Source organism: Staurois parvus, unplaced genomic scaffold (genome assembly GCF_062004578.1).
Source record: "Staurois parvus isolate SC_StPar_1 unplaced genomic scaffold, SC_StPar_1.0 ptg000689l, whole genome shotgun sequence".
NCBI lineage: Eukaryota > Metazoa > Chordata > Amphibia > Anura > Ranidae > Staurois > Staurois parvus.
In genome coordinates, this window is record NW_028318485.1 from 2882528 (window position 1) to 2954616 (window position 72089).

Here is a 72089-nt window from a genome sequence, read left to right on the forward strand (position 1 = left end):
CCGGCAACTGTACTTACTTTGTCATTGGACACAGCTGATCATGTGGTAAAAGGCCGCTGTGATTGGTCTTTTACCTTGTCATGTGATCAGCTGTGTCTGAAGGACACAGCGATCAAACACAGCGCCGGGGGCGCGCGTTCTTGGAGGACATCATATGACGCCCCCCCAGAACTGCACAACCACGCTGTAGCCCTCATTTGGCTATGGCACGGTTATAAAATGGTTAAAGAGGCACCGGCGTGAAGCTATAAACGTAGCGGTAACACACACTCTGACCAACGGGGGGGGGGGGGGGGAGTCAAAACCTGCCAATAGGTTCATAATAACCCAGTCCGGTAACAAGTGATGTTGTGAAGGAACAGACCATTGTGAGGTTTATAGACATGACATCAAAATTCAAACGTAAATCCCACTTCCTGTAGTCACACTTACTTTGGCGGGATCAAAATCCGGAGGGTAATACTTGTTGGTTCCTTTTCTCTCCCCCTAAAGAATGAAAGGAAAAACAGTTATTATCGGCAATCATCCAGCCGCTCCATCACAGACCCCAGCCAGCGGAGGCTCTATGGCCGACATGTGCAGCCAGAGTACTGTCACAGGTAAGACAGGGGCTCTTATAATGAATAATATTTGGACACAACACAGTGCTGGCTTCAGGGTCATACTGCAATGCTCAGACCCTCCACTATGGTGCTGGCTTCTTCCTTCCATCAGGACAGGTTCTCTTTATGCCCAGCACCCTGTGTCTCTGCTAACAGAAGTCAATGCACTCACCATGCTGCTGCACTTCTCTTACAGCTGCCTCTGTGGCCTCCTCACCCAGCTCCCTCCTCCTCCTTCTCCTCCACACCAGTGTTGCTGTCTGAACGTCACATAAAGGCGACCAAGCCTGTGAAATATACAAGTTTACTTCCGGGTGCTCAGTGTCCCTGCTCCTGTAGAGCAGCCTGCCCATATAAGTCAATAGAGATTGGTCTTCAGAAACATGGCCGCCAAGCCTGAATCCAGTAGTGGTGCCGGAGACACTGTTACTAGGAAGTCACCTACTAACGGTGGCCTCACAGGGGACAAAAATCATTTGTATGCAGATAGGTTATGTAATATAGTTGCAGATATTCAGTGTTTTGATTTTGGCTCCATACACACGGGGTAAATAAATGAAAAAACAGGTTTGCGCTAATAATCTCACCCAAATTATTAAAAATATTGTCACATGTATAACTGCATACTTATTTATTATTTATTTATTTCAGGTACTTATATAGTGCCGTCAATTTACACAGCGCTTTACATATATATTGTACATTCACATCAGTCCCTAACCCTCAAGGGGTGTACAATCTAAGATCCCTAACTCACATTCATACATACACATACTAGGGACAATTTAGACAGGATCCAATTAACCTACCAGCATGTCTTTGGAGTGTGGGAGGAAACCGGAGTACCCGGAGGAAACCAACGCAGGCACAGGGAGAACATGCAAACTCCAGGCAGGTGGTGCCGTGGTTGGGATATCTTTATATCAATAAATTATTAATAGTGTCCAAATAAATGTGCAAAAGTCCAACACCAAAAACATTTTTTTCTGTATCAATAAACAATCTTCAAAGCAAAAAATATTTTTCATGTGAAAAATGCAAAACCTCCGTGCATAAATCCACCGCCGAATAAATTGAATGAACTCACCAGAGCAATATGCTGATCATATTATAACATATTTATGTTTTGAGAATGCTGTTAATGTTAGCTGTGTAGTTTTTGCATTGGCGTTTTCCTGCGTTTGCGGTTTTTAGCTTTTTTTTCATCAACATAAAAGTGCAGCACTAAAATTTTATACTTTTATTAAAACTTTATAATAAACTTTTATTATGATAAGTTTTTACTAGGTTTTAGGGTTCCTATGTCGGTGCATTTGCAGCTGGTTATATAAGTACAGTATTTTCATAATTTTTATATCTTTCATTTAGCGCTCACTGTACAAATTTTATAGTTTTAGGTTTTTTTTACAAGGAAAAAACATTTTTTTAGTCCAAAAAAGTCCAAAAACACCAGTTTGTGGCGTTTTGCCTAATTTTTCACAGAGTGTTTTTACAGCTAAAAAACTCTAGAAACCCACTAGTTCTGGGTTTATTTTCCAGCCAAAAAACGCCCTTCCAAAAAAAGTTGATTTCAGTCTATGTGTGTATGGACACGTAGGATAACATGCCGGGGATGGACACGTAGGATAACATGCCGGGGATGGACACGTAGGATAACATGCCGGGGACGGACACGTAGGATAACATGCCGGGGATGGACACGTAGGATAACATGCCGGGGATGGACACGTAGGATAACATGCCGGGGATGGACACATAGGATAACACGCCGGGGATGGACACGTAGGATAACATGCCGGGGATGGACACGTAGGATAACATGCCGGGGACGGACACGTAGGATAACATGCCGGGGATGGACACGTAGGATAACATGCCGGGGACGGACACGTAGGATAACATGCCGGGGATGGACACGTAGGATAACATGCCGGGGACGGACACATAGGATAACACGCCGGGGATGGACACATAGGATAACACGCCGGGGATGGACACGTAGGATAGCATGCCGGGGATGGACACGTAGGATAACACGCCGGGGATGGACACGTAGGATAACACGCCGGGGATGGACACGTAGGATAACACGCCGGGGATGGACACGTAGGATAACACGCCGGGGATGGACACGTAGGATAACACGCCAGGGATGGACACGTAGGATAACACGCCGGGGATGGACACATAGGAGAACACGCCGGGGATGGACACGTAGGATAACACGCCGGGGATGGACACATAGGATAACACGCCGGGGATGGACACATAGGATAACACGCCGGGGATGGACACGTGGGAGAACACACTGGGGATGGACACGTAGGATAACACGCTGGGGGGTTTACTGGCTGTAGAAAAAATGTCAAAAGCCAAAAACAGCCGCTGTAAAAATGTCCCGCGTGCATGAGGCCTCAGGACAGAATGTTCGCTTTTAGTTAGCAGAAATAGATTTTGCCTTGTTTGTGCACGGGTTCAGCTAGAACTATAGGCAAAACTTTTTTTTTTTTTAATAGAATATTGGAGTATTTTAACCCCCGTCAGCTTTTTTTTTTGGCCATCTGTGTCCCATTGGGGAGATTTCCCTTCACTTCCTGTCACATAGCCAAAACAGGAAGTGAGAGGAAATCTCTCCAAAATCCAACATTTGGCATTTACTTTCAATGATGATGGTGAACAGGACAAATAGAAAGAATGCATCTCCCTAACGGTGACACAGAAAGCGATAAAAACCTGACAGGGGTTCTAATCCCTCTCCACTCTATCCAAAAGTTTAAAACAAACTTTTTGCCTTTAGATATATTTTAAGCAGAACTCCACCTAAGCTTTTCTTTTTTATCATGCAGGACCGGTCCTTTCGGCTCCTGCATGTCCCCCCCCCCCCCCCCCCCGCGGTCCAGTGGTCTTGTAAATGGACTGTTCCTGGCCTCAGCACGCTCAATGAACACTCCACAGACAGGAACAGTCCACCGCTGGACTGCGGGGGAATATGAGCTTGGATACTGCATGGATCATCTCATTTTTTCTAGGGGGTGCAGACTAAGCTCATACTCACCTGATCCACTGATCCTACGGAAAACCACGCTCCCCCACAGTCAAGCGGTGGACTGTTCCTGTCTGTTGAGTGTGCATTGAGCATGCTGAGGCCAGGAACAGTCCATTTACAAGACCGCTGGACCGCGGGGGGGACGGGGGGGGGGGGACTTGCAGGAGCCGAAAGGACTGGTGTGTGTATCTTTGCTGTCCTCTCCCCTAGAACAAAATGAGCATTTAGCCCCTGTTTTCTTTTACGGGATTTCAGCTTTAAGCTATAATAAATTTAGCACAGACACACACTTTAAAGTGGAGCTCCACTCAAAAGTACAAGAGAGTTAACTGGAGGGCAGTTTATTGCTCAAGTGTACGGCCATCTGTTAAGTTGGAGGTCTGCCTTAAGGTTGAATTGTCCCTGAAAGCGGTCTGCGCCTTGTTTCGGGGCATTGATGGATATAGCACAAGCAAAAGGTACCCCATGTGCCAGCAGATTGACCATATTATTTTTTTGATGCATCATTTTTTATATATTTTTTTTCTCCTGTTTTGATATATTCCTGTCTGAATATGTATGATTTTTGTGATTTTGTGCATTTTATCCCAAGCAGACATGCGGTTTTTGTATATATTATTATTTAAATTTTGATCCTTTACAAATGTGGCTTTTTAGTCCATATCTTATTGGGATATTCATTTGCTTTCATCTGTGTTTGTGTATGCTCATTTAATTTTTTATTTGAGCTTTTATTTACAATTTTTTCATAATTTTTATTCATTATTCCTTTTTCTCTTTCTTTGTTTCTCATTTTATTCCACTTTCTTTTTCTTTTTTCTTTTCTTCCTTCCTTGTTGTTTTTTGATAGCACTGTTTTTGATACAATGGTTTTATATATACAGTATCTCCCAGAAGTGAGTCCACCCCTCACATTTGTGTAAATATTTGATTCTATCTTTTCATGTGACAACACTGAAGAAATGACACTTTGCTACAATGTGACGTAGTCAGTGTACAGCTTGTATAACATGGAAATTTGCTAACCAATATTATAGTGCAGCGCTAAAATAATACTAACCAAACATCATACCATGTAAATAATCAACACATGCACATAAATATCTAAAAATATATATATAAAGAAATATAAAATGATACGAAACACTAAATTCTATATGTAAATAAAGTGCCACGATGTGCTCCAACATAAGTGTTCAAATGATAAGTGACCTGAGGTCCTGAAAAAATTTCAGACCCCGTGCATTATTAACCAATCAATGCGTGTATCATTACATAGAAACAAACCCCCCGTACATATGATACAATCCTAAATAAAACACGCTTTAAGTGACCAGTGGAAAAGTGACCAAATTGACTCAAATATAAAACTTCAAAATATATTCCACTCAAATAAAGTTCATAAATCCTCCAGATAGCGCTCCAAACAGCAATAACTCATGCAGAGTGATAAAAGTGATGATTTATGTGATGGTGTCAGCACACTTATCCTCCGTGGCTAAAATGCCCCCTCACCTCCACTCTGCGACCCAAAGGGCCACTAAGCCTCCAGGATCCTGATGAAGTCACGTGGTATAGTGACGCAACGTGTAGATACGCCGTGACGCAGCTTCCGGTCCGCGGTGACGCACATCCGGCGCGGGTGCCATCTTGGCACACCCAGACAAGTCCTAACCCATGCAGTACACCCAAGCATGAGGTTTTATGCTGTGATTTGATTTGTACCAAATGAGTGGGCATTTTTATATATTAACCCCTTTGCGCAGGCCGCACGCAAATGTGTGGCCTCCCGGCGTCTGAGCCTAGACGCCGAGCGGCCGCACATTTGTGTCCATGGAACTAAATACATATGTGCTGAGAGCGCGCGCCCTGCGCGCTCCCAGCACACATGTGTAGTACTCACGGAAAGGTCCCGCTCCGCTCTTTCGAACGGGACCTTTCCCGGTCATGTGACCGCCGTGACGCATCATCACAGCGGTCACATGATTCCTAAACCACGCCCCCACCTCCCCGCCTCCCGGCGTCAGAATCTCTTAAAGGGCCGGGGAGGCGGAGGCGTCAAGGGGTTAAAGAGTCTGATTTACCCAATATTACTGCACTATGAAGGATCTTTTTTTCACTTACCATGGTTCATGGTGAGTGATATAAATAGCTGGTGTACCTATCCGGAGAGGCCTGGAGTACAGATTACTTACCTGAGAGGGGACCACAGGAGAAGTACAGAGAATACCAGCCATTATTGGAGAAGGATCTAGGAGTGATCCTGGAGGTTTAGTGGCCCTTTGGGTCGCAGAGTGGAGGTGAGGGGGCATTTTAGCCACGGAGGATAAGTGTGCTGACACCATCACAGAAATCATCACTTTTATCACTCTGCATGAGTTATTGCTGTTTGGAGCGCTATCTGGAGGATTTATGAACTTTATTTGAGTGGAATATATTTTGAAGATTTATATTTGAGTCAATTTGGTCACTTTTCCACTGGTCACTTAAAGCGTTTTTTATTTAGGATTGTATCATATGTACGGGGGGTTTGTTTCTATGTAATGATACACGCATTGATTGGTTAATAATGCACGGGGTCTGAAATTTTTTCAGGACCTCAGGTCACTTATCATTTGAACACTTATGTTGGAGCACATCGTGGCATGTGTTGATTATTTACATGGTATGATGATTGGTTAGTATTATTTTAGCGCTGCACTATAATATTGGTTATTCTGTTTCACTGATTGAGGTTTCAGTTTAGAGTGTGAGCTGCTTTATTACATAGGTATACTCCATATAAGCACAGGAGGAGTTTTTATAATTTAGTGTAAATTTGCTGTCCCCTCAAAATAACTCAACACACAGCCATTAATGTCTAAACCGCTGGCAACAAAAGTGAGTCCACCCCTAAGTGACAAGGTCCAAATTGGGCCCAAAGTGTCAATATTTTGTGTGGCCGCCATTATTTTCCAGCACTGCCTTAACCCTCTTGGGCATGGAGTTCACCAGAGCTTCACAGGTTGCCACTGAAGTCCTCTTCCACTCCTCCATGACGACATCACGGAGCTGGTGGATGTTAGAGACCTTGCGCTCCTTCAACTTCCGTTTGAGGATGCCTCACAGATGCTCAATAGGGTTTAGGTCTGGAGACATGCTTGGCCAGTCCATCACCTTTACCCTCAGCTTCTTTAACCACTTGCCTACCGGGCACTTATACCCCCTTCCTTACCAGGCCAATTTTCAGCTTTCAGCGCTGCCGCACTTTGATGGACAATTGCGCGGTCATGCAACATTGTACCCATATGAAATTTTGATCATTTTTTTCTCACAAATAGAGCTTTCTTTTGGTGGTATTTAATCGCCACTGGGCGCTTTACTTTTTGCGCTATTAATTAAAAATGTGCAAAAAATTTGAAAAAAAAAAAAAAGTTTATTTGTTTCTTTTATAAAATTTTTCAAACAGGTATTTTTTCTCCTTCACTGATTTGCGTTGATGAGGCGGCACTGATGGGCACTGATAGGCGGCACTGATGGGCACTGATAGGCAGCACTAAAGGGCACTGATAGGCAGTACTAATGAGGTGGCACGGATAGGCGGCACTGATAGACAGCACTAATTAGGGGTCACGGATAGGCGACACTGATAGGCGACACTGATAGGTGACACTGATGATGGGTACTGATAGACGGCACTGACTGGCATCACTTCTGGGCACTGACTGGCGGCACTGACTGGCACAACCCCTGGGCACTGACTGGTGGCACTGACTGGCAGCACTGCTGGGCTGCACTGGTGGGTGGCACTGGTGGGCAGCACTGGTGGGTGGGCACAGGTGGGTGGCACTGGTGGGCACAGGTGGGTGGCACTGGTGGGCACAGGTGGGTGGCACTGCTGGGCACAGGTAGGTGGCACTTCTGGGCACAGGTAGGTGGCACTGCAGAGTGGCACAGGTGGGGGCACTGCTGGGCACAGGTGGGGGCACTGCTGGGCACAGGTGGGGGCACTGCTGGGAACGGGTGGGCGGGGCTAGTGGGCGCACTGCTGGGCGGAACATGCGGGTGTCACTGCTGGGCACCGATCATCAGGGCACTGATCATCAGTGCCCTGATGATCAGTGCCGATCCCCGCTCTGACAACTGCCGGTTCTCGGCAGTACTTTCCTCACGATCTGACAGCGTGAGGAAAGTGCAGCCGAGAACCGGCACTTGCATTTCGCTGTGATCAGCGTGTCATTGGACACCGCTGATCACGTGGTAAAAGGCCGGTGGGATCGGCCTTTCACCACATCACGTGATCAGCTGTGTCCGTAGGACACAGCGATCACGGAGATCGCCGGGTGCACGCCCCCTGGGGCGCGCAGGAGAGCGCGTTCTGGGAGGACGTCATATGACGTCCACTCAGAACTGGCCGGCCGCGGTGAAGCCGTCATTCGGCTATGCGCGGTCGGCAAGAAGTTAACAAGACAGTGGTGGTCTTGGAGGTGTGTTTGGGGTCGTTATCAAGTTGGAATACTGCCCTGCGGCCCAGTCTCCGAAGGGAGGGGATCATGCTCTGCTTCAGTATGTCACAGTACATGTTGGCATTCATGGTTCCCTCAATGAACTGTACCTCCCCAGTGCCAGCAGCACTCATGCAGCCCCAGACCATAACACTCCCACCATCATGCTTGACTGTAGGCAAGACACACTTGTCTTTGTACTCCTCACCTGGTTGCCACCACACACGCTTAACACCATTTGAATCAAATCACTTTATCTTGGTGTCATCAGACCACAGGACATGGTTCCAGTAATCCACGTCCTTAGTCTGCTTGTCTTCAGCAAACTGTTTGCTGGCTTTCTTGTGCATCATCTTTAGAAGAGGCTTCCTTCTGGGACGACAGCCATGCAGACCAATGTGATGCAGTGTGCAGCGTATGGTCTGAGCAGTGACAGGCTGACCCCCCACCCCCTCTACAGCAATGCTGGCAGCACTCGTACGTCTATTTCCCAAAGACAACCTCTGGATATGACGCTGAGCACCTGCATTCAACTTCCTTGGTCGACCATGGCGAGAGCTGTTCTGAGTGGAACCTGTCCTGTTAAACTGTTGTATGGTCTTGGCCACCGTGCTGCAGCTCAGTTTCAGGGTCCTGGCAATCTTCTTATAGCCTAGGCCATCTTTATGTAGAGCAACAATTCTTTTTTTCAGATCCTCAGAGAGTTCTTTGCCATGAGGTGCCATGTTGAACTTCCAGTGACCAGTATTATTACTATTATTATACAGTATTTATAAAGCGCCAACAGTTCGCTCAGTGCTGTACATTACAAAGGAGACAGAACATGCAACAGTACAGTAACAATACAATGCAAAACACGAGGGGTTCGAGGGCCCTGCCCTTTGGAGCTTACAATCTAGGAGGGAGGGGATGGTGGTACAGGAGGAGAAAGCTGTGGGGGATGGAGTGGTAGGAAGAGTGGAGGAGGTCGGCAAATTAGCAGGGGGTGGGGTAGGCTTCCCTGAAGAGATGGGTTTTAAGGGTGCGCCTAAAGGAGAGGAGAGTAGGTGATAATCTGATGGGTTGGGGCAAATATAAGTAAATACAAAAATTATTAGTTTAAGATAATGATGTCCATGTTAAAAAAATATTATATAAAAGTCCATCCACCATAACAAAGTAATTAAACAGTTCTGAAATCTTGTATAAATCAAACACCGTGCAAAAAAAAAATCCACCACCGAATGAAATGGGTACACTCACCAGAGCTCCACGCTGACTAGATTATAAATCAGCAAAGATAGCGTTTGCTCTGGGAGCGATGATCAGCAGAAGTAATCCGAACTGGGAGCAATATACTGCAAGCAGCCAGTCAGCACAATATGGAATAGCCTTAACAGCAGGTAGTCATCACGTCTCCATACCATAGATCATGTTCGGGGAATCAAAAAAGGAAATCATGGTGCAGTACGTTTTAAAAGCAAAATGTTTTATTAAAACGTCAGAAATGCACTCACAAACAGGGTGTCTAGCTGACACCAGCAATGACAGCCTCAAGAAAGCAGGGACAAGCCTCGCTTACCGCGATATCACAGCCGACAGTCTACGAAGAGCGTCCTGATGTCACATCCAAAAGAAGCCCTGCCCTACTAGTTTCATCATCCGACGTCCTCACGGGGCGTTTCCTCCCCGTGAGGATGTCAGGACGTTCCTCGTAGACTGTTGGCTGTGATATCGCAGTGAGAGAGGCTCATCCCTGCTTTCTTGAGGCTGTGTAGGTGTGGAAGGCAGATTTGTAGCGGGTGAAGGCTTGTTGGGATCTGGTTTTGCGCCATAGTCGCTGCAGGGTACGACTGTGTCGTTTGAGGGTTTTGGTGTGATCAGTCTGCCAGGGCTGGAGCGGTCAGGGTCTGATGTTGCGTGTGGTTAAAGGCGCTAGTGAGTCAAGGGCGGTTGACAGCGCGTTGTTATAGGATTCATAGCCAAGTCGGGGCAGGACAGGGGGAGGATGCTGTCATGGAGTTGATCAGCTGCAGAGTGGAGGGGGGCAGGGTTAAGGTTGCGGAGCTTACAGCTGGTAGTAGTGTGACATTTGGAGGGGTAGGCGTTGGAGGACGAGGAGATAGAGAAGGTAATCAGGTGGTGGTCAGAGAGAGGAAAGGGGGTGTTAGTGAGGTTGTGGGGAGCGCAGCGGCTGGAAAAGACAAGGTCTAGGATATTTCCGTTGGAGTGGGTGGTGGATTGTATGCACTGTGTGACAAAGGAGGAGGTTAGGTGGAGGAGACGGGCTGTGTCCGGGTTGTCAATGTTGACAGGGATGTTGAAATCCCCAAGGATGATGGTGGGTAGCATGGAGGAGAGAAAGAAGGGTAACCAGAAGGAAAAGTCATCCAGAAAGCGGGATACGGGTCCAGGAGGCCGGTAGATTACAACAATCTTCAGGGGGGTTGGGGAGAATAGTCAGACGCAGTGGGCCTCGAAGGAGGAGAAGGACAGAGAGGGGGGGGTTTGGGAGGACTCGGAAGGTGCTCTGCGGTGACAGGAGCAGACCAACCCCACCACCTGTACGACCATTAGGCCTGGGTGAGTGGGTCCAAATGAGACCTCCGTAGGAGAGTGCAGCAGGGGGAGGTAGAGTCAGTGGGCTGGATCCAGGTTTCCGTGATCGCTAGGAGTTTGAGGGAGCGGGAAACAAAGAGGTCGTGGATGGCGGTGAGCTTGTTGCACACCAATCGGGCGTTCAGGAGTGCACACGAAAATGGGGGGGTGTTTAGGGAGCAGGGGGACAGATAAGTTGTGGGGGTTGCGGGAGGGTGCTGTGTGAGTGAGGGAGGTGGTGGAGGGCCAGGGTTCGGGGAGATGTTCCCTGTGGTTAGGAGGAGAAGAAGGGTGAGAAAGGTGGCATGGGAGCGGGATATGCAGGAGTGTGTGAATCTACCAGTGGAGGTGTTCAGGTCAGTGGGAGAGTGGAGTATTAGGAGGAGGTGGTGGGTGCCGTAGAGGGGTGAAGGAAGCAGTGAGGGCGCAATATACAGTTGTTTGGGAGGGGCAGAGGGATATAGAGAAGAGATTTTGGGAACGGAGGAGAGGAATATGAGGAGGAGTGGAAGAGGCATTTTTGGGAGGTGCATGGGGTGGCGGATAGGAGTGGTGGGAGGCTTGGCTGTCGATAGACCAGCGTGCAGTGGCGTATCTCGTCGCTGTGTCTTCCGGTAGCTGGAGTTTAGGGGAGTAGGGAGAGGGGATCGGGGGTAGATGGATGGTTTCCAGGGGCGCTTGATTGGAGACAGTCTGGCGTGCAGTGGGGTCTTTCATTGTGGTGTCTTGTATGAGAGAGCGAGAGCGATAACACCAAATTTAACACACCCGCTCCCCATTCACACATGACACCGGGGAGGGAAAATGGCTAATTGGGCCCAATTTGGACATTGTCACTTAGGGGTGGACTCACTTTTGTTGCCAGCGGTTTAGACATTAATGGCGGTGTGTTGAGTTATTTTACACTGACTACGTCACATTGTAGCAAAGTGTCATTTCTTCAGTGTTGATGAATAGTAAATTTTCCTGCGCTGCTATATCTACTATAAGAGATTTGACTGCTGCTAACACCCAATTCTCTCCTTTAAATAGATAAATAGGTAGATTTAGTATGTTAATGGTGTAGCGCTATAGCAATATAAAAAAGGCATATCCAGAGTACAAAACGTTACTGTGAACCAGGTAAATGACATATATAGATAACTGGTGCAATATGAATCGAGCATAAATATTAACCACTTGCCGTCCGCCTGCTGTTTATAAACGGCAGGACGGTGGCACTCCAGGGGCGGGTTGCTGTTCATAAACAGCACCGAAGATCACCAATATGGGTCCAAAAGCTTTAACCACCTCCCGTCCGGCCGTTGTATATAAACGGCTGGACGGTGGCACTGTAGGGTCGGGTGGCCGTTTATAAACGGCCTCCCCGCACCCTGCTTGTGCGCGCTCCCTGGGAACGCGCAGCACCGCGATCCGGTGCCCGCTGTGTCCTCCAGACACAGTGAAACACCGATCGTCGGACGGGACCTCTGTGCGAGGTCCCGATCATGTGATCACTGATAGGCCAATCAGTGATCACATGCAAAGTAGTAGGCAAGATGTAATTTCTGACATCATTGCTTACTACATGTGAAATCTGTGAATGATCACAGAGGTCACATGGTACAAGGCTATTCACAACAGCCTTGTACCACGTGACAAGCTGTGACCAATCACAGCTCACTCAGTATTTCTCAAAGGCTGCAAGAATGCAGACAGAGAGAAAGAGAAATGATTGCTTTTACATCTTATATGGGTGTAAAAGCAATCTGTAAAAAAAAAAAAAAATCTTCATCACCCCTCACATGTAGTACAGTGTCACCATGGTGACACTGTACTGCTAGGGTGACAGTATATACAAAAAAAACAAAACAAAGCAGGGCTCCACCCACACAGCCATGGCAGAGTTCTGTGAATGAGTGCCTACAAGTCCCAAAAGCCTTAGCGGCTGTCGGCTTGTAGGTTTCAATGAACTACCATGGTGCTGTGGAGTGCTGTGGCAGTTAATTGAAGCTTCCTGTCAGAATATCAGCTTACTTGTACATCCCGTACAGCAAACAGATATTCTGGCTGATCTGCAGGAGACCTGCATGGCACCAGCCATCTACTGATCACTGGTGCAATGCTTTCCAAAAGGTTAACTTATCCTTTAAGGAACATAATACTATGAGCCCTCTATTAGATGTGGTCAGTTGTCAGGTCAGTATTGCTTTCATTGCAGTACATACCCTCTTCTTGTCCCATGCAGAAACTTGCATCTTGCTGCACCTTTTCACTTCCAAGTTGAAAGAAAAGGCCTCAGCAGTGGCCCACCGGGGCTGCCAAACTCCCTCCTTACTTTATGGTCAAATATCAATTGTTCTCATTATGCCATTCTGTATATAAAGTGTGCATAAAACACATTGCTGGTTCTGTGTTCTATTCATGCAGGTCAGGGGTCAGCAAATTTCTTGGCAGCATCGATGGATCCTCTTGGAGCAGAGTCTTTCCACTAACCTCTGACTGGATCATCCATATGCAGAAAATATATATATTTTTTTTTTATATATGGACTGGATCATGTGACCATCTGGATGCCTTTATGACATTTATTGGCCACAATACCTTTAATTTAAAATTTACTATGACTTATGACCAAAGAAGGGTCAATCTTTTGGACATCCAAATCCAACATTGGCATGTACTGATAGAGGACCCTAGCGTTGCCAAATATGTGGGTGAAAAACCACAAATTACTTATCGTTGAGCAAAATATCTACGTGACCATCTTACACAGTCATCTCACTAGGGGTCTTTTCCTGTCTATCCAATGAAGTAGAGGAACATTTAGATGTGGAAAATGCAGTTTTTGCAATTGGATCCTGACAGGGAATCAGATCTCCCCTACCTAATGGCCAATCTTGGACCTCATATTGTGCAATTAATTGCCGTACAGTGGGAGTAGTATACTATATGGAATGTAGATGTAAAGCTTTCTATGTGGAAAAAACTATTTTGGAAATGAGTAAGTGATCATGTATATCTCATACAAAATAGCGTCTTTGATAAGCCGTCATGTTGGCTTATTTCATAAATTTGAAGCGGACTCCATCAGGTTTTTTGCACTTGAACATGTTGCATTGTCAACTAGAACTTTGAGCATCGTCCACAGGTTGTACTTCTGGCGGGGCAATTATGTCTCTTTGCTTCTACCTTGTCCACCATATGGGATAATTACATTCTGCTGTGTGCTATGCCCTGGAGGTCTGTGTTTCTCTTTGGGCAGGCCTGTGTGGATGGCTTTGGCTTCCGCTCCTTTCCATCATCTGCACATGCGTGTAACCTTCACGCATGCGCAGTGACACATCCACCTGCACCGCTAATTCCTGACGTTCTGATGCTGAAAGCGGAGCAGTGGGGTTGGGGGGGGGGGGGGGGTTTGCAGTAGCTCTTCCTCCCCCATTTCATCCTTCCATCATGCGGTACAGGACTCTATTCCTATGGCAGCAATGATCGAGGTTGTTTTGCCACAAGGTGGTGGGTTCAGATTCAAACCATTTTGCTATGTGTTTGATGCCTTGTAGTTAGGTAGGACATGGTGGATCCATAATATACTATGGTTATGTCCTTTGTGTAGGTCTAACAGGTGCACCTGGTGGTACTATATATACAGTTAGGTCCATATATATTTGGACACAGGCACAATTTTAGATTTTCCAGGTATTTAACACAACATATTCAAGCTATAGTTCTATAATGGATATGGGCTGAAAGTGCACACTCTCAGGTTTAATTTGAGGGTATGTACATCCAAATTGGAGGAAGGGTTTAGGAATTACAGCTCTTAAGAGTAGTCATCCCCCCCTTTTCAAGGGACCAAAAGTAATTGGACAATTGAATCAAAAGCGGTTTCATGGCCAGGTGTGGGCTACTCCTTCGTTATTTCTTCATCAATTAAGCAGGTAAAAGGTCTGGAGTTGATTCTAAGTGTGGTATTTGCATTTGCAATCTATTGCTGTGAACCTACATCATGCGTTCAAAGGAGCCGTCCATGCAAGTGAAACAGGCCATTGTAAGGCTTCAAAAACAAAACAAAATCCATCAGAGAGATCTCAGCAACATTAGGAGTGGCCAAATCAACAGTTTGGTACATACGAAAGGAAAGAAGAACGCACTGGTGAGCTCAGCAACATAAAACGGCATGGACGTCCACGGAAGACAACAGTGGTGGATGGTCGCAGGATCCTCTCTATGGCAAAGAAAAACCCATTCACAACATCCAGACAAGTGAAGGACACTCTCCAGGAGGTGGGGGTATCATTGTCAAAGTCTTCAATCAGGAGAAGACTTCACAAGAGCAAATACAGAGGGTTCACCACAAGGTGCAAACCATTCATAAGCCTGAAGAATAGAAAAGCCAGATTAGACTTTGGGAAAAAAAAATCTAAAAAAGCCAGACCAGTTCTGGAAAAGCATTCTTTGGACTGGTGAAACTAAGATTAATCTGTACCAGAATGACGGCAAGAAAAAAAAAAAAGTGTGGAGAAGGCTTGGAACAGCTCATGATCCAAAACACACAACCTCTGTAAAACATGGTGGAGGCAGTGTGATGGCATGGGCATGCATGGCTTCCAGTGGCACTGGGTCATTGGTGTTTATTGATGATGTGACAGAAGACAGAAGCAGCCGGATGAATTCTGCAGTGTTTAGAGATATACGGCCAGCCCAGATTCAGCAAAGTTGATTGGACGGCGCTTCACAGTACAGATGGACAATGATCCAAAACACAATGATCCAAAACACAATGATCCAAAACACTGCAAAAGCAACCCAGGAGCTTTTGAAGGAAAAGAAGTAGAATATTCTGCAATGGCTGAGTCAATCACCTGATCTCAACCCAAATGAGCATGCATTTCACTTGCTGAAGGCAAAACTAAAGGCAGAAAGACCCACAAAAAGAACAACTGAAGACATCTGCAGTTAGAGCCTGGCAGGAGGAAACCCAGTCTTTGGTAATGTCCAGGGGTTCCAGACTTCAGGCAAAGCATCAGAAAGGAGGAAACCCAGTCTTTGGTAATGTCCATGGGTTCCAGACTTCAGGCAAAGCATCAGAAAGGAGGAAACCCAGTCTTTGGTAATGTCCATGGGTTGCAGACTTCAGGCAGTCATTGCCAGTAAAGGATTCTCAACAAAATATTCAAAATTAACATTTTATTTATGATTATATTCAATTGTCTAATTACTTTTGGTCCCTTGAAAAAGGGGGGATGGCTACTCTTAAGAGCTGTAATTCCTATACCCTTCCTCCAATTTGGATGTACATACTCTCAAATGAAACCTGAGAGTGTGCACTTTCAGCCCATATTCATTATAAATACCTGTAGAAAAAAAAAAAAATTAAATAAAATTGTGCCGGTGTTCAAATATATATGGACCTAACTGTATGTGGTGAAGCTTGTCCTTTTTCCTATGCCTTTTTGGATTCTCATTGAAAAGACTTGTCACCAGTCCTATACTATTAAGGTAGTGTCTTTTAAAGAGATATACACATAGCTTTTTTATGTTCTCACCTGTACCAACAGTGTGGTGTTTTCCTCTATAGATTTTGTCGCTGTGCCCCCTCTTATCTATCTTTATGTTGTTTACAACTCTTTAGCATTTTTTGTGCGAAACAATTTATAGTCTCCTCCCTCCTTTGTGTGGCCTAGGGCAGGCTTGGGATCGGACATCCAGGCATTGGACTTACTCCACTTTACTTCATCCTTCTGCCTCTGACCTCATCTCTCGCACATTTGGTGGTACTTATCAGCCCTGGTTAAATCCCCTTTGTGGGTTATTTATGCAAGTTCTGGTTCTGCGGTGTTGTTTATTTTCATATTTTTTTTTTACTGTGGTTTTGCATTGTTAGGATTTGTATTTTATTGTATTGTTTTCTTTTGCAGCAACAGCCACTTGTACCCCCTGAACCCCCAAAGAAGCTATTAGCAAAACGCATTAGGACATCTTTCACCTCATCTATGGCTTTTTCACTATCCACGATTTGTGGTTACTGGACTATTTATTACCATGTTAAAGATGTTGGCAGGGGTGGCTGAGCTGCTCATTTCAATGGTTTTAGGGGGTTTCTTACCCCAAAATCTTTTAAATGATTTAATAAAAGTTTTTGTTTGATACCCCCAAATTTTTTTTTTTTCTCCAAAAAGGTTTTCAGCACCGCAAAAATTACATAATTCTTCTGTTTGTACATTCTTTATGCATTTCTGGGATTAGGAGTTGAGTAAGTCAGCGGATTCCATCGTTATTTTAGTTTTCAGGGTCATATAGTAATACAGGTGGCTACACATTATGACAAAAGACTGTTGTTGATCTGAAAATAGTAATTTATTTTAAAAAAAGTTTTTACAAATATTCATTAAACAATAAAAATGTTTCTTCTCTCAATTGTTCCAGCACTTCACACTAAGCTTAACTCATACTCTTGGCGACCACATTTGAAGCATATTTTTCAGTGACACTGAGGAACGTGAAACAAGTTGGTGTGAAATAATTGGATGTGACTATTCATGCAGGTAGTGTTTATGGGTGGAGGTAGGGGGCGCCATTCCACTAATGGAGGATAAGAAGGCTCCGCTACAAAGTATTAATGGAATGGTGGGATAGGGGAGGAGGTGCCAGACATCCGTCTTGATGTCACTATGTGCACACACCATGATAATATACGTATTCTGGGTCCATCAGGAGAGTAAACGTAAATTGCTGAAAGACAAGCTGGGTTGGTGCTACCTTCCCTCTATGCCACCATCGTGACAGTAATGTAAAATCCCCTTTTGAATGGAACATTCTAAGGTCAGAGCTACTCCAGAAAAAGCTCCCCCCCCACCACAAAATGGAACATTCCATTCAGGTGTGCATATATCAGTCATGTGCACATGGTGCAGACTGGAGAGAAGCAATTGACTGTAGCATAATGGGTTGTTACAAAACGCGTGGTTCTGCCTGGCAAGGGCATGTCACCACTTCTTCTTATGCTCATCCATGGACACGCCGCCAGGTCCCAGTGCCACGACCAGCAGCAGCCCACCAACTACGGAGAGGGTCTGGAAGAAGTCGTACTTCAGGAAGTCGTGGAGTGGGCGGTAAGATGGCACCGTCCAGAAGGCATTCTGGATGACGTTGATGCCCATGAGCGAAAAGACCAGAGTCAAAGCTGCCAGCTTGGTCTTAAAGCCAATCGCAACCAAGATGATAAGAGTCAGGCCGAAGATATTCTGACACATCTGGAAGGATAAAATAAAAAGGAGATAAGAAAAACCCTACACCCACAATCTGTACATTAACACCCCAGTGCACAATACCCATACGTTGGATTTGTTACTCCACTTCATCCCATTGACAGCTCTGCCAGCGACATTGTGCATAGCTGCTAGGTGACAAATCTGTGTGGCACTGACAGTTATGGCTCCAGCTAACAATTGGGACCAATCAGTGGTCCCTAATCATGTGATCACTGTGTCACCTATGTCACGTGCAGGTAGTAATATTTCTCTATCATTCAGTGAAGGACACAGCTTAATTTCTCTTTAACTCAAAGAAAAGGATTTTATGCAGAGTACAAAAATTCAATTACTGTATTTTTCGCTCCATAAGGATGCACTTTCTCCCCCCCAAAAAATGGGGGAAATGTCTGTGCATCTTATGGAGCGAATATGGAGCGGGCAGCCCGGTATTCCCTCCGTGTTAGAATATCAGGCCGGCCCGACTCTTCTCTGCCGACCTCCAGTGGTCCTACCTGTTCCTTGGTCCAGCGGTGTCCTCAGTCTTCTCTCCCCGGCGCTGGCATGGGTATCTGGCTGTGACAGCTTGCGGCTTCACAGCTGGGTGCCCACAGCACATGAGCGAGAAGTGCTGAGCTTTGTGAATGGTCCCGTAGTCTTCTGGGACCTGTCATGTGTCCCAGAAGATTACAGGGGGGGGGGGGGGGGGGAAGGGCAAACCCGCGGAAGTGGGAGCGGATACCTGTCAAATTCAGGTACCCGCTCCCCAAGAGGTCCGCAGTCTTTGGCCGTCCCCAGTGACGTGTCGGCAGTCTCTGGCCGTCCCCAGTGCCGTGTCGGCAGTCTCTGGCCGTCCCCAGTGCCGTGTCGGCAGTCTCTGGCCGTCCCCAGTGCCGTGTCGGCAGTCTCTGGACGTCCCCTGTGCCGTGTCGGCAGTCTCTGGACGTCCCCTGTGCCGTGTCGGCAGTCTCTGGACGTCCCCTGTGCCGTGTCGGCAGTCTCTGGACGTCCCCTGTGCCGTGTCGGCAGTCTCTGGACGTCCCCTGTGCCGTGTCGGCAGTCTCTGGACGTCCCCTGTGCCGTGTCGGCAGTCTCTGGACGTCCCCTGTGCCGTGTCGGCAGTCTCTGGACGTCCCCTGTGCCGTGTCGGCAGTCTCTGGACGTCCCCTGTGCCGTGTCGGCAGTCTCTGGACGTCCCCTGTGCCGTGTCGGCAGTCTCTGGACGTCCCCTGTGCCGTGTCGGCAGTCTCTGGACGTCCCCTGTGCCGTGTCGGCAGTCTCTATAGGAAATGGAAATCGATTCATAGACCATGGGTGTATGCCGCTAACTTCAACTGATTGGACATTAGCAAAAGTCTTTGCTGGGTTTGCCCCCTAGTATAACCATATAACGCCACCCCCTTTATGAGGTTCGTTGGGTTTACATAGTCTGGCTGAAAAAAAGACAAAAGTCCATCCAGTTCAACCATTAAAAAAAAAAAAAAAAAAAAAAGGTTATAACCCTACACCCACAGTTGATCCAGAGGAAGGCAAAAAAAAAACCAGCAAAGCATGATCCAATTTACTCCTGCTGTGAAAAATATTCCTTCCTGATCCTCTGAGAGGCAATCGGATATTCCCTGGATCAACTTGCTTGTTAGTAAGCAGCAGAGAGATCACAGAGAAAAGAGGGGAGGAACCTGAGTCCTGTACTGTAATCAAAGAAGAGATAAATTTTGACACACCAGTACATCCTGTATCATGGAGTACAGTACAGGACACAGGAATCGATTCATAAGCTGGGGGAATGTCCCCAAACAAAAAAATCAAGGGGTGGGAAACAAATGGTTAAGAAGCACCAGGACCACAGGAAAAAAAAAACAAACAAAAAAAACAAAAAACAAAATGGACCAACCACCTGGAAACAACTGGTGTTGCTTAAACAAGAACGGAATACTGATGGTGGGTCCATATAAAAGGAAAAGGCAATGCTGGGTGCTGCATAGGCCCAATCCCACCACAACAGGAAATTGTGCAGGGAAGGAAAGATTCGATCACCAAGGGCAAAAGCCCTATAAGAGGCAAAATAACCACCTAGCTGGGTGGAAGCAGAGGGAGAAATCTTACAAGGTATGGGCAGACAGCTACTGTATACAGAGTCTCTGCAGGAGCCCAAGTTTGTACATGAGATCTGCTGATCGCCGATGCAGGCTCCTTAGAAAAAAAAAAAAAAAAATGCACAAAAAAAAAAAATTTACTTTTTTTTTTCCCCCCAGAAGGTGAACTTATCCTTAAACTAAACTCCAGCTTTAATCCACAAGATTACATGAACATGCAGAGGAACTAAAGACCATTGTGGAGATTTGGCGAATACCTCTCACAGCATCTACACAGCATAGTGGGGCAGAATAAGTAATCTTGCAGAAAGTGCAGGATTATCTACAGCAGCAAAATTAATCATTTCTCCAGCCCAGTCCACCAGAGTCTGAGTGACTGATAAGGTAGAAGTGGCTGGTTGTAGAGCAGGGCCTGCTGATGCAAACACAATGGACCCTAGAGTAGATCAGAAATGGTGGCAGTAATTTGTCGTAAAGCGGAGTTCCACTCACTCTGTAAAAAAATAAATAAATAAGTCAGCAGCTACAAAAACTGCAGCTGCAGACTTTTATAAACCAGCCACTTACCTGTCCCACGATCCCGCGCTGCCCTCGCCGCAGCCTGTTTCACCGGCTGTCCTGTATTCCAGGCGCCGGCATCTTCAGTGTAGGCACCCGGCTGACCTGATCACCTAGGCGATTGCAGCAGAAGTGGGAGTGGATACCTGTCAATTTCGGGTACGCGCTCCCCAAAGGTGCTAATCCTTAAATGGTGAGCAAGGGACCAGTCATTGAACTTCCCCTTTTGTGTGGAACTCCTCTTTAAACAGGCCACATGCTGCATACCTGTATGGGAGCTTGAGCCAGGGGGTTGGAGAGATGTTGGTGGAAGATGCTCCTCCAGATCAGGGAAACTATTATCAACCTTAGAGGAACTTTGAGTTTTCTCAGGCCTGCCACTATCTGTCCTGTGTTCCCATTCTGGGGGGCCTGCAGTTCTCGAATGCCAAATGTAGACCTGTGTCTTGTGACCGCTAGTGTGCATGGCACTGCAAAATGTCTTTGGAAAGTTGAGGATGTAATGTATGTTACAGCCATCAGAACACTAGGAACTGGTGCAAAACCCTTGGTACAGGGGAAAAGGGAAAGCCTGTCCTGCCTCCGCATCACTGGTCCTGCTCAGGGCCAAGGCTTTGCCTGTCACAATGGGGATACACCTTAAAAGCGGAGTTCCACTCACCTGTCAAAAAATAAAAGTCAGCAGCTACAAAAACTGTAGCTGCTGACTTTTTAAAATAAATAAATAAACAGCCACTTACCTGTCCCTCAATCCAGTGGTGTGTCCCCCGCAGCCTGTTTCACCGGCCGTCCTGTATTCCAGGAGTCCGGGATCCTCAGTGTGGGCACACGGCTGTGACAGCTTGCGGCTTCACAGCCGGGTGCCCACTGCGCATGCACGAGTAGTGCTGTGCTTCATGAATGGTCCTGTAGTCTTCTGGGACCTGTCACATGTCCCAAAAAACTACAGGAAGGGAGGGAGGACAACTTCCGTTTCCAATCACCTAAGTGATCAGACCGGAAATGGGAGCGGGTACCAGCTCCCCCCGCCCCCAAAGGTTCCAATCCTTAATGGGGAGCGAGGGAGCAGTCCTTAAAGCGGAACTTCCCCTTTTGGGTGGAGCTCTGCTTTAAGGGTCTTGCAGAATCTGGTTACCAAAGGAATGACCATGGCTCTAAAACTTAATAGCACCCTATACCAAGGTGAGAGCCATACAAAGGATCCAGAGCTCGAAGCAAACAGGCCATGTATGGTTCCCAAAGATGTACATGAGGGTCATTGATGCAGAAACTGCTGGCAAGCTGTGAAGGCCATAAGCATTCTAACCTTTATAGAAGCGTCAGTCGAAAGAAGACATTTCTGGTGAAAATATAAAAGGAAACTTCTCCAGGAGGAGAAAGCATCCATCATCCAAGGACACCAGCCTGGAGCCTCATGGAATGGGTGGATTTATATGGGTGTACTAGGAGGCAGACCCAGCAGAGGCATTTGCCAGTGTCCAGGCACCTGAAGATAGCTGCACACAACCCATAGTCTATGAATGGATTCCTGTGTCCTGGAACGATAAAAGTATATCTGAAGCCAAAACCTTTAACATCATAATTTAATACTTTTTAAAAAGTTGTCCATTAATCTTCCCCCCACCGTCCTCAGTGGAAGCCACATAGCCAAATATGAACCTCAGCTCTGCACCTCTCAACTACAGAATGGCACATATAACACACTGAGAAGGTCTTAGAAACGTCTTGGGATAATGTATATCCTCCAGTCCTTTATCTGCGCCCCTTCTTCACTATTACTCACTTCAAATACGCCGCCATGGTATCGGAGCAAGGTCATGAACATCAGGATGAGCAGTATGCGACCTCCTAGCTGCATGTACTGACGCGGCGACCTCTCCCCTGCGCTGGGTACCCCGGCAAACATGGACTTTCCTTCAGAACGAGACTCCGCCAGTAACAGGAGGAGACCGCCACCCAATGCCAGGTTTCTAGAAAAGAAGAAATGTGTTACGCTTTGAGCTAGATAAAATGAGGAAGGGGATGAGGATATGACCATTAACCCCTCGCCTACCAGGCACTTATACCCCCTTCCTGCCCAGGCCAATTTCCAGCTTTCAGCGCTGTCACACTTTGAATGACAATTGCGCGGTCATGCAACACTGTACCCATATGAAATTTTTATCATTTTTTTGTGACAGACAGAGCTTTCTTTTGGTGGTATTTAATTACCTCTGGGTTTTTTAATTTTTTCTTAAACAAACCAAAAACCACTGAAAATTTTGAAAAAACAAAACCAAAAAAAAAAAAAAAACGTTCTAGTTTTTGTTATAAAATTTTGTAAATAAGTGATTTTTCTCCTTCACTGATGTGCGCTAATGAGGCTGCAGTGATGGGCACTGATAGGTGGCACTGATGAGGAGGCACTGGTAGGTGGCATTGATGGGCATTGACAGGCATCACTGATGGGCACTGAAAGGCAGCACTCATATATGGCACTGATAGGTGGCAATGACTGGCACTGTTAAGCGGGACTGATTGGCATTGATAGGTGGCACTGAAAGGCAGCTCAGATGGACACTGATATGTGGCATTGATGTGCACTGACATAAGGCACTGATGGACACTGACAGGTGGCACTGCTGGGGCTACACTGATCATCAGGGCCCTGATGATCGGTGTACATGTTCCCTCCGCGGAAAGCCGATTACTGGCTCTCCTCTGTCAGCATGACAGCTCGAGAGGAGAGAAATGCTGATAACCAGCATTTCCCTGTTTACATGTGATCAGCTGTGATTGGACACAGCTGATCACATGACCAAGCCAACATCTTCGGCTCTTTCCGTGATCGAAGATCCGCTGTGTCCGAGGGACACAGCGCACCGCACGCTCCCTGAGCCACGCATGCGCAGTGAGAATGGGAGGACGTCATACGACGTCCTCCCAGAATGAGAGAACCACCTTGCGTCCGTCATATTACTATATGGTGGGAGGGAGGTGGTTAAAACCCCCCAGCATGAAACAAGTCCTTTATATCACACCTCACAGAGCACACTTCCAGGCAGTCCTTTTCTTATAGTGACAGTCGGAAAGTCTTCCATTCACATTTTCATACTAGAAACAGGAAAGGAAGAACTTGATTGGATGCCAATAATGTTCCTCCCTCACATACTGTAATCAACGGGGCCCTTTGTGTTGGAATGGATTGGTTGCATCTAAGCCAGGCCTTCAAGTCTTTGTCAAAAATTTGGACACATACTTTGAATTTTTCTTCATTTTGGTGGTTTGACATTTATTTTATAACCACAGAATTTATGATTTGTGTATAATTATTTTTGATTAATTTCATGTTTTGTGCTGTTTTATAGTTTCACTGATTTTTATCAATCTTTTTGATTCTTATCAAGGCACAGCAGCATTCACTTTCCAATTTTTCACAAAGTTCTTGTGGCACGGGATGTTTTTGTTTCTTCTTCAAAATCGGATTTCAGCGATTGTCACACAGGTTTGAAAAGGTCTGTAAAAATGTCATCAGGAAGATTGTTCACGGCAAACTTTGAACTCCTCCCCTCAGAAATCAAAAGTATGAATAAATAAATATTAGGAATATCTGATAGAACATGCGACTCATTTCATCAGTCATGCTTGGGCTTTACAAAAATGTGAATATTCCATCTTAAAAATTGTATCTAAACCCAAGAAATAAAAAATGTAATAAATTGCAGTTTACCTGTTTTTTTTTTTTTTTGTTTTAGTGTTTTTAAACTCAGTTTATTGTGATCAAACAGTTGTACAAAATACATACAGATATATTATTCCAGTGTGTACAAGACAAAATCATACCTCAACTTCTGCACATGACAAAGACACGTGCCATGGTACCGTGATCAAAAAGTGGGTGTGGCCAGCAAAAAGTGGCCATAGACATATGTATGGGTGTGTTTAGGAGGCAGCAGGATTGGGATGGGTGGGACACAGACCACAGAAATGGGGAGGGGCGTGCAACACAGGTCTAAACACAGAACATCCAGTCCCTCTTCTCTGCAAACTCGTTGCATTAAAAAAAACAAAAAAAACAAACAAACAAAAAAAAAACCTGCTGTTCGTCCCGCCGCTCCCTAAGTAGTATGGAGATGAGAAGCAGATAGAACACCACTTTGTGTATGTGCCTTGTGACTGCAACCTGATCCCAGCAACTGATTGACAATGTATGGCCAATCAGAACCTGGGGACAGGCTTATGCATTTATCTTGTTTTTTCTCTGTTGTTCCAATAGTTTATCCACCAGAAAAATACTTTTTATTGCTGCAATTTCTCATTTCTTAACTGGTTCCCGCATGGCCTATTCTACAATGACGGCCACACGTGCAGCAGAGCGATCTGTGGCGAGCCGTGTCCCTTGGACACAGCACATCGATTGGGGTAAAGAGCCAATGATGCTGGTTCTTAACCCCTTTGCGCCGGCCGCACACAAATGTGCGGCCTCCCGGCATCTGGGCCTAGACGCCGAGCGGCCGTACATTTGCGTTCATGTAGCAAAAAACATATGTGCTGAGAGCACGCCCATCACACATGTGGTACTCACGGAAAGGTCCCGGTCCGCTCTTTCGATCGGGACCTTTCCCGATCATGTGACCGCCGTGATGACGCGTCATGATTCCTAAACCACGCCCCACCTCCCGGCGTCTAAAACTCTTAAAGGGCCGGGAGGCGCCGGCGGGAAGGGGTTAACCATGTGATCAGCTGTGTCCAATCACAGCTGATCACATGTAAACAAATGCCAGTTAATCAGCATTTCCTTTCCTCAGCTCTGTCACTGAGGAAAGGAAACCGGCTTTCCTGTGATGGGACATTTACAGTGATCATCAGGGCACTGATGATCAGTGCAACATAGCAGTGCCGCCTCATCAGAGCACATCAGTGAAGAAAAAAATGCTTATTTGCAAAAAATTGTATAACAGAAAAAAAGAAATTCTTTTTTTTTTTTTACAAAATGTTCTGTCTTTTTTTTGTTTAACAACAAAATAAAAAAACCCAGGGATGATTAAATAACCCCAAAAAGAAAGCTCTCAGTCTCAAAAACGCTAAAAATTTTGTTTGGGTACAGTGTAGCATGACCGCGCAATTGTCATTCAAATTGCGACAGCACCGAAAGCTGAAAATTGGCCTGGGCAGGAAGGGGGTAAAAATGTCCAGTATTGAAGTGGTTAAATCAAACGCTTATAAACAGTACTGGAACAGTCATCAGTTCAATGATTATTTTCATTTTGTAGCCTCCCCTAATTAAATGACAGCTGGAATCTGAATGGCTGTAATGGACAGGACAGGCACGGTCACTTGTGAACCTCAGCAAAGCAGTCAATGGAAGACAAAAGCAGTAAGAAAGACGGGACATAATCAATATTGACACATAGAAACACTAACCTCATGAGAAACTTCAGATCCCAAAGGATGTTGTACACAATGGTCTGAAAACAGCAAACAAATTTCATTTCAGCAAATGAATGCAAAATTGAATCATAAAAAAAAAATAATAATATATATCACACAGCCTTGAGGTTTGGTTTGATTTCATTTGCAGAAAATCTTGCAATGTCCTTTCATGATAACTTCATTACCATACTTAGATATAAGCAGCACTTAATACAGAACTTTGTGTCAGCGCTCCCTGAAATGAAATATAGTTAGATGCTGACAGGCAACCTGGAATATCAAGTTTTGGGTGGACAGGCACTTTAATAAGTAAAAAAAAAAAACAAAAACAAAACATTTCTTCGGAAAAATAGTAATATAAATGAAATTAGAGATGAGGTTCACATCTTCAGCTGCCCAGAATTCACACAAACTTCTCGGTTCATTAACTTAGTGGTGGCCTTCTTTTCTTAACCCCTTCATGCCTAAGGGTAAAACTAATCTAAATGCCTAAGCACAATTCTACAACGTTGACATGTGTAAGTAAAACCGTCCATATCATCACCACTACATTGTACATCCAGGTGGGTTATACCTTGATTTTTTTTTCAGGACAAAATGGGCTTTTAATTGGTGGTAAATAGTAATGGATATCGCTTGATTTTTTTTTTTTTTCACTATCAAAGGAAAACTGGCCCAAAATAGTAAAAAAAAAAAAATTTTTTTTCATTTAGCTGTGTGTTTCTTGTTACTACCATAACCTACCACCAAAGAACAACCCAAAATAAATTCTCCAGCTCTTGGCGATCGCAACGATACCATATATGTGTATGTTATTTGTTGTTTGTACCCGGAGTACAGCCCAGAAACAATAGTGCGCATTTTGTTTTTGGCTTTTTTTTTCCTAAAAACACACCGACACTGACATTAACACTAACTGACACTGATACCAATTTTTTTAAATCTTGACCTTTGACCTTGACCCAAACACTTACCCTGGCACTGAACTAGATCAAATCTTGATCTAGGTATTTTTCGTTATTTTTTACAAACATTTTTTTCTCTCTATGCCAGGAGTTAAAGAGATACCATGCATCGCTATTCTCCATTCATAGAGAGAGAAAAAAAAACAAGGGGGCCGGGCTGTACAGTAACTGATCACTGTGATAGCCAATCATAGGCTATCACAGCGATCATGTGACTTGGAATCGGGAGTCCCGGGTCCCGATTGTTAGAACGGGACCAGGGGCTCTCAGTGACACTGCGGTCTTTGTGCTGGGAGTGTGCCGCGCTCCCAGCAGACAGACAGGTACGCAAATATGAGGCCCCACGGAAAGAAAGCTCAGTTCTGTGAGGCTGCATATTTGTGTGACATCGGAGTCAAGGGGTTAATCTATAACAGCAAACATTTATTTCTTTATTACAGGTACTTATATAGCGCCATCAATTTACGCAGCACTTTACCTATATATTGTACATTCACAATACACACCCAAACTAAGCATGTGCAGCTTGCTCCCAAGGCTCTGTACTATCATCAGATGGAACTAATTGTCACTCTATGCGCTGCACTGTATATCTATATAGTTAAAGTTGTATTCATTCACAAGGAAGATACGCACACTGTCAAGATTAAATGTAAAAAATATCTGCTTCTCACACCAATTGGTAGGGTAATTTTGTAGTGGGTGTCAGAAAAGATCTGGGTAGCACTGAGAAGCCCCCCTGGAGCCTGAATAATGTATACAGTGAAGGAAATGTGTATTTGCTCCCCTGCTGATTTTGAATGTTTGCCCCTCACAAAGAAATGATCAGTCTAAAAATCGAATGTTCAGTGTATTGTAACATTGAAAGACAGAATAGAAACAAAAAATTCAGCAGAAATGCATGTCTAACAAATGATGACTGATCTGCATGTTCATGAGGGAAATAAGTATTTGATCCCCAATCATTCAGCAGGATTTCTGGCTCCCAGGTGTCTTTCATACAGGTAACAAGTTGAGATTAGAAGCAGTCTCTTAAAGGGAGTGCTGCTAATCTCATTTTGTTACCTGTATAAAAAGACAGCTGTCTTTTGCAATCAAAATCAGATTCCAAACTCTCCACCATGGCAAAGATCAAAGAGCTGTCCATATATATATACATATATACACACACACACATACATCTACACACACGCACAAATATACACACATACACACACACACAGATATACAGTCAGGTCCATAAATATTGGGACATCGACACAATTCTAACATTTTTGGCTCTATACACCACCACAATAGATCTGAAATGAAACAAACAAGATGTGCTTTAACTGCAGACTGTCAGCTTTAATTTGAGGGTATTTACATCCAAATCAGGTGAACGGTGTAGGAATTACAACAGTTTGCATATGTGCCTCCCACTTGTTAAGGGACCAAAAGTAATGGGACAGAATAATAATCATAAATCAAACTTTCAGTTTTTTATACTTGGTTGCAAATCTTTTGCAGTCAATTACAGCCTGAAGTGTGGAACGCATAGACATCACCAGACGCTGGGTTTCATCCCTGGTGATGCTCTGCCAGGCCTCTACTGCAACTGTCTTCAGTTCCTGCTTGTTCTTGGGGCATTTTCCCTTCAGTTTTGTCTTCAGCAAGTGAAATGCTTGCTCAATCGGATTCAGGTCAGGTGATTGACTTGGCCATTGCATAACATTCCACTTCTTTCCCTTAAAAAACTCTTTGGTTGCTTTTGCAGTATGCTTTGGGTCATTGTCCATCTGCACTGTGAAGCGTCCAATGAGTTGTGAAGCATTTGGCTGAATATGAGCAGATAATATTCCCGAAACACTTCAGAATTCATCCGGCTGCTTTTGTCAGCAGTCACATCATCAATAAATACAAGAGAACCAGTTCCATTGGCAGCCATACATGCCCACGCCATGACACTACCACCACCATGCTTCACTGATGAGGTGGTATGCTTAGGATCATGAGCAGTTCCTTTCCTTCTCCATACTCTTCTCTTCCCATCACTCTGGTACAAGTTGATCTCGGTCTCATCTGTCCATAGGATGTTGTTCCAGAATTGTGAAGGCTTTTTTAGATGTCGTTTGGCAAACTCTAAGCTGGCTTTCCTGTTTTTGAGGCTCACCAATGGTTTCCATCTTGTGGTGAACCCTCTGTATTCACTCTGGTGAAGTCTTCTCTTGATTGTTGACTTTGACACACATACACCTACCTCCTGGAGAGTGTTCTTGATCTGGCCAACTGTTGTGAAGGGTGTTTTCTTCACCAGGGAAAGAATTCTTCGCTCATCCACCACAGTTGTTTTCCGTGGTCTTCCGGGTCTTTTGGTGTTGCTGAGCTCATCGGTACATTCCTTCTTTTTAAGAATGTTCCAAACAGTTGTTTTGGCCACGCCTAATGTTTTTGTTATCTCTCTGATCGGTTTGTTTTGTTTTTTCAGCCTAATGTTGGCTTGCTTCACTGATAGTGACAGCTCTTTGGATCCCATCTTGAGAGTTGACAGCAACAGATTCCAAATGCAAATAGCACACTTGAAATGAACTCTGGACCTTTTATCTGCTCATTGTAATTGGGATAATGATGGAATAACACTCACCTGGCCATGGAACAGCTGAGAAGCCAATTGTCCCATTACTTTTGGTCCCTTAACAAGTGGGAGGCACATATGCAAACTGTTGTAATTCCTACACCGTTCACCTGATTTGGATGTGAATACCCTCAAATTAAAGCTGACAGTCTGCAGTTAAAGCACATCTTGTTTGTTTCATTTCAAATCCATTGTGGTGGTGTATAGAGCCAAAAATGTTAGAATTGTGTCGATGTCCCAATATTTATGGACCTGACTGTATATTCTTGTGCAATCTTTGGCAAATTTGTTTTTCTTTAAACTGCAACCTCTATTTTAAACAGATTTTGTGGGAAAAAATAAGTCCAATTAAGAAAAGAACCCCCCCCCCCCCAAAAAAAATAGCATTGCACAAAAAATGCTTAATTTGAAACAGCAAGTTTTGAAAATGCTCTTTTTTTACGTGTTCAGTAACTTGCTATAACCCAATTTACTCGCTAGAGGGCACTATTGCTGCTTGAATACGATTTTGTGGCAATAACTGCCCACTAGAAGAGAACACAACATCTTATCTTGTTAAAGAGGAACTCCAGATTCAGCCACCATTGCAGTATACTGTACAGTGAGAGTCATGCTGGAACTATGTGCACATGTATTGTAGATAAACCAGTACTGCACATTGGAAGATCTGCCCCCAATGAGCACAGGATCTCCTCTGGCCAGTCTGACAGCTACAAAAATGCTGCTCGTCCAGTGAGGGAGCAACACCCTTATAACATGTGAAAGGCCTTCCTCTTACAGCCAGCAACACACCACTAGGGTGACATGTGCCTTGCTGCATGCAGTGCCCTGCAGTGACTGATGTTCATGATGATATGGAGCCAAGGGATGTCAGGTTTCATGCAGTTCTGTACAACTCAGACCTGCCCACAATGACACACAGAGGAGAAGAGGCCACAAATGCTTTCATGTTTAAACTTTTTTATATCCTGCCTGTGAGATACTCTAAGATCAGATTACATGCAGCCTGTTAATTCTGAGTTTATCGCCTCTTCTATGCTTTTGTACAAAATGAATTTTATTTTTATGGCAGCTTACAACATCAAATTAATCAGCAAGGATGAACTAAGATGTTGAAATGGGGAAATATTTGTGCACAGAACTTACCTGGAGGACGATGATCATGAAGAGGCCAAGGCAAGCATATGGTACAAATTTCCTAGTGAGGACAAGGACACATCCAGCTGTGCAGAGACAAAACATAATATTAACAAGAGGGATCCAACGGAGAAAAGAAGGATTTCTTACAATTACTCATGCGTTTGCTCACATATAGAAAGATTGGGGAAGAAAGGGGCCCTAAGCAAGGCAACAGCCCCCCCAAATCCCTTTGCCTATTGCAGCCCTTTTCCGTATCAATCAGAGAAGTCACCTCATTTGTAATGTCTGTACTGGCATGGCCTCATCAGACTGACTGCCTACAAGTCCATCCTTCCCTTGTCAAGTTACATGCAGGTGACAACTCTGACCAATTGCTCTAACCCCCCTTGTTTACTGCAGGAGCACAAAAATTGTAGCGTGGCCCCCGGACATCCACCAGGCCCTAGGCTCCAATCGCGGTTGTCTTGTATATGACCTAGCTGCTTAACACCTTCCTGCCCGGCCTTTAGCAGATTGACGGCCGGGCAGGACACTCGCCGTTGTGACTGGGTGTCATATGACGTCCTGTCAAAACAAGCCACTCACACAGCTGCGGGGCCACGATCTGTCACCGGCTGTGTCCATGGGACACAACCAATGACATATCACTACACCGGCCTGTTGCCAGTGTCATGTGACCAATCACAGCAGATCACATGTCAACTGTATACAATGGATGGCTTCCCATCATGCCATCCATTGTATACAATTAAGTTGTTAGCTGTGACTGGTCAAGGCAGTCACATGATACAGACAGGACCAATCACAACCCATCTGTATCATGTGATCAGCTTTGCCCAATCACAACAAGAGACTGAATGAATCCGTTTCATTCAGTAACAAGGATTGCAAATATCAATGAAATACATTGGTATTAGCAATCATTAAAAAAAAAACAAAAAAAAAAAACACTTGATCACTTGCCCAGAGTAGTTCAATGTTACTATGGTAACATGGTATTGGTTTGGTCACAGTGTGCTGAAAAATAATATATTAAGAAAAAAATTTAATAAAAAATAAAATAGAAATGGTTAAAAAAAAAAAAAATACAAAATTCAATTATAATTTTCACCAAAGAAATGTAGCTGAATACATTTTGACCTACCTTTATGAATAAATGTTATTTATTTGCAAAATTTTATAACCGAAAACGAAGAAAAGTGCGTTTTTTTTCAAAAGTTTTTTTTTTGTTTTATTTAGCAAAAAATAAATAAACTCAGTGGTGATTAAATACCACCAAAAGAAAGCTCTATTTGTATGAAAAAAAAATGATAAAGACTTCATATGGGTACAGTGTTGCATGACCGCGCAATTGTCAGTCAAAGTGCGACAACGCTGAAAGCTGAAAATTGGCCTGGACAGGAAGGGGGTATAAATGCCGGGTATTGAAGGGGTTAATAGAAACCATAACGTGAGAAGAGTGGCGGTGAAGATGGCGGTAGTGGGTGTACAGGTGGAGATTATAATGGGTTATTATCACAGTATATATTATTTTCTGTCTTGTTATTGTATCGCTTTAAAACATTACATACCAGAAGTGTTATTTGCAGCATCTGATCCTAGACAGCACAAGGAAAACTAATCTCACTTCCCCTTTCTCTTCGAACCTCCTGAGATTACACATATACACAATCAAAAAGGCCCGGGAATGAAAGGAGAAAGATTGCTGACATCACCTGACTCAGGTCAGTATAGACCGCAGTATGCAACGGATGAGGCTCTTCCCTTCAGAACATCATCAGGGTCATCCTTTCATGGTTTAGTAGGTGATGTACTATTACAATGTTCTTTTTAGAAGCAGAATTTGTTTTCAAAAGAGATCAAGCCAAGTGACCCGCCTCAAAAGCCTCTGATGGAAGCTGCCATTTCCAACTCACAATATGCAGTCAGCCATGTATATAAACGGCCGGACGGTGGCACTGCAGGGTCGGGTGGCCGTTTATAAATGGCTTCCCCTTCCTTCTGCTTGTGCACGCTCCCTGGGAGCTCGCAGCACCGCGATCCGGTGCCCGCTGTGTCCACAGACCCAGTGGAACACCAATCGTTATACGGGACCTCTGTACAAGGTCCCGATCATGTGACCGCTGATTGGCCAATCAGTGATCACATGACTAGTAGTTAGTAAGATGTCACTTCTGACATCATTGCTTACTACCTGTGAAATCTGTGAATGATCACAGAGGTCACATGGTACAAGGCTATTCACAACAGCCTTGTACCATGTGACAAGCTGTGACCAATCACAGCTCACACAGTAGTTCTCAATGGCTGCAAGAATGCAGCTAGAGAGGAGAAATGATTGCATGTACAGCATTTATGGATATAAATGCAATCAGTGTAAAATAAAAAAAATAATCTTCATAACCCCCCACAAGTAGTACAGTGTCACTATGGTGACACTGTACTGCTAGGGTGGAAGTATGTAAAATTATTTTAAAAAAAAGAAAGTTTTTTGAAAAATTTGAATTTTTTATAAACTAATTTGGGTTATTTTTCTTTTTTTACTAAAAAGATAACTGAATAAATTTTGGCTAAGATTTATGAAGAAAGATTATTTGCAAAATCATATAAAAAAAAACACGTCCTGTCACTATGGTAACACTATATTGCTAGGGTGGTAGTATGTAAAAAAAAAAAAAAAAAAAACTAAACTAAAAAAAAAAACCCAAAATAATATAAAAAAAAAAGAATTTAAAAGAAAAAAATGTAAAAATTTTTTGGGAAAAATTATAATTTTTGGTTATAAACTAATTTGGATTATTTTTTTTTTACTAAAAAGATAACTGAAATTTTGGCCAAGATTTACAAAGAAAGATTATTTATTTGCAAAATTTTATAAGAAAAACACTTTTTTTTTCAAAATGTTTGGTCTTTTTCATTTATATAGCAAAAAAAAAACAAAAAAACCCCAGTGGTGAATAAATACCACCAAAATAAAGTTTTATCTGTCTCAAAACAAAAGCTAAAAAAATTCATGGGTACAGTGTTGCATGACCGCGCAATTGTCATTCAAAGTGTGATAGCGCTGAAAGCTGAAAATTGGCCTGGGCAGGAAGGGGGTGAAAGTGTTCGGGCTTGAAGTGGTTAAAGCCTCTAAAAAATAGGCACTTGGTACTGATTACCTAGAAAGGATAAGTAGACTTTAAAATGATTCTAAAAAAGGTCAAATTTTCTTTTTAAATAATACACATATTATACTTACCTGCTCTGTGCAATAGTATTGCACAGAGCAGCCCAGATCCTCCTCTTCTTTGTTCCCCTGTTGACACGCCTCTTTGGTGAGTGCTTCTACGGAAAGCCGCTTGCTATGGGGGCACTCAGGTGGGTTCATGCCTGAGCCCTGCATCCACAGACAGCGGAAATCTGCCCAGCCCCCTTTTCATAGGATTTGATTGACAGCAGTAGGAGCCAATGGCTTCCGCTGCCATCAATCTGCCCTGTGAAGATGGACAGAGAGCAGAGCTGCTGTTCTCATGCACAATGCTGGATCATGAGGGGGCTCAGGTAAGTAAGGGGGGGCTGGGGGGAGCTGCATGAAGACTTTTTATTACCTAAATGCTTAAAATGCATTAAAAGGTAAAAAACATTCAGCCTTCAGAGCAACTTTAGGACTACTTATAAAAAGCATACACTTAGCACATGCACACTGCTTCGTATGGCGCCCTCCCAGAACTGGGCGGCCGCAGGGAAGCCGTTATTTGGCGGTCTGTGGTCAACAAGTGGTTAATTTTTGATTTTTAATAAAGGAGTAAAAACTTCTCATTGCTTCCAAAAAGAGGATAAAATGGTGACAAGCCGATCTGTGATAATTCCATATTAATACATTTATTACAGATCAGCTTGTTACCATTTTATCTTCTTTGTGTAAACAATGAGAAGATTACTCCTTTATTAAAAATAAAAGATGAATGTTGGCAGCGAGTTATTCGTCGGTCGTGTGTGTTGTGCCTCATATAAAGCCCTCTATATGGCAGTCAGCACTCACCAAGCTGTCCGAACATATTAACAAGGACGAAGACGGTGGTCAGGAACATCCCGCAACCCCATGACATGTTGATGTAATCCCGCTGCTCGTTCCATTGGAGCCACATACGAAGGCCGTCTTCCAGGAAGGTGCTGATCAGGCACAGGTGGGCTAGATGAGGCAAATACCGCTTTGTAACTCGGAGGAACTGCAAAACAAGACATAGACAGCGTAAACTTCTCCGTGCTGGAAACACAGCCTGCCCATACAAACCATCTGGGTATCTTGTCTTCAAAAACACCAGACGTTCATGTTCATGCCAAGTTTTACTTGGAATACAGACGAGCACCACTGGGGTGAAACATGTGAGTGCAGACTGAGCACTGCTAACACTCTTCCCTTGCAGCGCCAGGGGCAGGAGATCAATTCCATGAAGGCTCATGCAGAGACGGTCAGGGGTTGAGGTCAGTGGCAGCGAGTGACACATTGCAGGATACGATCAATATATTCCTGAAGAGAAAAATGAACTTTTTTTTTTATTTAATCTGACTTGTTCTAATCAGCCTGCAAATGTGTACAGCAGGGAAATCCGAGTGATCACCAAATGTGTATTCAGGACTGGAGCCAGCCTGGGGTTGTTGTATTTACAGGTCACGTCACAACGGCAGCTCTAATCCGACTTGGCACTCACTGCAGGAGAAAGGTTTTCCCGGTGAGTCCTCCTGCACACGGGACGTTTTACAGCGGCTGGTTTTGGCTTTTGACATTTTTCTACAGCCAGTAAATCCAGGGGCGTATTTGCTGCGAGGCAAACAAGGCATTTGCCTAGGGCGGCACTTTTCTGGGGGGCGGCACGGCGGCAGTGCCGCTCCCCCCCCTTTCCCACGGAAGCGAGACTTCTGTGGGAAAGGGACAGGGCCGCCATGGCTGAGGGTACAGCAAGGAGGGTCACCTGGACCAAGGGACCGGGGCTGCAGAGGAGAGTGGAGTGGTGGGCGGGTCATCGGTGAGCGCTCGGAGCGCATGAGGGGCGGGGCCCGCTGTCAGTGTGACGGGATGTGCAGGAAGGTGCCAGCGAAGGAGGAAGCAGAAGAGGACGAGGTCAGGGTGGAGGAGCCCGCCCGCTCTTTTGCCGCCAGAGATCCTGGGGGAGAAGGGACACAGGCATTGAGTGATGCGGACACCATCTGGAGAAGCCGCTGCTGGACAGGTAAGTGCTTGGAGGACTGGTGCTTCTCCACTCCTTCCTCACTGTCCCCCGATACACTGCCCCCCACCTGTTCCACTTCCCCCCTCCTGTCCCCCACATTGTCCCACTACCCCCCATCTGTCCCCACTGCCCCCTACCTGTCCCTCTGCGCTCCTCCTATCCCTCTGCCCCTCACCTATCCCTCTGCGCTACTCCTGTCCCTCTGTGCTCCTTCTCCTGTCCCACTGCGCTCCTCCTGTCCCACTGCCCCTCACCTGTCCCACTGCGCTCCTCCTGTTCCGTTGCCCCGATCCTGTCCCATGCCCCCCATCACGCTGCCCCCCACCTGTCCCTCTACGCTTCTCCAGTCCCACTGCCCCTCTGCACTCCTCCTGGCCCACCATTCCTCACACTGACACCAATGATGGGGCGCTATTCCTCACACTGACACCAATGATGGGGCGCTATTCCTCACACTGACACCAATGATGGGGCACCATCGCTGTCAGTGGGCGGAGCTCTAATAGGAGGTGGAGCCTAAAGAGGAAGGGGTGGAGTTTGCAGATGAAAGGGTGGGACACATTTAGATGCGGGGAGGGGGCCTGATTTTAGTCTTACCTAAGGCAGCACAAAGCCAAAATACACCACTGAGTAAACCCCCCCAGCATGTTCTCCTGCGTGTCCATCCCCGGCGTGTTCTCCTGCGTGTCCATACACACATAGGCTGGAATTAATGTTTTTTGGCTGGAAAAAAAACCCAGGACTAGTGGGTATCTAGAAGAGTTCAGCTATAAAAACGCTCTAACGCTGAAAAACGCGGCAAATTGCAGCAAACCAGCATTTTTTGGACCTTAGAACTAATGGCACCCTCCTGCGAGTCCACATTCCCCTGTGCGGGTGGTGCGGCTGCATGGATTTTTGTGTGGATCCGCAGCGGCACCACCCGCACAGATGTGATCCTAGGGTAAGACTGGAGCAGGCAGAATCTGGAATGTCGCCAGCACACCGAGGATCACCAATATGGGGCCAATAGTTTTCATGAACAATCACATAGTTACAGCAAGGCAACGTTTCGGAGTCTCACAGGACCCCTTCATCAGGCATGTGACCCATATTGGTGATCCTCGGGGTGCTGGTGACATTCTCCCTTGCTGATTCTGTTGGGTTCCAGCCGATGGTCGCTGCAGCACCCACTTTTACAGACAGCCATTTTTAACGCAGGAACGTGTGCTTTTTAGTTGTACACTTACATTACAGGACAAGTCGCACCCTATGATCGGCAATGGAACTGTCCAAAGTCCGAGTCGCACCGATTGGAAAAGTAGTTCCTTTTTTGGCAATTTCTGGTGCGACTTCCATTGACATCTGCGCATGAAGCTGCACAACCATCACCTGAAGTTGCACCAACATTCAATGTGTCATTTCAAGTGAAGTTGCATGATTTCAAAGTCCTTCTCAGCGTGAACTGGGGAGATTTGTCAAAGCCTGATTGAACAAGCTGAAGCTTGAAGCCGATTGGCTGCCATGCACAGCCGCACCAGATTTTGCACTCTCCAGATTTAGTAAATTCTCCCCCCCACCCCCAATATGAAACGAAAGAGCTGACCAGGCTAGGTCATGTGACCAATATTGAGGCAACGATCACATGGGGTGTATGGGCAGACATCTTAAAGGGCTGTTGTTCTTACTAGCCAGCTCAGCCTGACAGCCGTCCTCTATTTCTGCACACGGATGTCATGGGCTCACGTTAGTCTGTCCCTGGAATAGCAAATCCCTGAATAAAAGGAATCATTTCACCTGCTGCACCTTTCATTGACCCCCCGTTCACATCTGTGCGGGTGGTGCCACTGCGGATCCACATGAAAATCCGTGCAGCCGCACCACCCGCACAGAGAATTGCGGACCCGCGGATGGGTTCCATTAGTTCTAATGGCACGCCGCCCGCAATGGAAAACGCAACCGTACTGGGAACCGAGGTTCCCCTGTGAGCTGCATTTTCCAAAGAAATGCAGGGACTTCCCTGCGTGTCACGGGCACAGGAGTCCATTCAAATGAATGGGCTCTCGTGCCCGAGCAAAACGTGGCCGCATAGGTGTGAACCGGGGGTGACACTTGGAGGGTGAATATTTTTTTTTTGAAAGGGAAAATGTTTTGCCTATATGGCCCGTTGTGACATCCAGCGTGCCAAGGGTTGCTGCTACCAGTCTGTATACATGAATCATTGAACGCAGACAATAAAACAGGGCCACGCGTGGATTTGTGTGCACAATTACACGGCTCATCCGGCAATGCAAACATTTATCACCATTTAGTTGAGTTTTATTTCTTTATGACTTTTTTTTTTTCCACAGCTGTCAGCACAAAGGACCTAATCTAGGCAGCAGTGCCAACTCATCCCTATAATTACAGACATTACACGGCTTCTATGGCTGATTGAACCTAGAATTATCATGGAACCTGCATACCTGATACACCACCGATGAAAGAAACGGCTTGGGGGTGTTACACGGGACCGCCAGAGTGTCCAATCACAAGAAGAAAATTATATACCTGACAACGTGCATTCACTTCTCTGAACACCCCATCATTTAGGCTAGGTTCACATCTGTGCGGGAGGTGCCACTGCGGATCCGTACAGAGAAATGCGGACCCGCGGGCGGGTGCCATTAGTTCTAATGGCACGACGCCCGCACTGGAAAACGCAACCGTACTGAGAACCGAGGTTCCCGTGCGGGCTGCGTTTTCGGAAGAAGTGCAGGGACTTCTTCCCTGTGTATCACGGGAGTCCATTCAAATGAATGGGCTCTCATGCCCGTGCAAAACGCAGCCCACACGGCCGCATAGATGTGAACCGGGGGTTACACTTCCGAGGATGTGATTGAGAAGCATGTAGTGGCCCTAAGGCTCGGTTCACACCTATGCAGTTTGCGCTTGAACCATTTCTGCAGTGATTTTTGCACATGCGTTTTTGAAGAGTTTTTTTTTTTCCTTGTTGCTAGGCAGGTTAAAATGCAAAACGCATCAGAAACTAGTAGTGCGCCGAAGTGAAAATTCTGGTGCCGAAAATTCAAAATGCACTTGGCCGAAAACCGAAAAGCGCAGTTTTTAAAAATGAATATATTTTTGGGAAAAAAATACACTTTGATTAATTAAAAAAATATATACATATACACACATACATACATACACACATACATATACACATACATACACACACACACACACACACACACATATGCACACCCCAATTTTTTTTTTTTTTAAATATGAAAGAGGATGTTACGGCGAGTAAATAGATACCCAACATGTCACTGCGGTACTCCATTGGTGATGCTTTAAAAATGTCTACAGGTTAGCAGTGTAATGTTACAGAGGAGGTCTAGTGTGAGAATTATGGCTTTTGCTCCGAAGTTCGTGGTGATACCTCACATGTGTGGTACACACCATTTACATATGTGGGCGTGGCCTACATATGCGTTCACCACTATGTGTATGGGGGAACGGGCACGTTAAACTTTTTTTTTTTTTGCTTTTTTTGCTCTGTCCCTTTAAAAACATTTTTAATCACTTTTGTTCTTATCACAAGAAATGCACGCATCCACTGTGATAGAAATAATTAGTGACAGGTCCTCTTTATGGAGAGATATGGAGTCAATAAGACCCCACATCTCTCCTCTGCAATGTAAAGCAAAAAAAAACAAAAAACACATTGATCTAGTGCTTTAAAAAACAAAAGGGAAAAATAATGGCCAGGATGGTAAGTGACATCGCTCCAGTCCTCCAAGGGCATAGAGATGTGTGGCAGCCATCTTTCCTTGACTTATCTCTATGCCCAGTTCCGGGATCGTTCGATGGTTTATCAGGTAAGGCTGAGAACTAACGAGCGGCGGCCAATGGCGGCAGTCAGCAAAGGGCGGGGTTTTTTCAGCACCTGTTTCGGTGCTTTTTTGCATTTCAGACGACGGCTGAAATGGGTGTTTTTTGGCCACCAACATTTCGGTGCATCCCTATCAAAAAAGCAGCAAGACCGCACTACATGCTTTTCTGTAGCATCTCCATTGAAGTCTATAGAACCAAAAACGCAACGTTTTGCGTTTAAAAAGACCCTGACCCTTTAAAAAAAAAACGCACCGGGTGAAAAACGCGGAGATGTGAACCTGTCCCATAGGAAATCTTGCGGAAATGCACAGCAGTTCATTTGACATAACGCTTAGGTATGAACATAGACTATTGCAGGCCATAGACGGGTCGAACAGCGGCTCATTTTTCGAACGATAAACGAAAAATCGGTCGTTCGTTCGGCCGACGTTACCACCAAAGATTAAAAAAATCGTCTGACTGAATCATAAAGTTCACCCCATAACGTCTGTCCCTTGCAGGTCACAGCTCATGCGCAGATTTTTTTATCGTTAAAACAAGCATCCGATTTGGCCATCATTGCTGGGGAAATCAGCCGATCATCCAAATCGGCCGCAAATTTCCCAACATAACCGATAATCTGAAAGTGCAAAATACACGAAAAACGGCCGACGAACTAATCCACTAACGGTACGAAAATCGGCCAATTTTTCTTTCGGCCAAAAAATTGGACGATTAACGACCCATCCACGGCCTGCATAAGCAGAGCATATAGTGCATTTTTGCTGCATTTTGCATTTTAATCTGCCTAGCAACAAGAAAAAAATCACATCAAAAACATGTGAAAAAAACGCACTACAGAAACGGATAAAACACAAACTGCATAGGTGTGAACCTATCCTAAGGCAGAGTTGCAGGAGTCATTTTTTAGCAGCGGTTTAACCACTTCCCGTCCGGCCCATGTATATAAACGGCCGGATGGTGGCAGTGCAGTGGCGGACTGTCGTTCATAAACGGCGCCCGTCATTTTAGCCTGTGCGCACTGCGTGGCAGCACGTGGCACCACGATCCGGTGCCCGCTGTGTCCGGAGGACACAGCAGAACACCGATCGCTGTACAGGACCTCTGTGTAAGGTCCTGATCATGTGATCACTGATTGGCCAATCAGTGATCACATGAATAGTAAGCAAGATGTCACTTCTGATATCATTGCTTACTACGTGTGAAATCTGTGAATGATCACAGAGGTCACATGGTACAAGGCTATTCACAACAGCCTTGTACCATGTGACAAGCTGTGACCAATCCCAGCTCTCACAGTATTTCTCAATGGCTCCAAGAATGCAGCCAGAGAGAAGGGGAAACGATTGATTTTACAGCATTTATGGGTGTAAAAGCAATCAGTGTAAAAAAAAAAAAATCTTCATCACCTCCCCAGAAGTCGGACAGTGTCACTATGGTGACACTGTACTGCTAGGGTGACAATATGTAAAAAAACCAAAAAAAATTATAAAAAAAAAATATAAATGTGTAAAAAAAAAAAAAATTATAATTCTTGGTTATAAACAAATGTGTTTTTTTTTTTTTTTTACTAAAAAGATAAATGAATACATTTTAGCCAAGATTTATGAACAAAGATTATTTGAAAAATTTTATAAGAAAAACACTTTCAAAATATTTGGACTTCTTCATTTATATAGGAAAAAAAATAAAAATCCCAGTGGTGAATAAATACCACCAAAATAAAGTTTTATCTGTCTCAAAAAAATGCTAAACAATTCATATGGGTACAGTGTTGTATGACCGCGCAATTGTCATTCAAAGTGCGACAGCGCTGAAAGCTGAAAATTGGCCTGGGGGGGGGGGGGGGGGGAAGGGGGTTGGAAGAGTCTGGACTTGAAGTGGTTAATGCAGCCACGCAATCATTTTCATTAGCGTTTCTACTGCTAGGAAAAACTGAATGAAGAAAAAAAAAAAAGTGGCCGAGCGGGGCTCCGCCCACCCCGCTGCATCACTTATTCACAGTATTCTGTGAAAAAGTAACTACATGTCCCAACCTTAGCAGCTGTCGGCTTGTAGTTGTCAATGGACTATGATGGCGAGGTGGAGCTCTGCGGTAGTTCATTGGGTATTCTTCCCATCATAACAAAAGCGCTGCACTATAAAAAAAAAATAATAATAATAATAATATTATATATATATATATATATATATATATATATATATTAATTAATTAAAAAAAAATAGCTGTATCTACCTGACAATTAAAAATCAATCAACCTACATATCAGGACAATAGGGATGCAAAAAATCGAATCTGATCCGTGTAATCATCGATAATGGTGACACAACAACCAGTCCAAATCAATGGAAAGAAGTCCTTGATCCAATGATATCCAGTGCACAGACAGGTGTGTTCAGCGGAATAAATGGCTGCACCCACAATTAACCCCTTGTCCTCCAGAGGATTCCACCCCCCACCCCCCCCCTTCCTGACCAGGCCATTTTTTGCATTACGGCGCTGCATTACTTTAACTGACCATTGAGGGGTCATGCAACGCCGCACCCAAATGAAAGTTATGCTCTTTTTTTTCTAAAAAATAAAGCTTTCTTTCGGTGGTATTTGATCACCTCTGCGTTTTTTTTTTTGCGCTACAGAAAAAAAAAAAAAAAAAAAAATAGACCAACAATTTTGAAAGGAAAAATAAAAAAAAAATAAAATAAAAAAAAACCAACAAAGCAATATTTTTTAATTTTTGCCAAACAGGTCCAGTATAAAATTTTTTTTAAAAATCTAATTTCGTCATAAATTTAGGCCAAAATGTATTCTGCTCCGTGTCTTTTGCTAAACAAAGTCCCAGTACGTGTAAATTAATTGTTTTATGTGAAAGGTATAGCGGTTTCAAATGGCGGTATAGATACTGGAATTTAAAAAAAAAAAAAAAAAATATTTTGACCAGTAATGGAGGCGATCAGCGACTTACAGCGGGACTGCAGAGGGCATTCTGACACTGGGGGCGGGGGAACAGACTTGGTGTCACTGACATCCTCAGTGACACCAATACAGTGATCAGTTCTAAATAAAAAGCACTGACACTGTACTAATGGCACTGGGCATGAAGGGGTTAACATGAGGGGTGATCAAAGGGTTAACTGTGTGCCGTTTTACATGGGGCTGTGTGGCTGTGCTTCACTGTAATCACACTGCTTTGGATGGCTGTGCTAAAGCAGTGTACACGAGCTGATGGAGGAAAACTGTATTGTTTACATACAGTTCTCCTCCCCGTCAGAGAACCTCGGCAATCACCAAGCGCCGGCTGGGACCCGGTGATTGACAGTCGCAAATAGTGGCGCGGGTAGGGCAAAATCACATACACACACACGTGATTTTGCGCACTCCTGCCGCCCAGTATTTCAGCTATAGGGCGGACGGGAAGCAGTTAATCTGAACCGCAGTCCTAAGTAGAATGAAGTGACATCCCAATGTGGAAGAGACCTCTGAAATCCTTCACCACTATGCACTCACCGGAACGAAGGTAAAACAGGCTTGGAATAAAAGGTCCTCCAAGGTATGTATAGCTCCTCCTCTCAGGGCTGGCACGTGGCCTTCAGTAGTGGGTCCTAAAAAAAGAGCTGACCACACAGAGCCCAAGATGGAGGTATATAGCGTAGTATTTATTAAAATTTGTTACAAATACACTCCACATGGAATAAAGAAAACTGCGGCCGCACCTACAAAGATGGGCGCCGGACCAAAAACATGGACTTGGCGGCGTGTCGTCAGCACGTAGACTCCTCTCTGACGCGTTTCGGGCACATTCTCAAAAGGGACCCACCTCCAAGTGTAGTCCTTTTAATAAATACTAAACTATATACATCCATTATGGATTTCAAGTAATAATTTAATATTTAAAATGCAACAATTGAACAATTTAATTATGGACTATAAACCTCCATCTTGGGCTCTGTATGGTGAGCTTTTTTTTTTTTTAGGTGAGCCCCTTTTTTTTTTAGGATAGGAAGAATCAATGAACTACCACAGAGCTCCACCTCGCCGTCATAGTCCATTGACAACTACAAGCCGACAGCGGCTAAGGTTGGGACATGTAGTTTCTCATTCACAGAATACTGTGAATGAGTGAAGCAGCCGGGTGGGAGGAGCCCCGCACAGCCACTTTTTTTTTTTAAACTTTGACAGCTAGCGGGGAAAGAAGACCCCTCCCCCACTAGCTGTCAAAGCGGGGGACTGGAGGGGGGGGGGGCAGGGGCAGGTCATTTCATAACATGTTACATCCTGAATAAGTGTAACATGTTAAGAAGGGTGAACTTATCCTTTAGTCTCAGTGCACACGCCCTGAAAGTCACGCCACTTGCAGCAACTTTCAGGGAATGCTGGGTAATCTTCCTGTAATATCGGATCCAAATCGCATCAATATAGATGAGGATCCGACTTAGAGGCGACTTCCATTAAAGTCTATGGGCACAAGTCGGATAGAAGTCACCTTGAAGTACAGGAACCTTTTCAAAGTCGGAGCGTTTTCAGTAGTGCTACTTAAGACCTCTCTCATTGACTAACATGGGATTTCACATGTCATGCGACTTTGGGTCTCACAAGTCGGATCCCGAGTCCCGGCAGTGTGAACCGAGCCTTACAACTTTTAGCAGGTTTTTATTTGTGCCTCCATGAGGTCTCCTCACTTCTGCTTTCAGATGACAGGTAACACAGAAGAGGAAGTAGGGAGAAATCTCCTCTTCTATGTGCTACTCAATGTGTTTGCACCGGGCAGACCTGACACTAGGAGGATTCCACCAGCAGTTCCCAAACATCTCTGCGATGTCATTACGGTGTTCAAGTAATAATTTAGTATCTAAAATGCAACAATTGAAGGATTTCATTATGGAATTCATGTAATTGTTTTAATAAAAAGGAGATTAACTAGAGGATTAGATTTCTTCCCTGAGGCGAGGGTTCATTTCACACTCCTAAGTGCACACTCAGCCGGGGTTCACTATGCTTCATGTGATATCCTCAATATGGAAGGAACATTATGTATTACAGGTACTTATAAAAGCACCGACAATTTACACAGCACTTTACATATATATTGTACATTCACATCAGTCCCTAACCCTCAAGGGGCGTACAATCTAAGGTCCCGAACTCACATTCATACATACACATACTAGGGACAATTTAGACAGGAGCCAATTCACCTACCAGCATGTCTTTGGAGTGTAGGAGGAAACCGGAGTACCCGGAGGAAACCCACGCAGGCACAGGGAGAACATGCAAACTCCAGGCAGGTGGTGCTGTGGCTGGGATTGGAACCAACGACCCCAGTACTGCCAGGTGGAAGTGCTAACCCTCAAGGGGTGTACAATCTAAGGTCCCTAACTCACATTCATACAAACACATACTAGGGACAATTTAGACAGGAGCCAATTCACCTACCAGCATGTGTTTGGGAGGGGTACCCACAGGCACAGGGAGAACATGATCTCCAGGCAGGTGGTGCTGTGGTTGGGATTTGAACTGATGACCCGAGTACTGCCAGGCAGAAGTGCTAACCACTTAGCCACTGTGCTGCCCTAACATGAGACAGGATTCAAAAGGTGGACTATGCCTTTACAATCCTTAGATGTGGTGGCTACATTTTTCTTTTGTCACCTTTATCCTCACCTGGTGATCCTGCCGGTAACACACTTCCTATTCTGTATATCCAACACAATTCCTGGCCTAGGGTGACAACACTGCCCATCTATAGGTACAGTACAGAGAGCGTTGTCACCCTAGGAAATACAGAATCCCACCAACCCCCAACCCTCTTCTGTTGTCCAAACACAATTCCTGGCCTAGGGTGACAACACTGCCCATCTATAGGTACAGTACAGAGAGCGTTGTCACCTTAGGGAAATACAGAACCCCACCAGCCCCCTCCTCCCCCTATCCTCTCCTGTAGTTCAAACACAATTCCTGGCCTAGGGTGACAACACTGCCCATCTATAGGTACAGTACAGAGAGCGTTGTTACCCTAGGAAATACAAAACCCCGCCAAACCCCTCCCGCCAAACCTCTTCTGTAGTCCAAACACAATGCCTGGTTTAGGGTGACAACACTGCCTATCTATAGGTACAGTACAGAGCGTGTTATCACCCTAGAACAGGGGTCTCTAAACTTTCCAAACAAAAGGGCCAGTTTACTGTCCTTCAGACTTTAGGAGGGCCAGGCTATGGCCATTGGGGGCAGAAAGGGTCCCAACATCAGTTGAAAGAAAAAAAAAAAAACAAAATGCCCCAACGCTGGTGTCATTGGGAGGAATTGTGCCTCATCATTGGGCCCTATCATTGGGTGTCATTGGGAGGAATTGTGCCTCATCATTGGGCCCTATCATTGGGTGTCATTGGGAGGAATTGTGCCTCATCATTGGGCCCTATCATTGGGTGTCATTGGGAGGAATTGTGCTTCATCATTGGGATCATTGGGCCCCAACAGTGGTGTCATTGGGAGGAATTGTGCCTTATCGTTTATGTTATTTGGAGGAACTGTGCCTCATCATTGGTGTCATTGGGCCCCCAACATTGGTGTCATGTGGAGGAACTGTGCCTCATCATTGGTGTCATTGGGAGGAATTGTGCCTCATCATTGGATCCTATCATTGGGAGGAATTGTGCTTCATCACTGGTATCATTGGGCTCCAACATTGGGGTCATTGAGAGGAATTGTACCCCATCATTGGACCCTATCATTGGGTGTCATTGGGAGGAATTGTGCTTCATCATTGGTATCATTGGGCCCCAACAGTGGTGTCATTGGGAGGAATTGTGCCTTATCGTTGATGTTATTTGGAGGAACTGTGCCTCATCATTGGTGTCATTGGGCCCAATCATTGGGAGAAATTGGGCCCCATCGTTGACTGCATTTGGAGGAACTGTGCCTCATCATTGGTGTCATTTGGAAGAATTGTGCCTCATCATTGGACCCTATCATTGGGAGGAATTGTGCTTCATCACTGGTACCATTGGGCCCCAACATTGGTGTCATTTGGAAGAATTGTGCCTCATCATTGGACCCTATCATTGGGAGGAATTGTGCTTCATCACTGGTACCATTGGGCCCCAACATTGGTGTCATTTGGAGGAACTGTGCCTCATCATTGGTGTCATTGGGAGAAATTGTGCCCCTTCATTTGTGTCAGTGGAGGGAATGATGCCTCATTGTTAGGATCAAGGATCAGTGGATGAAATAGTGCCCCAAGGGCCAGATAAAAGCAAAGGGCCGCATCTGGAGACTACTGTCCTAGAAAATGAAGTGTGTTACTGGCGGGATCACCAAGTGGAAAAAAATAAAAAAAAATTAAAAAAAAGAGAGAAAAATGCAGCCAGTATGTCTAAGGAACAAGTGATAAGATTCCAGCACAGGCAGCAGCCAGCTCACTGGATTTCTGGCAGGACCAAAAAACTTTTTTTTTTTTTGGCGCACTTGTCAGACAGATATAATAAAATGTTTTCAATGGTAAACTTAACACAGAAAAGGGAAAAGCAATGAAATCTCTGGCTACAGTCTACATGCACTTGAAGGATCATACCATCCTCTGGCCAGCTGTTTACTCCCCAGCAGCTGCTGCCTGTCCTGCAGGAATGGTGGGACTCACAGTTGCTGAGCAGCTGGAAAGCCACAGGTTGCCTAACACTGCACAGCCAGGAAGCACGCATTCTGCAGCATTAGGAGCACACTGTGAGCGGCAGAACACTCCAAGGGGGCGATGCAAAGATCAATAGTGAGCGCCTACGGTGTAAATAGGCAGCAAGCTATGTAAGACGTGCCCAAATAAAGACCACGTTATCCCCCTCTAATCAAATGGTTTCTCCCATTCTCCAGTACTAAACAGTCACGATGGAACATACCAACAGCTGCTAGAAGAAGGAATAGGGGAGCCGTGGACTGTACCATTACGGTAAAAAGAGTGGCGTAGTGACGAGGCTGTATTAGAAGCAGAAGACTGCAAGGGTGATCGGGCAGTGGCTGGGGAACCCTGTTACCTGGTCTGCCAGATCCTCAGCAGCTCCCATCAGGTCCCTGGGCGCCATCTCCTCCTGTGTCGCCCCTCAGTGAGCCCGTCCACCTAGAAATCAGACAAATGCAGTGAGTACCGGGGGGCGTGACTTCCCGTCCTTACGTTAATGGCTAGCTGCCATTGGCCAAAAGCGGGAGGCTAAGGAAATCGCGTCTTCTCTTCCGCCAATGTCTGCGCCCCAGCTCACGCTTCATTGAAGTGTTTACTATGAGAGGAGACTGCGGCAGGCGCGGCGCGGCCATCTTGGGTAAGGGCGATTTGCCCACACTGTCAACGTGGACTCGGGAATAAATGTCATGATGAGTGTGAGTCAGAGAGCAGAACAGAGGCAGGGGGCAGGGTGGTGAGAGGGGGAGGATCGCATACCACGACATGGCCATAGGTGACTGTGTCTGCATCAGTGTGGGGGACTACTGTCTACTTAAAGGGACATCCTTTACTGTCATTGCAGATTCCCATTCATCGTCCTCACCAGGGGCGGACTGACAACTCATGGGGCCCCCGGGCAATAGGGGATCATGGGGCCCCTGTGTCCTTGCCCAAACGCAACAAAGCCTATGAAAAAGGTACCGGGGGCATCTCATGGGGCCCCCTACTGACCCCGGGCCCTCGGGCAGTGCCTGAGTTTCCAAATGGCCCCTGGTCCTCACCATCAGCTCCATCTGGGAGGATAGAATGGCTGCCAGTATTTATATTGGAATTAAAGTGAAGCTGTCACAGCCGACGAATGTCCGCCCCCTCCCCCTGCCCTGGTGTCATGCCCTCTATTATAAAATGGAAGAAATAATCCGCGTATTGCACAGCCCGCTTCTACCTTCTAGGACCCATGTATGTGCAGGAGGTGCGTCATGTCACACATGTTCATGTACGTTATGTCACGCGTGTGCCCAACCCCTGCCTTTCCCCCCCCCCCCCATTCCCGATCTCACACCGTGCTGTCACTTACATAACAATGCCACTCTCAGCTGCGCCCAGCACAAAGATTCTCCAGCTCGCGGGACCACAATTTAGATGCCAGCGGCCCAACAGCGATTGTCACTGGGTTACGTTAACCACTTGCTTACAGGGCACTTCCACCCCCTTCCTGCCCAGGCCAGTTGTCACCTTTCTGTGCTGTTGCACTTTGGATGACAATTGCACGGTCATGCAACACTGTACCCATATGATATTTGTACCATTTTGTTTTCACACAAATAGAGCTTTCCTTTGGTGGTATTTAATCACCTCTGGGGGTTTTATTATTTTTGCTAAATAAACAAAAAAAGACAAGAAAATTAAAAAAAAAACCCTTTTCTTCGTTTCTGTTATACAGTTTTGCAAACAGGTAATTTTTCTCCTTTACTGATGTGCGCTGCTGAGGCTGCACTGATGGGCACAGATGAGGCAGCATTGATATGTGGCACTGATAGGCAGCACTGATGAGGTGGCATTGATACACAGCACTGATGGCCACTGATAAGCAGCACTGATGAGGCGACATTGATAGGCGGCACTGATGGGCACTGATGAGGCAGCATTGATAGGCAGCACTGATAGCACTGATGAGGCAACACTGATAGGCGGCACTGATGGGCACTGATAGGCTGCACTGATGGGCACTGATGAGGCAGCATTGACAGGCAGCACTGATGGGAACTGATGAGGCTGCGCTGATAGACAACACTGATGAGGCGACATTAATAGGCAGCACTGATGGGCACTGATAGGCTGCACTGATGGGCACTGATGAGGCAGCATTGATAGGCTGCACTGATGGGAACTGATGAGGCTGCGCTGATAGACAGCACTGATGAGGCACTGGTGGGCATTGATGAGGAGGCACTGACTGGCAGCACTGATGGGCACTTTTGGGGCTGAACTGATTATCAGTGTAGATGTCTCCTTTCACACTTGCCGGGTTATCAGTGGTACTTTCCTCAAGCAGTGACAGCGTGAGGAAAGCACTGGCGATAACTGGCAAGTGTGTTTACATCGTGATCAGCTGTGACTGGACACAGCTGATCATGTGGTAAGAGACTGCTGTGATTGGCCCTTTACAATGTCATCAATGTCATGTGATCAGCCATGTCCAAAGGACACACTGCTCACAGAGAGCACTGGGTGAGCGCCGGGGGCGCGGTTCTGTTAGGACGTCATATGTCGCCCTCCCAGAAATGGATGATCACGTTGTAGCTGTCATCCCACTGTAGCATGGTCAACAAGTGGTTAATTAAGCAATTAACTCTTCCAGAGCTGCAACACCACCTTTTGGCTGAGAAGGCGGAAACGTGCAATCTTCGCAATAACACATATGAAAAATAAATGTCTGTACACACCGTGTCACCATACACAGGTATACTCAGAGATCTGTCCTGTACAGTAGGACTCTTCCAGAGATAGGGATTCTTTTAGTTTGCATTAAAAGCCTTAGTGCCCATTCACATACATGCGGATTGGATGTGGTTTGAACCGCATCCAATTCACATGACATGTGAATAACATTGCTTCCTGTGGTGCCTGTTCACATATGTCCAGTGCACTGGCCTGGCGGATTCAGTGCAGTCTGAAAAAGAGTCCTTTTCGATTTTTGAGCAGTGCGGTCAGGTTCAGGTGCGGATTACAGGCTATTGACTTCTATGGGAACCGTTTCTAAACCTGACATGTGTGAACAGGATAAAATCCTGATCTAATCCTGTCCTGAACCTGATGTAAACCTGACATGAACTGCGGAACAAATACTGTGTCAATTAGCTGTGAAACCTGAGCTTCAATCCGCACCACACGTGTGAACCAGCGCTAAGAGACAATTTTAACACTTTTCAAAATAGGATTTAAGGTAAAAATGGTCGAAATAAAAAATTTGCTGAAAAAAAGTGTTACAAAAAATAAAGAGACAATAAAGCAACAAAGAAAATGAAATAGATCCTCCTGCTCTTATATGGGTGAACCTACTACAAGCTGCTATCCCTCTACCTATACCATAAGTGAATAAACAATAAGTGTAAATAGTGAAGCGCTAGAAATGAATATGATATCAACATAAACTATACAGTGTACTGTTAAGATATAAAATATTATAATATTATGACTGTAGTAATAATAAGTGACAACCTAATAAATAAACACTCTGTGCTCTGATCACATTTGGATCCAATAAAGTGCAATTTTGGTGATAACCACAATGTATACTTGTGGCGACACTCCGTGATCTATTTGAATCCTTATCAGGATATATTTGGTGATTAGACAATCGTGGTCCCTTATATAAAGGGAAAATATAATAGTGTTTGGTGCCTTATAAACACTAAATAAAACTAATAAATAATATTCAGTGCTTTCTTAAAGAGAAAAATAAACTAACAAAATACCCAAAAATGAAGTGTAAATAACAAAATCCTCCCAAAAAGTCCAATGAACATATATACGTGATTCTCCAAAAGCAAAACAATCATGCAGGTGATGAAGTGAACTGGTGATCTTCACTCTGGTGCCAAATCCTCAAAACAGCAGAAATACCCGCTCACCTCCACACCTTGACCCTAGGGGCCAACACACTATTAGGATCACCTCAATCGATCCTTAAGGGTACTTTTTCACCACAGGGACAGATGTCATATATATTATCTTTAACGTAGTGACTCTTACTCCTCTCAGATTCCTTAAAGGCAATAGTACTGCAATACAGCTCACTCTCCACCTTCTCCACTCAGGATCATGTTAATGAGATATAACACTAACCTTGGCCTACTCATGCACTCTCACGGCTTCAACTACCACCTCTATGCCGACGACACACAAATCTATCTCCCAACCCCCCACCTCACCCCCTCGGTCTCCGCCCGAATCACACACCTACTGAGCGACATATCAGACTGGATGTCGCTCCACTTCCTTAAACTGAACCTCTCCAAAACCGAGTTTCTTGTCTTCCCCCCAGCCCGGACACCACCCCCCATTGACTTCTCCATCACATCCAACAACACCACCATCAAACCCGCCCCGCAGGCCAGAGTACTGGGTGTCATTGTGGACTCCAACCTATCCTTCCAGCCCCAAGTCCAATCTTTAACAAACTCATGCAGACTCCACCTCCGCAACATCGCCAAAATCCGCACGTTCCTAACTCCAGAAACCACTAAACAGCTCATCCACTCCCTCATCATATCACGACTCGACTACTGCAACTCCCTCCTCACTGGCCTGCCTTGCCACAGGCTATCCCCACTTCAGTCGATCCTGAATACGGCTGCCAGACTCATTCACCTTTCCAACCGCTCCATCTCCACCACCCCCCTCTGCCAATCCCTCCACTGGCTTCCGATTGCGCAACGGATCAAATTCAAAATCCTAACAATGACGTACAAAGCTGTCCACCATACTGCCCCGAACTACATCACTGACCTAATATCCAAATACCACCCAAAACGCACACTCCGCTCCTCACAAGACCTCCTTCTCTCTAGTTCCCTGGTCTCCTCCTCCCATGCCCACCTCCAGGACTTCTCCAGGGATTCCCCCATCCTCTGGAACTCCCTGCCCCAACCCATCAGATTATCACCTACTCTCCTCTCATTTAGGCGCACCCTGAAAACCCATCTCTTCAGGGAAGCCTACCCCACCCCCTGCTAACCTGCCGACCTCCTCCACTCTTCCTACCACTCCATTCCCCACAGCTATCTCCTCCTGTGCCACCATCCCCTCCCTCCTAGATTGTAAGCTCGAAAGAGCAGGGCCCTCAATCCCCTCATGTTTTGCATTGTATTGGTATTGTTCTGTCACATGTTCTGTCCCCCTTTATAATGTACAGCGCTGAGCGAACTATTGGCGCTTTATAAATACTGTATAATAATAATAATAATATAAAGAACAATATCCTCTATAGTGCAATAATGCTTTATTACTCAATGCAAAATAGTAGCCAATAGCTCACTCACATGTATTCCCATGAAAAAACGCTTTTTCACCACAAGCTATGGGTGTACTGCATGGGCTGGGTCTACCAATATGGCCTCTACGCCCGGAAATGTGTCACTGCGTACCAACGCATTGCGTCACGTGCCACGTGACTTCATCAGGGTATATGAAAGAATTAAAATGTTACTAAACCCAGGACCCTGCATTCACTATATCCAGTCTCCCCGGACCCTGCATTCACTATATCTGGTCTCCTAAGACCCTGCATTCACTATATCCGGTCTCCCCGGACCCCGTATCCACTATATCTGGTCTCCTAAGATTCTGCATTCACTATATCTGGTCTTCTAAGATTCTGCATTCACTATCCGGTCTCCCATGACCCTGCATTCGCTATATCTCGTCTCCTTGGACCCTGCATTCGCTATATCTGGTCTCCCAGGACCCTGCATTCACTATATCTGGTCTCCCCGGACCCTGCATTCACTATATCTGGTCTCCTAAGATTCTGCATTCACTATATCCGGTATTCCAGGACCCTGCTTTCACTATATCTGGTCTCCCCAGACCCTGCATTTACTATATCTGGTCTCCCCAGACCCTGCATTCACTATATCTGGTCTCCCCAGACCCTGCATTCACTATATCTGGTCTCCCAGGACCCTGCATTCACTATAGCTGTTCTCCCCAGACCCTGCATTCACTATATCTGGTCTCCCCGGGCCCTGCATTCACTATGTCTGGTCTCCCCGGACCCTGCATTCACTATATCTGGTCTCCCCGGACCCTGCATTCACTATATCTGGTCTCCCCGGGCCCTGCATTCGCTATATCTGGTCTCCCCGGACCCTGCATTCACTATATCTAGACTCCCCAGACCCTGCATTCACTATATCTGGCCTCTTAAGACCCTGCATTCACTATATCTAGTCTCCCAGGACCCTGCATTCACTATATCTGGTCTCCCCGGACCCTGCATTCACTATATCTGGTCTCCCCAGGACCCTGCATTCTCTATATCGGGTCCCCCAGGACCCTGCATTCACTATATCTGCTCTCCCCGGACCCTGCTTTCACTATATTTGGTCTTCCCGGACCCTGCATTCACTATATCTGGTCTCCCCAGACCCTGCATTCACTATATCTGGTCTCCCCAGACCCTGCATTCACTATATCTGGTCTCCCAGGACCCTGCATTCACTATAGCTGTTCTCCCCAGACCCTGCATTCACTATATCTGGTCTCCCCGGGCCCTGCATTCACTATGTCTGGTCTCCCCGGACCCTGCATTCACTATATCTGGTCTCCCCGGACCCTGCATTCACTATATCTGGTCTCCCCGGGCCCTGCATTCGCTATATCTGGTCTCCCCGGACCCTGCATTCACTATATCTAGACTCCCCAGACCCTGCATTCACTATATCTGGTCTCTTAAGACCCTGCATTCACTATATCTAGTCTCCCAGGATCCTGCATTCACTATATCTGGTCTCCCCGGACCCTGCATTCACTATATCTGGTCTCCCCGGGCCCTGCATTCGCTATATCTGGTCTCCCCGGACCCTGCTTTCACTATATCTAGACTCCCCAGACCCTGCATTCACTATGTCTGGTCTCTTAAGACCCTGCATTCACTATATCTAGTCTCCCAGGACCCTGCATTCACTATATCTGGTCTCCCTGGACCCTGCATTCACTATATCTGGTCTCCCCAGGACCCTGCATTCTCTATATCGGGTCCCCCAGGACCCTGCATTCACTATATCTGCTCTCCCCGGACCCTGCTTTCACTATATTTGGTCTCCCCGGACCCTGCATTCACTATATCTGGTCTCCCAGGACCCTGCATTCACTATATCTGGTCTCCCCAGACCCTGCATTCACTATATCTGGTCTCCCCAGACCCTGCATTCACTATATCTGGTCTCCCAGGACCCTGCATTCACTATAGCTGTTCTCCTCAGACCCTGCATTCACTATATCTGGTCTCCCCGGGCCCTGCATTCACTATGTCTGGTCTCCCCGTACCCTGCATTCACTATATCTGGTCTCCCCGGGCCCTGCATTCGCTATATCTGGTCTCCCCGGACCCTGCATTCACTATATCTAGACTCCCCGGACCCTGCATTCACTATATCTGGTCTCTTAAGACCCTGCATTCACTATATCTAGTCTCCCAGGACCCTGCATTCACTATATCTGGTCTCCCCGGACCCTGCATTCACTATATCTGGTCTCCCCAGGACCCTGCATTCTCTATATCGGGTCTCCCAGGACCCTGCATTCACTATATCTGGTCTCCCCGGACCCTGCTTATACTATATTTGGTCTCCCCGGACCCTGCATTCACTATATCTGGTCTCCCAGGACCCTGCATTCACTATACCTGGTCTCCCCGGACCCTGCATTCACTATATCTGGTCTCCCCGGACCCTGCATTCACTATATCCGGTCTCCCCGGACCCTGCATTCACTATAGCTGTTCTCCCCGGACCTTGCATTCACTATATCTGGTCTCCCATGACCCTGCATTCACTATATCCGGTCTCCCCGGACCCTGCATTCACTATATCCGGTCTCCCCGGACCCTGCATTCACTATATCTGGTCTCCCAGGACCCTGCATTCACTATAGCTGTTCTCCCCAGACCCTGCATTCACTATATATATGTTGAAATGCGTTTACAAAATATATGAAAAATATTTTTAAAAATACGTTTTAAATATACTGTATGTCTTTAAAAATACAAATCTACATTTTTGGAATGCATTTACAAATATATGTTAAAATGACTTTTTTGTATGTTAAAAAAAAATTCTGATGAATATATTTAAAAAAACATATATTTTTAAAAATATTTTGTAATATATAAAAAACACATTTCAACATGCAGTACATATATATATATATATATATATATATATATATATATATATATATATATATTTATTGAAATATATTTTGAAATATATTGAATATGGCCAAAATCGTAGTATTTCAAATATACTGTATTTTTCTTCCGTATGGGATGTTCCAAAGGCGAAGTTATCCTTTAACACTCCTTCGGATTGGTTTAAATGTGATTTAGATGGAATTTGTTCAAATTCAGCCAGTCAGGCAGGGTGGAAAATTATTGATCATTTTGCATCGATTGGAGGCCCTTTCACTTTGTATCCCGCATCTGCCATCCTACAAATGTCTTTCTACTCACCTCTTATTTTCTATCATACTTTTTTTTTATTGCAACTTCCTTAAACCAGGCTAGGGGATGTTCTTGAATCATCAAACCCACTTGTTTCCTCCTGAAGATGTGATGACTATGCTGTAGGGAGGTTGAGAAGTGGTTACACATGTCAATGGATATTGAAATTCCTGCATGTGTCCGATGCAGAATGACAGCATGACAAGTAAGTTTGTTTTCAAAGAAAGGCTTGTATTTATCATCTTTCTAAAATTATACCAGGGTTTTGCTATGAGGGCCAATTTAGATAAAAATTAGCGGAATTCTTTTTTAAGCCTCCCAATGAATGATAAATACGACTGGCACCGGCCGGGAAATTCACGGTGCAATGTAAATGAGACTCAAGCAGGCCTAAGATGGAAACATTAGAGGAAGGCAATCAAGTTTCAGTTCAGGATCAAGGAAGTATTACATTGTTCGGTGTCTAAATGGGGAAATCTCCTTTGTGCGACCCTATTGAAGGGAAGTGGCAATTATCCAATGCTACAGAGAGGAAGAGACAACATTTCTGCAAAGTATACAATGGAAGGGGGAAAGTCACAGCAGCAAAAATTAAACTGCTCTACTTCTGATCACCAAGTCTTTTATTGAAAGTGGAACTTCACTCTCTCCATCAACACTGACCATTATGAATCCTTATGCTAATAGCATTAGTAAATAGATAGGAAAGTATATCATATTTACTTGTTTTAAACAGTTTTTTTTATTTCTTCTGTTATATCCTGGTTTCTAGCCTAGGAAAATTATGTTGTGGTAGCACCCAGATGTTGTAGAGTTCCCCTTTAAACTCTAACACTTCTAGAAGACTGTGTTTGTAGAAGCAAGGTTTTTGGATCATCTTCCCCCCTCCATTATTTCCTGTGAGTATAATGTGTACCAGCTCGTAGCTGGGATTCTTATCTGCAGCTGCTGGCCAAGGTTATTTTGTAGAGTTTAGGAAGACTTTTGAGTGTATAGAAAGTGAAAGAAGAAATGTATGCCTTGTGACGTAATCATTGGTATATACCAGGGGTGGGCAAACTTTTTGACTTGAGGGCCGCAATGGGTTCATATATTGGACCCGGGGGCCGGACCAAGAGTAGATGAATGATGTGTATGTGTCATCCATAGTAAGTATAGTAATATTCCCCCATAGTAAGCATAGTAATTAATCCCCCATATAGTAATTCATCCCCCATAGTAATTCATCCCCCATAGTAATTCATCCCCCATATAGTAATTCATCCCCCATATAGTAATTCATCCCCCATAGTAATTCATCCCCCATATAGTAATTCATCCCCCATATAGTAATTGTCAGGGATCCCGGGTCCTCGGCGGTGCACGCATGCGCAGACTGCCGATCCGTCCCAGCCGGCGAGCGCAGCAGCGGCCGCGCATGCGTAGTAGCGATCGCGGCCGCACCAATGGGAGAGCAGGGTGCTCTATTTAAAGCTGCCCTGTGCATCTCCAAGTTGCCGCAAGGTCTTGTTTGCTGTCCTGTAGTACGTTTCCTTGTTGCCAAACTCTGCCTGTTCTGTTTATGCTGACCTTCTTCTGCTCTGACCCCGGCTCGTTCTTGACCATCCCTCTGCCTGACCCTCGGTACCACGCTGCCCGCTACCTACTGAACCTGGCTTGTGACCCCCACCATTCTCCGCTTACTCCCCCTGTACCACGCTGCCCGCACAATACCGACCCAGCTAGTCTGACCTCGCCTATCCTGACAGTCGCCCATCCATCCCGCTCGGATCGGGATCTGTCATCCCATCCATCCCGCTCGGATCGGGATCTGTCGTCCCCTTCACAGCAGGCTCAACCCGGGCACATACCCTCAGCGGGACCCCTCTGGCGCCGCCGGGGGTGCCCAGGAACGCGACCTGGTTTCAGTCTTGCACCAAGTCCATCCCCACCATCAGGGGCCCTGGTGAAAAGGCAGACTGGGACTTAGACTCCGTGTCCTGGGAAACCCCGTGCCGTGGACCACTAGAGATCCCGTTGGGCGGAGCCTGACAGTAAATCATCCCCCATAGTAATTCATCCCCCATAGTAATTCATCCCCCATATAGTAATTCATCCCCCATAGTAATTAATCCCCCATATAGTAATTAATCCCCCATATAGTAATTCATCCCCCATAGTAATTCATCCCCCATATAATAATTCATCCCCCATATAGTAATTCATCCCCCATAGTAATTCATCCCCCATATAGTAATTCATCCCCCATAGTAATTCATCCCCCATAGTAATTCATCCCCCATATAGTAATTCATCCCCCATATAGTAATTCATCCCCCCTATAGTAATTCATTCCCCATATTAATTCATCCCCCATATTAAGTCCCCAAGTCCCCCCTGTGTCAATTCACTTACCTTTGCTCCGCACGTTCCTCTCGCCGTGTTCCTGCGCCGTTCCGGTGTAGCATGAAAATCTGTCTCCTATGAGGATCTGTCCCCCTCGACGTATCTGCGCATGTGCCACTTTCAGGCATTAGCAGCCGATCGGCGATCTCTGGCACATGCGCAGATACGTCGAGGGGGACAGATCCTCATAGGAGACAGATTTTCATGCTACACCGGTCTTCAGGGCGGACTGTGAGAGGAGCCTAGCGGGAGCCTAGCTCCGCGGGCCAGATTAAAAGGTCCGCCGGGCCGTATACGGCCCGCGGGCCGTAGTTTGCCCATTGTTGGTATATACACTTGTAAGAAGTTTTCTATAACTCACTTAGCAGATGACAGCATGAGCCATCTGTTGAGTCAAAACAGTGCTGAGTCCGTGTCCAGAGTTATCTGGTTTGCCAAAATTGCTACTACAATGTCATACATCCCGGCAGGGGCAGACTGACCCCCGGGCAATAGGGGATCATGGGGCCCATGTGTCCTTGCCCTAACTCAAAAAAGCCTATGAAAAAGGTACCAGGGGCATCTCATAGGGCCCCCTACTGACCCCGGGCCCTCGGCCGGTGCACGAGTTTCCAAATGGTCAGTCCGCCCCTGCATCCCGGGAGTCTTCAGGAGGGGCTTTCTCAGCTAAGCACACCCTCCTGCCTGCATGCCTAAGCTAAGGGCAGATTGATTCCAGAAAGTAAATGCTACATGAATCATCTGCCCTTATTCAAGATGGCCACAGCCAGAGATGCCAGGGGGCGTTTTTGTAAGTGATTTCTCAGCTAAATAAAGCATGGAGACATGGATGGATAGGGGAGTTAGCTTTGAATATTCAAAATGAATTAAATAGCACTTTTGGTTCGTGGTGCTCAGATACAGTATAGATCTGCATTAAGCTGCATGTCATTGTAGAATGGATTACATCTCCCTACAACACAGCAGAATTCTTTGCAAAGTGTGATTCATAATCGGTTGATGGCGGTGGTCTCACCAACAGCCAAGAAGACTCTAGTTAGAATATGGCAACCCCTGAGGCAAAGGAAATAACATCTCATATTTTGGTCTTGTTGTTGTTCTCTCACATTTCTGTAATGATATTGTGACTGTGAAATTTTTATATCCTGCAGGGACGTCCCTAGGGTTTGTGTCACCCGGTGCGATAACACTTGGTGACACCCTTTCCGACGATCCCCGCAGAATGGATCGGATCTGCGGATTGAGTATAATGGATCGGAGTCTGATCCATTATGCTCCTCAATCCGCAGATCCAATCCATCCTGCGGGGATCGTCGGCATGCAACCTATACGGGGTGACACCGGACCCGCTCCACGAAAAGGTAAGTTGTAAAGAAAGCCGACAATCCCCACAGGATGGATCGGATCCATCATGGAGTGGGTCCGGTGTCACCCCCTGCAGTAGGTGTCACCCGGTGCGGGCCACACCCCTCGCACCTGCCTAGGGACACCCCTGATATCCTGTATACGCTTTGCTTAGCTTTTCACTTCCAGCTTTCTTGCCTAGGCAAGAATGGCATCATCCACCTTTAGCCTCCTGGGATACTGACATCACATATCCCAGGAGGCTTCGGGCAATCTGTCACATTGGACATGCACTGGGCAATTCCCTTACAACACTGCACATGTGCCATGGCCAGGGGCGGACTGACCATTTGGAAACTCGGGCACTGCCCGAGGGCCCGGGGTCAGTAGGGGGCCCCATGAGATGCCCCTGGTACCTTTTTCATAGGCTTTTTTGAGTTTGGGCAAGGACACAGGGGCCCCATGATCCCCTATTGCCCGGGGGCCCCATGAGTTGTCAGTCCGGCCCTGGCCATGGCACATCATCAGAGGATGGTTACAGGAACCAGGAAAATACTGTTGGCCACCTGATGACATTGGAAGGAAGCCTGCTTACACAAGATGATGCTTGAATCACTGAGCAAGTGTGTGTCTTTTGAGGACAACCCAGCAGACAAGGGAAGATGGGAAAAAAATATAGAAAAAAGAGGAGGGAGTTTTGAAGTTCCTCTTTAATGCAAAAGGGTTACATATACACGTTACTTAAAGCAAAATTCCACCTGAAAAAAAAAATACAAGTCAGCAGCTACAAAAACTGTAGCTGCTGACTTTTAAAATACAGACACTTACCTGTCCCTCGGTCCAGCGGTGTCCTCACCACGGCTGGTTTCACTGGCCGGCTTCTCTCCCTGGCACCGGCATCTTCAGTGTGGGCACTCGAGTGTGACTGCTTATGGCTTCACAGCCAGGTGCCCACTGCACATGTGCGAGAAGCACTGCGCTTTGTGAATGGCCCCGTAGTCTTCTGGGACCTGTCACGTGTGCCAAAAGACTACGAGGAGGGAGGACAACTTCCGCTTCCGATCTCCTAGGTGATTGCAGCGGAAGTGGGAGCGGGTACCTGTCAAATTCGGATATCCGCTACCTCCCCCTCTCCTCAAAGGTGCCAATCCTTAATGGGGAGCAGAGGACAAAGCATTAAAGTGGAACTTCCCCTTTTGGGTGGAACTCCGCTTTAACATGCATGCACTTAAAGTAGAACTACACTGAATCTGAGCACCACAAAGCAAAAATGCTAATTAATTTTTAATATTCAAAGCAAACTCCCCCATCCGTTCATGCCTCCATGCTTTATTTTTCTGAGAAATCACCCCCTAGCATTTCTGGCTGTGAGCATCTTGAGTAAGAGCAGATGATTCTTCTGGCATTGACTTCCTGGAATCCATCTGCCCTTAGTTTAGGCATACAGGAGGGTGTGCTTAGCTGAGAAAACCCCTCTTCCCCTCCAGAAGACTCCTGGGATACATGACATTGCCTAGGCAAGAAACCAGGAAGTAACTGAAGAAACGTAGAACAAGTAAATATGATATAGAGTGCTTTCCTGTCTATTTACTATGCTAGCAGCATAAGGATTAAAAATAATCAATGTGGATTGAGAGAGTGAAGTTCCTCTTTAACTTGAAAAACTAATGATAATGTTAAGCAGTGAGTGCTTGTGTTGTGGGTTGGCTAAAGGTTAGGGTTGTGGGGGGGACCAGGGAAAGGAAGATTGGGTTGGGGGGGGAGAGAAAGAGAAAGAATGGGAAGGACAGAGAGGGTAGAGCCCCCCAGACTGCTCAGATTTGTCTCCCCAATGGTGAGGCAAACACACATTCCAGGCTCAGGCAGCGGCGGCAGCAAGCAGTCAGGATCTAGATTTGCACATTATGTTTCGAATCTGCTGCCCAGCGCCCACTGAACCTCTTTCACATGCACAGTGCTGGTGTGCAGTAGATCAGCGATTCTAAAACTTTTTCAGTCATGACAACATTTAGAAGTATACAAAATCTTGAAGCACCCCAGATAAATTTTTCCCTTTTTTTTTTTTTATAAAGGACAAATTGGGCCTTCATTGGTGGTAAATGCTAATGATATCTCTTGATTTGTATATTATCATTGGAAAACTGTCCCAAAATAGTAAAAATATAATTTTTGAAACATCATTCACACCATAGTGTTTTGTGAAAGCAGGAAAATCGCTCAATTTTGCCTACATTTATAAGACATACACAAATGCATGTTACGTTTGCAGTGCCATGAATTAATGGCACCCCACTGTGGCAAAACAGATGCACGTTTTTGCATTAAAAATGTTTGACAAATGTGGCAAAAAGTGTGGTTAAAAACTGTGCAACCTCAAAAAGGTGCTACTTTGACAAATTTTTTGCGCATAGGGGAGCCCATGGAAATGAATGGGCCGCCCTATGCATGCACTGCAACAATGCGCAATACTCACTTATGTGCAGCATGGCTTTGCACACATTTGTGAAGCACTATAATGTGAATGCAGCCATAGTTGTATATTTTATGCCACTGCCGTGATTCACCCAGCGCAGGAAAAAAGGTCATCCAGTGCTCAGAGCGAAGATGGCAAACTGCCCTCCCAGCACAACTCATCCCAAATACCTCTTCTAGCAGGGCTGGATCTAGGGAGTGCTGGGGTGGGTTTTCTCTCCCCCAGATTTTAGCCATGCCCCATGTCTCTGAAAGTGTATCCTGAGAGTGTATCCACTGATCCATGAGCCAATCTGATGCAGACAATTGATGTAAGGTGGCACTCTGATGGGGACAATCCATGTAAGAGGGCACTCTGATGAGGATACTCCATGTAAGAGGGCACTCTGATGAGGATACTGGATGTAAGGGGGCACTCTGATGAGGATACTGGATGTAAGGGCACTCTGATGAGGATACTGGATGTAAGGGGGCACTCTGATGAGGATACTGGATGTAAGGGGGCACTCTGATGAGGATACTGGATGTAAGGGGGCACTCTGATGGGGATAATTGATCATATGTAAGTAGACACTCCGATAAAGACAGTTGATGTAAGGGGGGACTCTATTAGGGACACTGATGTAAGAGAGCACTCTGATGGGGACCCTGATGTAAGAGAGCACTCTGATGGGGACCCTGATATAGGGGGGCACTCTGATGGGGATAACTAATCATATGAAGACAATAGATGTAAGGGGGGGACTTTAGTAGGAAAACTGATGTAAGGGTGCACTTTGATGGAGACACCTGATGAAAGGGGGCACTCTGATAGGGACATCTGATGTAAGAGAGCACTCTGATGGGGACCCTGATGTAAAAAGGCACTCTGATGGGGACACTTGATGTACGGGGACACTCTGATGGGGATAACTAATCATATGAAGACAGTTGATGTAAGGGGGGACCAGGGGCAGACTGACCATTTGGAAACTCGGGCCCTGCCCGAGGGCCCAGGGTCAGTAGGGGGCCCCATGAGATGCCCCTGGTACCTTTTTCATAGGCTTTTTTGAGTTTGGGCAAGGACACAGGGGCCTCATGATCCCCTATTGCCCGGGGGCCCCATGAGTTGTCAGTCCGCCCCTGGGGGGGACTTTATTAGGAACACTGATGTAAGGGTGCACTCCGATGGGGACCCTGATGTAAGGGGACACTCTGATGGGACCCTGATGTAAGGGGACACTCTGATGGGACCCTGATGTAAGGGGGCACTCTGATAGGGACCCTGATGAAAGGGGGCACTCTGATGGGACCCTGATGTAAGGGGGCACTCTGATAGGGACCCTGATGTAAGGGGGCACTCTGATGGGACCCTGATGTAAGGGGGCACTCTGATAGGGACCCTGATGTAAGGGGGCACTCTGATGGGACCCTGATGTAAGGGGGCACTCTGATAGGGACCCTGATGTAAGGGGGAACTCTGATAGGGACTCTGATGTAAGGGGTCACTCTGATGGGGTCTGATAGAGACATCTGATATAAGTGAGAACAGGTTTTGTTTATTCATCCTAATCTAATGAAAACCTAACCTGCGACAGACTGTCAGTGACTCAGACACAGTGCTGACATTATGCCCCCTGACTTTTCTTACTGCACCCCCAGATCAGGTAGACTAGATGCAGCCCTACCTTTCTAGTACAAATCCTCTTCCCCTCCAAATCTCCCACAACACAATTACACCCCCCCCCCCCACACACACACACATTAAAAGCCTTCTGCCTTTTTAGAACTACTTTGACTGTACAGAATAAAATACGTGCTGGCTGCTATTCATAGAGGTTTCCAGTGCTGGGGCTTTACATCAAAAGCTACCAGTGTCAGTGCTAAAAGCAAATGTATTGTGTGTGAAGACCATTTCCATGTGGCCGTAAGAAAATGTTCAGCTTGGCCTGGATTCTTCTTTCATTGTATACCCAAGCACTAAACAAACGCAGCCAGGCCCCTGAGCCTAAACCAGGGCAGGGGGTGGCAAGCCAAATCCCATGCTTGCAGTACCATCAGCCCAGAAGCAGATTGCCTCTTTTGCCCACAATAGTCACACCATCAATCACCTATAAGGGAGACAGATTTCCAGACTGAGTAAAGTGTTGTAATGAAGCCACACTTAGATCCATCCCCAGTAAAATTGGCAGCACAGTGGCTGAATGGTTAGCACTTCCGCCTGGCAGTACTAGGGTCGTTGGATCAAATCTCAACCACGGCACCACCTGCCTGGAGTTTGCATGTTCTCCCTGTGCCTGTGTGGGTTTCCTCTGGATACTCCAGTTTCCTCCCACACTCCAAAGACATGCTGTAGGTTAATTGGTTCTTGTCTAAATTGTCCCTAGTATGTGAATGTGAGTTAGAGACCTTAGATTGTACGCCCCTTGAGGGTTAGGGACTGATGTGAATGTACAATATATATGTAAAGCGTGGCGTAAATTGACGGCACTATAGAAGTACCTGATATAAATAAATATACATGACATTCACTCTGTAGACATTAGCGGGGGGGAGGGGAGAAGTAAATGGGCTTCGCTGTCAGCGCATTGGCCAGCTCCGTTGTTTATACAGAAGCTTCACCTCTCCTATACCCGACTGTTGGCACCAGACTATTTCCCTGTGTAAACAGCTTGTTCCTTTCTGTGATGGGTGTGTGTGGATTGCCCCCGGGGGCAGAAAGAAAGATAATAGAAAGTTGATCAAGAGATGTGTCACGATCACAAGCTGGCATACAGCTAATGTGTGTGCCCATCTGCTAGGTGAACAATATCCACTACATCAGGAAGCCCGGGCAGAGCTGGAATATGGGGAGCTGACAAACATTTCTTCTATATTTCATGAAAATTTCGTATTTAGCCATATCACCTCCCTAACAACATCTATATCTGACCTTTGTATACCGTATTGCTTTAGGCCAGTGGTTCTCAACCTTCCTAATGCCGTGACCCTTTAATACAGTTCCTCATGTTGTGGTGACCCCCAACCATAAAATTATTTACCCAGTAATTATAATTCATGAGTGTCGTTTTACCTCCAATACTGCTGCTTTCAACACAGTAGCTGCTTTCAACACAGCAGCTGCTTTGTACACAGTAGCTGTTCTTTACACATCGGAAATATGTGTTTTCTGATGGTCTTAGGGGACCCCTGTGAAAGGGTCGTTCGACCCCCAAAGGGGTCGCGACCCACAGGTTGAGAACCACTGCTTTAGGCAATTACAGCAAATATTTTATCAATGCCATTAAGTCAAGTTATACATTCATTAACAAGGAACTTTAGGAATGAGAATAATTTAAACATTTATTTTGGGCCAGCTTGGCTCATATAGATTATCCAGATGCCACCTCTGTGTGGCCAGGGGTGAAGATGAAACTCACCGTAGCCTTAAGCCGGCCATACATGGATCGAAATTTGTCCGGTTTAGCAGGGACTGGCCAATTTGTGATTCATGTATGGTCACTGTGATTGCCCTGTTGAAAAATTTTCCCCCCCGGGGGCAGAAAGAAAGATAATAGAAAGTTGATCAAGAGATGTTTCACAATCACAAGCTGGCATACAGCTAATGTGTGTGCCCATCTGCTAGGTGAACAATATCCACTACATCAGGAAGCCCGGGCAGAGCTGGAATATCGGGAGCTGACAAACATTTCTTCTATATTTCTTGAAAATTCCATATTTAGCCATATCACCTCCCTAACAATATCTATATCTGACCTTTGTATACCGTATTGCTTTTATATATTTTATAAACGCCATTAAGTCAAGTTATACATTCATTAACGAGGAACTTTAGGAATGAGAATAATTTAAACATTTATTTTGGGCCAGCTTGGCTCATACAGATTATCCAGATGCCACCTCTGTGTGGCCAGTGGTGAAGATGTAATTCACCGTAGCCTGAAGCCGGCCATACATGGATTGAAATTTGTCCGGTTCAGCAGGGACTGGACAATTTGTGATTCATGTATGGTCACTGTGACTGTCCTGTTGGAAAATTGCCACTCAATCAGTGCCACAGGCTATAGACTGCAGTGATTATCTATGTATTCTCACGGCAGGGAAATCCATCTGCTGTCAGATTTCAAAGACATAGAGGGGAGGATTCCCTCATTCAACTCAATGTGTGGGTGGGGGAATCAGGTCGGTTTTCTAGTTCAGCTCACAGGTTAAATGAAAAGAAAACTGACTCATCAATGGCCAATCAAAAACCAGTGTGCAAGTATTGTAGATGCTGATGGACCTGCTCTGCAGTAGACCCTAGCCATACCCACTTATTAGACGTTTGGATAGAGTAGGGAAGTCCCTCTTCTTAGGTTTTTATTGCTGCTTGTGCTGGGGAAATTCACTCTTTATAATTGTGCTGATGACCATCTGTTGTCAGATTTCAAACACTAGAGGGGGAGGATTCCCTCATTCAACTCAAATGTGTGGGTGGGGGAATCAGGTCAGTTTTCTTGTTCAGCTCACAGGTTGAATGAACAAAAAAAAGACTCATCAATGGCCAGTCTAAATCCAGTATGCAAGTACTGTAGATGCTGATGGACCTGCTCTGCAGTAGACCATACCCACTTATTAGACGTTTGGATAGAGTAGGGAAGGGTTAGTCCCTCTTCTTAGGTTTTTATTGCTGCTTGTGCTGGGGAAATTCACTCTTTATAATTGTGCTGATGACCGGTGTCATCAGGATAGAAAGTACTGGTACAGTTGTCACCGCAACAGTAATTGAGGAAAAATCTTTATAAATGGGGACACCCACTCCAGTGACAACAGTCTAAGAGCTCTTTCTTCTCACTTTCACTGCTGAAACCGATGCTTCATGTAATAAGAGACAAAATTCAGATCCATTTTTAATGTATTTTTACATATCTTCATTTTCTACATACTGTACTTGTACTAATACAACTAGTATACACACCCAAATCTGCCCTGATACTCGACTCTCAGACTTTGCCCTGAAACTGGGAAAGGAAGAGGCCACAGTCTGAGCTGATTAGGGTTTTCTGTTTTTGCACTCTGTGAGTATATTAGGTTGTGCATTTGCTGCTTGGCCAATGCAGGATAGAAGAAAATGCTTAGCTGGCTGTTCTTAATGACTTAAACAGGTTTAAAAGAATATTTGTGTTTTTAAGTGGACCAAAGTTAAAGTAGTTGTAAACCTCAGATATGAAATATGAACAAAGCATATCCCTCTATCGTGTGTACTTGTCTCTATCCAGAGCACTAAGTGTAATTTCTGTCTGCTGCCTTGTTTCTCAGCTATCTCCCTTCTGACAAGTTTTCCAGACACCAAGAGAAAAAGGGTGATGAGTGGGACCTCTAGCACACAGCTTGTGATTGACAACTTCAGCTCCGCTCCTGTGTGCTGTGTGAAGGGGAGTGGGGTGTCTTTTCCCTCAAATCAGCTCTCAGAACTCTCCTCACTGAGCTCTATAGTGTGAAATTGCAGCTCTCCGCCCCCTTCTTCTTGAACTCTCAGACAAGCTTTATAAATTCTGGATTTTGAACAGATGTAGAGAAGAGAATACTGCAGACAACTTATGTAGGAGGATTTGTTTCTGTGTATCACCTGAGACCAGTCACTTCACTGGGTATGTGTAAAGCCTCGTTCACAACATACGTGCAGAAAAAATGATGGAAACTGACATGCAGATTTCACTTGCAGAGACATCAGTTTAGATCAGCTTTCATGCACGCTTCTATGAGTTTTATACACATTGCAGATTCCTGCTCAGAAATTCTGCACGTGATACTAGTGTTGTGGTGTGAATAGGGCACATAGAGAACAATTCATTTTGCTGTGCCCTTGCCTATCACTGAGACTCAACGTGGGATACCCGCAGGGACGTTTCCCACACTGCTCCTGTGTGATCTCGGGATATGACAAGCCTGGGCTCACACAGGAGCAGTGGGGAAACCGTATGCGATTTGGACAGAAATCGCATTCCTGTTGAAATTGCATACTAATCTTTGAGGTGCAATTTGCGTCCATTAATGCAAAGTATCGGTTAAGGTATTTTCACGAGTATGAGCACTCATGAAAATACTTGGCATCGGTGCATCCCTAGTCTCCGCACCATGGTCAGTGGTGTATTTAGGTTTCGTGCTGCCCTAGGCAATACAAAAGTTCCCCCCCCTCCACGGCGAGACCCTGACATTGACTAGCACCCCCCTCCCTCATGAAGAGAGCCTGACAATGACCAACAACACCCACAACCGAGAGAGCCTTCCACTACCACCACCCCCCATACACCAGCAACGCCCCCCAACCCTGCGAGAGAGAAGACATTCACCTTCACAGCTCCAGACATGCCCGGGAACAAGGGTCAGGCTCTGCATACACCATCAAGCAACCCGCAGCCTCTCTCAGATCCCACCTGGTCCCCATGCTGCACGTGTCCCATCTTCAATCCTTTCTTTTGGGAGGCCCTGAAAAATGCCGCTGCCCCCCTGAAAGATGCCACTGCCCCCCTGAAAAATGCCGCCCTAGGCAAATGCCTTGTTTGCCTTGTGGTAAATACGCCCCCTGACCATGGTATGAACAAGCCCTTAGAGTTTACAACCACTTTAATGTTTAAAGATTTGTTGCAAAGCTGCACATATGAAAAATTACAGTTGGTACTGGAAGTTCTACAATTTTATTGTGATGTATTGCACCTCAAAGGACCAACCGACGGACCCTCTGCCCAGCATTGGCAGTTACAATTAAAAGCAATATTTACACTGGCCTGTTCTTGTGATGGCATCAGGGGCGGACTGACCATTTGGAAACTCGGGCACTGCCCGAGGGCCCGGGGTAAGTAGGGGGCCCCATGAGATGCCCCTGGTACCTTTTTCATAGGCTTTTTTGAGTTTGGCCCCATGATCCCCTATTGCCTGGGGGCCCCATGAGTTGTCAGTCCGCCCCTGGATGGCAGTACAGTGAAATAAAAGGTAGAGATAGGCTCATTTCACACAGACGTTCCGATTGGGTCTGCCTGCCGTTTTTCAGGTGGACCCAATAGGAACGTCTATTTTCCTCTATGGAGCGGCGGGTGCAAACAAACATGTGTCCGTTTACACCCGCCAACATCCAATCTGATCCAATCCACCAAAAAGAGACAGATGGGGATCCATTCCCCTTCTGTCTGTCAGATCAGAATGGGATGGCAGATGGATGGAAACAGACAGGCGGTCCGTATTCATCCGACCACCTATAGAGGACAGCGGGCTGTGTCTGTGTCCACTCTGCAGCAGCGTAGCGAACATGGACCTGTCATCTGCTTGCTCAGTGGGGATCAGCGGAGAGATCCCCCGTTGAGCAAGCAGATCCACTGATGGGTCCACCCCGTGTGAAAGGGGCCATAAGAGCTAAATGTGTATATTGCAAAGTTGCTTGTTGTCCCTTTTTTCCCTCCAAAAACATAGAGGCTGCCATTGCATCCTGGACTGAGGATATGGCTCAGAGATGACATAATCAAGTAAATGTTGTTGCCTGTGCACTTCTTATCCATGTTCTCAATTGTCTAACACATATCAGCCCCTACTACAGCCTTTTACCTTTTGACTTGCTACAAAGGTTCAATGTTGCAGTCTGATTTTTTGAGTAGTGGAGACTGAGGAAATGCTTTTTCCTACCTGCAGCTGAATGATGATGTCATCTCAGCCCTGGAAAAATCACTTTACTGGAATTCAAGATCTGCTTTTAAAGTGATATTAAACCCACATTTTTTAAAGCACTTTCAGCAGCTGATTTAATCACTTACTGAGTATGCAGATTTTGTATCCTTTAATCCTTTTCTATGTTCTACTTTAAGCTGGTGTCATGACCACTGCCCCAGGTTTCCTGTTTCAGAGTTTTGTCTCCCTGCACTGTGTGCATCAATAGAAACATATGAATCCATAGCCTAGGATGGCAAGGCAATAACTCCTCCTACCTCTTCCATATTAAATAACTGATTCAAGACTGCACTGTTAAATTTTTCCTGTGATAGCTGGAAGTTCAGGGAAGCAGCACTGAACGACAACAGCACTGAGAGCAACAGCTGGCATCATTGAAACTTGTGAACTGCAAATGCTAAGAATTTAACAATTAGTTTATTTTCTTGTGCTTAGTCTGTTGAGCTAAAACATTCTTAGGGTTTACTACCTTAAGTAATAAAAGGTGGAAAAACTTACACTGTTACTGTATATTGAGCCATGCAGACTTGTATTTATAGGTAAAGTTGATCCAGGGAATATCTGATTGCCTCTCAGGGGATCAGGAAGGAATTTTTCCCCTGCGGGAGCAAATTGAAACGTGCTTTGCTGGGTTTTTTAGCCTTCCTCTGGATCAACTGTGGGTGTAGGATTATATTTTTTTTTAATGGTTGAACTGGATGGACTTTTGTCTTTTTTTTCAGCCAGACTAACTATGTAATAATATTGAGAAGTTCACTCTAACAGACCTCCATAAGTATTCCTGATTAACGACTTCAAGTTTTGAAGACATTCACTCTTCACTCTATCAATGCAAGATGCCCAGACAATGAAAAAAGCATTATTTTTGAAATCTCTATTCTCACCAACCAATGATTTGTAAGAAAATGTAACATCGTGCATTTTACAAGCATCTTCATTCTCCTTAGGGATAAATGGAAAAATGTCCACACCTAGAAATGGTCAGGCAACGCATCAGAAATTCATCAAAATGTACTGAAATGCATGTGCATTTTTCTATGAGGATGCAGATAATGTGTAATAAAAGTACATCTGTCCTTTAAGAACTTGCAGGTAGACACAAAGAAGTCTTCAGGGATAGGTTTGTGCATTGTCAGTGACTGTAATTATATTGATTACTGAATTTTGCAGCCTTTGCTCTAATTCCAGAAGGTAATTTATTCGTTTATGAACTGTAGAGCCCAGAATCATTAAATCCTAAACTAATACCATTTCTTAACAGGGTCTAGTTCTTAAAAACAAAAGATTACATTTTTAAGATATGTTTTTAAAAAAAGTAATTAGAACTTTTTGTTAGCATTTTTCATTTAATTCATGTTTATACTTTTAGTTCCTAACCCTCTCCTCTTAACCCTCTTGTATTGTTGTATTGTCTCCTGTTATATTGTAAAGCGCTGAGCAAACTGTTGGTGCCACAAATCCTGTATAATAATAATATATAAATCCTGTATAATAATAATATATAAATCCTGTATAATAATAATAATAATAATATATAAATCCTGTATAATAATAATAATATATAAATCCTGTATAATAATAATAATAATAATATATAAATCCTGTATAATAATAATAATATATAAATCCTGTATAATAATAATAGTAATAATAATATATAAATCCTGTATAATAATAATAATATATAAATCCTGTATAATAATAATAATAATAATATTTCAAAGGCAGAGTAATACCTAAAATTGACCATTAGGGGGCAACTTACCTCTCTCTTACCTGTTACTAGCAGCTCACTGAATTCTGTAGTATATTACATAGGTAGGGCAGCTCAGCTCCTAGCTGATTATTTATTTCAGGTACTTATATAGCGCCGTCAATTTACACAGCGCTTTACATATATATTGTACATTCACATCAGTCCCTAACCCTCAAGGGGTGTACAATCTAAGGTCCCTAACTCACATTCATACATACACATACTAGGGACAATTTAGAGAGGAAACAATTCACCTACCAGCATGTCTTTGGAGTGTGGGAGGAAACTGGAGGAAACCCACAATGGCACAGGGAGAACATGCAAACTCAAGGCAGGTGGTGCCGTAGTTGGGATTTGAACCAATGACCCTAGTACTGCCAGGCGGAAGTGCTAACCATTTAGCCGCTGTGCTGCCCAATTATTATTATTATACAGGATTTATATGGCGCCAACAGTTTGCTCAGCGCTTTACAATATAAAGGGAGACAATACAGCAACAATACAGTTCA

General features: G+C 45.3%; 2 protein-coding genes across 2 annotated transcripts in view; both read right to left on the bottom strand.

The window, feature by feature from the left end:
- YJU2B (YJU2 splicing factor homolog B) overlaps nt 1–890 on the bottom strand; it is a 17624-nt gene extending 16734 nt beyond the window's left edge. Inside the window, exons 1-2 of the mRNA XM_089652655.1 lie at nt 775–890; nt 433–486 (exon numbers count right to left, since the gene is read on the bottom strand). Coding sequence (XP_089508781.1) covers nt 433–486; nt 775–777 — 57 coding nt within the window. The 5' untranslated portion in view covers nt 778–890. The remainder of the gene's footprint in view (nt 1–432; nt 487–774) is intronic.
- Nucleotides 891–17026: 16136 nt separating this feature from the next.
- LOC149447409 (surfeit locus protein 4-like) lies at nt 17027–47965 on the bottom strand. The gene is made up of 6 exons (XM_089652656.1): nt 47817–47965; nt 34751–34937; nt 30733–30809; nt 25999–26042; nt 22379–22565; nt 17027–17944 (listed from the first exon to the last, which is right to left on the bottom strand). The coding sequence occupies exons 1-6, from the start codon at nt 47862–47864 to the stop codon at nt 17678–17680; spliced, it is 810 nt and encodes a 269-aa protein (XP_089508782.1). The 5' UTR covers nt 47865–47965; the 3' UTR covers nt 17027–17677.
- Between the last annotated feature and the right edge of the window lie 24124 nt (nt 47966–72089).

Coding starts and splice junctions, on each gene's coding strand:
- LOC149447409 (XM_089652656.1), bottom strand. CDS start 47,864: ATGGCGCCCAGGGACCTGATGGGAGCTGCTGAGGATCTGGCAGACCAG. Junction 22,566..25,998: donor GATCTGAAGTTTCTCATGAG/GTTAGTGTTTCT, acceptor CTTCTTTTCTAG/AAACCTGGCATTGGGTGGCG. Junction 17,945..22,378: donor ACCATGGCGGCGTATTTGAA/GTGAGTAATAGT, acceptor TTATCCTTCCAG/ATGTGTCAGAATATCTTCGG.